The sequence below is a fragment of the Pelophylax lessonae genome (genome assembly GCF_965119305.1).
Source record: "Pelophylax lessonae genome assembly, chromosome: 7".
In the NCBI taxonomy this organism is placed as follows: Eukaryota; Metazoa; Chordata; class Amphibia; order Anura; family Ranidae; genus Pelophylax; species Pelophylax lessonae.
In genome coordinates, this window is record NC_138774.1 from 27,588,845 (window position 1) to 27,660,933 (window position 72,089).

General features: G+C 47.4%; 1 protein-coding gene across 1 annotated transcript; it reads right to left on the reverse strand.

Moving 5' to 3' along the window:
- Window positions 1-3,123: 3,123 nt before the first annotated feature.
- On the reverse strand, window positions 3,124-41,157 carry LOC309560840 (mid1-interacting protein 1-B-like). The gene is made up of 2 exons (XM_082264525.1): window positions 41,037-41,157; window positions 3,124-3,774 (listed from the first exon to the last, which is right to left on the reverse strand). Exon 2 carries the CDS (start codon window positions 3,740-3,742, stop codon window positions 3,281-3,283), a length of 462 nt encoding a protein of 153 aa, XP_082120651.1. The 5' UTR covers window positions 3,743-3,774; window positions 41,037-41,157; the 3' UTR covers window positions 3,124-3,280.
- Window positions 41,158-72,089: the final 30,932 nt, after the last annotated feature.

Genomic DNA, 72,089 nt, shown 5'->3' on the forward strand with positions numbered 1-72,089 from the left:
CAGGCTAAAGCCTAGTACACACGCAACGATTATCGGCCGACCGATCGTCCGTCTTTTGTCCAGAGTGGTGTCTGTTGGTTGGAATGTGCCTAGACTGCACACAAATTTTCCCGCACTACAAAAATCTACTTCAGAAGTGATGTCATGTGTTGGATTGCTTTCTTTGTGTTCTTTCTTCTCTGAGCATGCCCAGTCTTGCTCATTAGATTTTTCCCCTGTCGAAATCTGTACTGACTGACGGAAAATCGGACGCGTTTTGACGGCGGACAAAAATTTTATAGCATGCACACCAGATTTTTTTTTTCCGACTGAAAAGTCGGAGTCGGTTGTCGGAAGCATCATACAAACAAGCCGAAAATTGGCAAAGATCGGTCGTCGGACGAAAATTCCCTGCTGATTTTCAACGCGTGTGTACGAGGCTTTATTTTCATGAGATGTCCAGGAACAGGAGTGGAGAAGTCTTCCAGAAAGTTTGCAATAGACCGGCGTTTTAAAGCTAAAGCCTGGGGAAGGTCAAGAGTGCCCTTACACCAAGGATTCCTCTGCACTGCAGGGGTTTAACACTTGCCAAGGGTGCAATAAATTCCTTTTTGCTTACCTCAGCCCTTGCTCTTCCAGGCTTACTCCTTGCCATATAGCCAGTCCCTGAAGCTGCTTCTCTCTGGCATTCCATCTTTGCCACCCGCAATCACTCCAACATGAACCAATCAGGACCAGCAGTCCCGTATTATAGACAAGATAGAGGCACCACCCAAGAAGCAAAGGCAGCAGAAGAAGCGAGAGGTGAGTAAACCGCTTTCCAATGGCGCCTTACACAAAAATCAAGCATTTACCCTGGCAGGAGCAGCCCCACAGCAAGGGTAGTTTTGACATCTAAGGACCTTCAATTTACCCACATGAGCTCTGGAAGGTTTACCCCATTCCAGAGGCGTAACTAGAACCTTCAGGGCCCCGATGCAAGAAACCATGAAGGGCCCCCCAGACCCCTGGCCGGGGCCCTTCCCACTAATCCTGGGGCTCTTTAATCTCATTGCATGGCCTTTTATTATGGTCCCGCATCAGGATCCTTTCACAAGTTCTGCAGTGGGCCCCCTTCCTGCAATCTTGGGGCCTCCCCACAGTGGTGAAATGCCAGGGCCCGGTCACAAGTGTGACCTTTGAGATCCTAGAAGTTCACCCACTGGTTTGCTACCGGGCCCCCTGGAGCATGGGGCCCGGTAGCGATTGCAACCCCTGTAGTTACGCCCCTGCCCCATTCATGACCAGGCCATTTTTGTGATACAGCACTACGGTAATTTTAACTGACCATTGCAAAGTCATGTGACACTGTACCCAAATCTCCCCCCCCCCCCCCCCCCCAAAAAAAAAAACCAAACCACACACCTCACTGTTACTTTACTAATGACACTGATTGCCCGTGATGTTAAACCCTTCCTGAGCAAAGGGTTAATTGCGCTTGTTACTATGTGGGGTGGGAGGTGCTTGTACTATGATAATGCAGAGATCCGTGTCCCTGCTTTGCAGAAACACAGATCACTACCTTCCCTACTGACAGAACAGCAATCTGCCTTGCTCTGCTTGTGTCCTGAACGATCGGCAGGTCCCAGCAGACAGTCCACCAGACCCCCCCCGATTGCTCCTGCTGTGCGCGTCTCAGACCTGGAAATGCAGGATCATGTACCAGTAAATGATCCTGCACAGACAAGCAGCCAAACATGTACAGTATACGATCGGCAGGCAATCGGTACAAAAAAAAAAACCCATACAAAGCTTTAACGTGTTATACTTGCAGTGATTTTGCACAGAGCAGTTCCGCTACTCTTTTCGGATCTCCTGCCGCCACTCCTCCCCACTTGAGCAGTCCCCCCTCAGAGAAAGTCACTTACATGCTATCTACCGAACCACTGCTCTATGCATCCATAAGAGAGCCAGGGCAAGGAGTGGGCAGCAGGGGGTAAGAATTGTTCTAGGAGGGGAAATTTGGGGAGATGTGCTAGGAGTGATTTTTTTTGGGGGGGGGGGGGGGGGGTGGAGTGGATCTGTGTTGAGGGAAGGATGGGTGAAGTATTTGTTCCAAGTTCAGAATATGCTGGTAGGGGGGAAAAAAAAAAAAAAAAATTGGTGTTGTGGATTTGTACTAGGGAGAAGGTGGGAGTTATGCAGGTTAGTGCAGGGGGGGGGGGGGGGGGCTTTGCTCTAGATCCCTGGTCCCCAACCCTGGCCTACAGGGCCCACTAACAGGCCAGGTTTGCAAGATAACTGAAATACATACCAGGTGATATCATTTGCTGCTCAGTGATTGCATTACTCTAGTCTGCATCTCCCCAAGGTAATACTTAAAATCTGGCCTGTTAGTGGGCCCTGAGGACCGGAGTTGAGGACCACTGCTCTAGATGACCTTGTCCTGGCACTGCACAGAGCTGCGGCTCAGCCCCACCCCCTGCGGTTTACTGGTTGTGATTGACAGCAGTGGGCTCCCAGCCATTGAGGGGGAGTACCCATACAGCAAAGGCTATTGTGAACAATTGCTGGATTGGAGGGGATTTAGGAAAAGGATTTAGGGGGGCACTGCCCACAGTTTTTTTTTTTTTTTTTTTTTTATCTTGCATAGTAAATTACCTTTACTATTCTCTAGTTTGGGCTATACATACAGCATATATAAAGCAGTGGGGTATTTGGCATTGCATGCATGACTTTACCCAGAGGTTTTAGGTTTCAAGATTTTCTTTTTTTTTTTTATTAAAAAGAAAAAAAACCCCACCACACAACAGCTTAAACTTTACAGTTTTATCACTTTTAGTCTAGTAACAAAATACACGACGCATATCTTGCATTGACCAACAGGCAGGGTTTCCACTTGCCAATCTGTGCAAGGAAAAAAAGCAGGAGAGGAGAGAATACGCACAGCTAGGACACACCTCAATGGGGGAAGACAGTGTACAAAGTCGCTGAACTACATACTGCCAGAACCCTTCTTGCAGGCTGGAAAGATCAAGCAAGAAAACCGGTTTACCAGAAACCTATTCAAGTCTGATTTGTACATCTACAAGCTACAATAGTCTGCTGAATCCCAATGGATGCCATCCAGTCAGAACCATATGCTCTAGGCCTTGTCCAGAAGAGGTTTGCACTGGGAATTTTTTTTTTTGGACCCCTTTTGCTGAAGTAGCAGCTGTGCATACAGCTTAAAGTAGATTCAATTTCAACTGATTAAACACACAGTCACGCTATAAAAAAAGAAAAACCCATCTCCCTGAAATACACATGGCCATTTTGTTCTTTAGTAGTAGATGCTCTTCGAGTAGGGGCCATTGGTCAAATTTCCAATCTCCACTTCCTTCTTATAGCAGTTGGTCAAAAGATTGGCCTTTTTGGTCAGCTTTGTCAGGACAGACAGGAGTCCCCTTAAATGGTGCTGAAACTGGTCCACCAGGTCTCCCGTCTCTTCCTCTGGAGCGTCCTCTGTGTCAGGGCAGCGTTTTGCCACAATTTGGTTTTCTGAGTGAATCCCCCACTTCATATCATGCCTTAGAGATTTCAGGAGAACGTAAGAGTCGTACAGGTTCCGGTTTTCTACATCTTTGGAATTCATGTTGTCTCCATTTTCCTCCTTGGCAGGGGTTATGTCCTGGAGCATGCTGGGAACCATGATAGTTTCATCCATGATGGTCGTGGCAGTGTTGAACCTGTGGATGGCATCCAGCAGGGAGTGGCGTTGTGGACTGTATTCCGACACCTCCATCGTGTAGCCTTTTCCTTGCTCAGATTAGAATTCTGGGGGAAAAAATAAAAAAAATATGTTGGCTACAGATCAAAATGTACTTTGACAATTCTGTTTGACACCTGCACATCTGAGCTTTGTTACTATACTCAAAAGCAAAAAAGGTGACCCATCAATATGCAAAGTAAACTATAGGATTAAGCAGGCATTTTTTTCCCTCAGAGAATAGGTGTAGGTCTTCGGAGTCGCCCCTTGTCTCCACTACCTACCCCACCTCCGAGCGCTGTCCTTTGGTTCTACCCTCTGCCCACCTCCCAGTACCCCCCTTTTAGAGAATACAGAACCAAGTATCATGTTGTGGTTCTAGGTAATTTGTATGAAATTTCTTGATAACTAGAAAAACAGTAAAATAGATCCCCTGCAATAACAATAGCCCCCCACAGGGGCGTAACTACAGGGGTTGCAATTGCTACCGGGCCCCATGCTCCAGGGGGCCCGGTAGCAAACCAGTGGGTGAACTTCCAGGATCTCAAAGGTCACACTTGCGACCGGGCCCTGGCATTGCACCACTGTGGGGAGGCCCCAATATTGCAGGAAGGGGGCCCACTGCAGAACTTGTGAAAGGATCCTGCTGCGGGACCATAATAAAAAGCCATGCAACGAGAGTAAAGAGCCCCAGGATTAGTGGGAAGAGCCCCGGGCTTGAAGGGAAGGGCCCCGGCCAGGGGTCTGGGGGGCCCTTCATGGTTTCTTGCATCAGGGCCCTGAATGTTCTAGTTACGCCTCTGGCCCCCCAGCAACAATAAATCCTCCCCTGCAACAATAGACTCCCTATCCCCCCCAATAAATCCTCCCCTGCAACAATCGCCCCCCCCCCCAATAAATCCTCCCCTGCAACAATCGCCCCCCCCCCCCAATAAATCCTCCCCTGCAACAATCGCCCCCCCCCCCCAATAAATCCTCCCCTGCAACAATCGCCCCCCCCCAATAAATCCTCCCCTGCAACAATCGCCCCCCCCCAATAAATCCTCCCCTGCAACAATCGCCCCCCCCCCAATAAATCCTCCCCTGCAACAATCACCCCCCCCCTGCAACAATCACCCCCCCAATAAATCCTCCCCTGCAACAATCACCCCCCCCCCATAAATCCTCCCCTGCAACAATAGACTCCCTATAACCCAACAACAATAGCCCCCCCAGCAACAATAAAGCCTAACCTGCAACAACCACCCCCCCCCAATAAATCCTACCCTGCAACAATCGCGTCCCCCCCCCCCCAATAAATCCTACCCTGCAACAATAGACTCCCTATCCCCAACAACAATAGCCCTCCAGCAACAATAGTTCCCCCAAGCAACAATAAATCCTCCACTGTAAAAAAAGCCCCACCCACAACAAAATGCCCACCAGAAACAATATAGATTCACCCCAGCAACAATAGATCCCCAGTAGCCAGCATCAATAGACCCTCCAGCTCACCCCAGCACCCCTTGCCATTGCATACATTCAGACTGGAGGTTACGGAACTGCATTTCCCCGCTGAAAAAAATCCATGGGATTAAGAATATAAACCACACAGTACATTACATGTGTCCCAAAAGCATCCTTATTCCTCTAGTGAAAAATAACTTTGTTACTTCCTTGTGAGGTTACACAACTTGTTAAAAATTCTAGCAGCGGCAGATAAGGTCATTTTCGATTAGTGAAGGCACATCCCCAGAACTACATCTTCCAAGAGCCCTTTCCCTACACACTGGGCAGGCTCTAGAGCAAGGGTAATGCATTTAAAAATTCAAGGATGTCTGGTCCCTAAAATTCTCCTCCAGCTGAGCTCCAAATTCAAAAGTTTGTGCTAGGACTCAAAGGATTGTAGGCATTGCAGGTCTATCAAGACTAGATCAAGATTTTGGTTAAGATAGGTTCACACAGTAATTTTGGAGCATACTGGTAGGTCAGTCATTTTTCAAAACTCAGCCCGCCACATTTTTAATTAGGGCTGATATTTTATTCTGAAGATGAAAGCATAACTGAAAACTCCATTTGAATGTTAGAAGTCTAGAACATAACCCAAATTCTTGCTGGAGTAACGATTAAGGTCTTTGGTCTTAAAGTGCCTGGCTTGACCCGTTTATCATGAAAGACAGCTTGTTTGGGTGTAACCTCTTTTTGGCAACCCTACCAGGCCGTTAAGATAATGATTACACTGTAGACATTGTTTACTCACTCAGTGTCTGTTCTTTACAGTAAGAAAATACACTAGTGATAATTTTAATCTGTAAAGAGCATCTCTACAGCGTTCATCAACATAATGCTGTTCTGTGAAAGGAAGGGAATGTAGACGCTTTTTTAGATATTTGGTCAATGCATATGCAAATCTTTCAAGCGGTTTACCATTTGCTGGTCATTTGAGAATCAGTCTGAAGAGCGGACATCCCCAACCAGTAGAGACTGATCATCATTTTAGCAGGAGTGGTAAAATGTTAGAAGGCCCTCTTGTTGACAAAGTTCACATCACCACCATGCTGGTACGGTCAGGGAAAAATCACCTTGGGTACAATCAGCCTGCCCATAGATCCATGCTGAACCAGCCGGGATTCAAACCATCTTCTGGCCACCTTTAGTTTTTGTTCCCTCACCCCCATTCAACCAGTGGGCTGCATGGAAAACACACAAATACAATAGATTTCACCATCCACACAAATTGGTGGATTGAGCGACCCACTAATAGCATATTGGAATTGTGCAATATGTCCCTTCGGCACTGGAATGCATTGTCTGTGCTGGCCCTGTTCCTCTGTCCCTACAGTTATCTCCCTACATAAAAAAACTTTAATAGTGCTGGGGGGAGGAAACAATGGGAAATACCACAGATGGGACTGCTGACCTCTAATACTAGATGGAGACACACTGTAGCAGCTTCTTGTCATGAAAAAAAGAAAAGAAAAAAAGAAGGGTGGAGGACACATTAAATGCACATATTTACAATCTAGAATTATAAAATGCAAATGTCTCTGCGTCCAGTCCCTGTGTCCGTGGGATTGCACTACTGCGCATGTGCCCCATGGACAGCCGTTGGGGGACTTTGCCCTGCTTCAGTCTGTTACGGCAGAACTTCCCAAACTGTGGGTCACAACCCGCATCTGAGTGGCTCACTGGCAGTCACTCCTGCCAGCCCACAACTGCCTTTTCACTTTACGGTGATGAATTCTGTCATGAATAATAAAAGCCATTTAAATGTTGTATTCAATGTACTTCATAATGCACATATATATATATTAAAGACTTTACATTTCATTCTGCACAATTATATATTATTTATTTATTTTTTTAGAAAAGAAATACAGCATGGCACTTCAGCATGTGATCAGCTCTGCAGTTCTGTGGATAATTTGCATAAACCACTCCCACCTACCAGACAGTAGAAGTTATCTGCTCAGCAGCACACGTAGGCTCTGTGTACACCATGCTGAGCAGATAACTTCTACTGTCGCGTCGCGACCCAGTTTGGGAAGTCCTGCCCTAACAGACTGACGTAGGGCGGGGCGAAGTCTCTGCACATCTATCGGGGCACATAAAAAAGGGACTCTGACCACACCATTTAAAGGGGGGGGACTCTGACCACACCATTTAAAGGGGGGGGACTCTGACCACACCATTTAAAGGGGGGGGACTCTGACCACACCATTTAAAGGGGGGGGACTCTGACCACACCATTTAAAGGGGGGGGACTCTGACCACACCATTTAAAGGGGGGGGACTCTGACCACACCATTTAAAGGGGGGGGACTCTGACCACACCATTTAAAGGGGGGGGACTCTGACCACACCATTTAAAGGGGGGGGACTCTGACCACACCATTTAAAGGGGGGGGACTCTGACCACACCATTTAAAGGGGGGGGACTCTGACCACACCATTTAAAGGGGGGGGACTCTGACCACACCATTTAAAGGGGGGGGACTCTGACCACACCATTTAAAGGGGGGGGACTCTGACCACACCATTTAAAGGGGGGGGACTCTGACCACACCATTTAAAGGGGGGGGACTCTGACCACACCATTTAAAGGGGGGGGACTCTGACCACACCATTTAAAGGGGGGGGACTCTGACCACACCATTTAAAGGGGGGGGACTCTGACCACACCATTTAAAGGGGGGGGACTCTGACCACACCATTTAAAGGGGGGGGACTCTGACCACACCATTTAAAGGGGGGGGACTCTGACCACACCATTTAAAGGGGGGGGACTCTGACCACACCATTTAAAGGGGGGGGACTCTGACCACACCATTTAAAGGGGGGGGACTCTGACCACACCATTTAAAGGGGGGGGACTCTGACCACACCATTTAAAGGGGGGGGACTCTGACCACACCATTTAAAGGGGGGGGACTCTGACCACACCATTTAAAGGGGGGGGACTCTGACCACACCATTTAAAGGGGGGGGACTCTGACCACACCATTTAAAGGGGGGGGACTCTGACCACACCATTTAAAGGGGGGGGACTCTGACCACACCATTTAAAGGGGGGGGACTCTGACCACACCATTTAAAGGGGGGGGACTCTGACCACACCATTTAAAGGGGGGGGACTCTGACCACACCATTTAAAGGGGGGGGACTCTGACCACACCATTTAAAGGGGGGGGACTCTGACCACACCATTTAAAGGGGGGGGACTCTGACCACACCATTTAAAGGGGGGGGACTCTGACCACACCATTTAAAGGGGGGGGACTCTGACCACACCATTTAAAGGGGGGGGGACTCTGACCACACCATTTAAAGGGGGGGGACTCTGACCACACCATTTAAAGGGGGGGGGACTCTGACCACACCATTTAAAGGGGGGGGACTCTGACCACACCATTTAAAGGGGGGGGACTCTGACCACACCATTTAAAGGGGGGGGACTCTGACCACACCATTTAAAGGGGGGGGACTCTGACCACACCATTTAAAGGGGGGGGACTCTGACCACACCATTTAAAGGGGGGGGACTCTGACCACACCATTTAAAGGGGGGGGACTCTGACCACACCATTTAAAGGGGGGGGACTCTGACCACACCATTTAAAGGGGGGGGACTCTGACCACACCATTTAAAGGGGGGGGGACTCTGACCACACCATTTAAAGGGGGGGGACTCTGACCACACCATTTAAAGGGGGGACTCTGACCACACCATTTAAAGGGGGGACTCTGACCACACCATTTAAAGGGGGGACTCTGACCACACCATTTAAAGGGGGGACTCTGACCACACCATTTAAAGGGGGGACTCTGACCACACCATTTAAAGGGGGGACTCTGACCACACCATTTAAAGGGGGGACTCTGACCACACCATTTAAAGGGGGGACTCTGACCACACCATTTAAAGGGGGGACTCTGACCACACCATTTAAAGGGGGGACTCTGACCACACCATTTAAAGGGGGGACTCTGACCACACCATTTAAAGGGGGGACTCTGACCACACCATTTAAAGGGGGGACTCTGACCACACCATTTAAAGGGGGGACTCTGACCACACCATTTAAAGGGGGGACTCTGACCACACCATTTAAAGGGGGGACTCTGACCACACCATTTAAAGGGGGACTCTGACCAAATATAGCGCCCGTTAATTTAAGGGGCTTAATGTCTAGTATTTAATATTGTTTAATTGAATGAGCTGGTGACAGGTATCGTTAACAGATTTGAAGTCTCTCACAATTTCAGAAACACACAAGTCATTCAGAGTCCAATGGAGCTCCTGGGTTAAGCTGGCGATACACGGCTCAACTTTTGGCCAAGTCTGGCCTAATTATGTGAAATCCAAGCCACAGGTGACACGGTTGGTACAACGCAGCACAACAAACTTGGAGTGGAGAAAAAAAAAAAAAATTAAATAAGCTGGGTGCAAAAAAATCGGTCAACCAAAAAGTGGCTGCATCCCATCGATCACCTGTGGAATCTTTTATTCTATGGTGTCGAGTTGTATTTGATTTCTCACTCCGTCCATGACCTAAACAAGAGAAGTTTATGCATGTATTGCTAGTCTAAAGTACAACTAAAGGCAAAATCTTTTTAGTTCTGGATAGAGTAGAGGGATTAGAACACCTGTGCTGTTTTTATTGCGGTCTGTGGCTTTATGTAGATTTTCCTGTTTCCGGTTATCATAAAGTAAAAGAAATCCCAAGTTTTGGGTTGTCCTCGGAACATTACTTCCAAAGGAGACACTAGTTCTAGTGGGGGGGGTTTGGGTGAGGGTTAGTTTTACATGGTGGTTGTCAAATTGAAGGGCCTACCAATCCAGTCAATACTAGGTACCAGTGTGCACAGGTTCCCTTACAATACAAGGAAGCTACTTCGTAAAACAGTTCTTTGTTATTCTATAGGTGAAGCCAATTTACAGGCCAGATGCGAGTTATGGAATGTTTGACTGAAGTCTCCATTCACGTTTTTCCTGTCCTAGATTACCAATCATGACTCACCACAGCAGGCATGAACAATAAATCTTTTGTTCAGGGGCTGCACACAAGCCAAAGTTTTGGACAGATGAGTTTTGCTTCATGACCCTGCCCAAGGGCCATCAACCAAATAGCACAATACTGAAGCAAGTCCATTTTTAACTTTAAAGCACTTAAGGTTTTTAATCCATCCAAAATGCACTGCTCAAAAAATTTAAGAAACTTTAATCAGGAGTATAGCATCAAGTCAATTCAACTCATGGGACCCTATAGAGGTTGCACAGGCTGTCCCAACTCCAGGATGGCACATCAATACGTGCCATTGCCAGAATGTTTGCTGCGTCTCCCAGCACTGTCTCAAGAGCATGGAGGAGATTCTAGGAGACGGGCAGTTACTCTAGGAGTGCTGGACAGGGCCAAAGAAGATCCTTAACCCATTACTGCAGGTCAGGCTGGATGGATCTACAGAGGAGTTTAGAGAAACTTCTAGAAGTTAGTGGGTGGAGGCCAGAAGGGTCTGATCTGCATACTTTTGGTAACTTTTGCCAATCCCCAGGCAGAATGTCCTGGCAAGGTGGGTGGATCAGCCTTTAAATATGCTAGCAGGGGGAGTCAGGTGGAAGCTGGAGTGCTGAACTGTAGCACTAATCAGTGCTACAGTTTCCACTAGCAACCCATTGAGGCAAGTGAGAGTTGTCCTTATGCATTGTGAATAGTTGGGAGTATCCCACTATTCCCTATACCTTTTGTCCATACTTATATGGGTCATAGGAATGCACTCCTGTGACCCAGATTCAGCCAACAGCGGGCTAAAGTCCACTGTCAGCTGGCCAATGGTCTGCAGGGATCCCAGCAATGTCAGGATCTGCCCAGATTCCTGACCAGCAGCTGGCTCAACCTCTCAGTGCGCTTCCAAGAGCCTGAGCCCCCTGCACAGCCTGGCATCCCACTGATCATGGCAGACCCGAGAACGGAGCAATCACAGCTGGGTACACTAGCCAAAAACTATCCGTTGAGGCGTGGAAAGGGGTGTGTCCTATGCATACATACTTGTGCTAATAGGGGTCCCTCGTTCCCATCTCAAAGTTGGGTGGTATGCATGTGTACAGCTCCTTGGCAGGCATCTGTTGGAATGATCATACCGGGGTTTAGGACAGAGTTTCATAAAGATATCCTCCTGTTACCCACCTGTAGGCTGGCCATAGATGTTGGGCAGGCTAAATGTACCAAGTCGATCAACTCGGGTGCAACCAGCCTGCTGGAGGTACTTGCAATTATCACTAGCGGCTGCCAAGAGCTGCTTCTGGATAAAATGAGAATAACTATTTTTTTTGCCAAGATCACGATTATCTCACAATGCTCTGCATAACATCTTTCACATTATATAAAATAAAAAAAAAAAAAAAAAAAAGCGAAACGTTTACGGTTTAGTTTTTTTTAAAATTCATTAAAGTATATTTTCCCCCAAAAACTGCATTTGAAAGAAAGCTGCTGCACAAAAAGACAAAATATTGCTGGGTCTAGGGTCTCTAAAAACACACACGCAGCCCGAAAAAAATTAAAGGAACACTTTTTAATCAGTATAGCATCAAGTCAATCAAACTCCTGGGATATTGATCTGGTCAGTTAAGTAGCATCTGTTTCAGCTGCTTTGGCGTAAAAAAAAAAAAAAAGTGCACTAGATGGGCAACAATGAGACAACCTCCAAAACAGGAATGGTTTTACAGGTGGAGGCCACCGACTTTCCACCTACTTCTCTTTTCTGACTTTTTCACTAGTTTTGCATTTGGCTAGGGTCAGTGTCACTACTGGTAGTATGAGAAGATACCTGGACCCTATAGAGGTTGCAAAGGCAGGCCAACTCCTCCAGGATGGCACATCAATAAAGATTTGCAGTGTCTCAGGAGCATGGAGGAGATTCCAGGAGACCGGCAGTTACACTAGGAGAGCTGGAGCTGGACAGGGCCGTAGAAGGTCCTTAACCCATCAGCAGGACCGGTATCTGCTCCTTTGCGCAAGGAGGAACAAGGAGGAACAGGATGAACACTGCCAGAGCCCTACAAAATTACCTCTAGCAGGACACTGGTGTGAATGTCGGACCAATCAGAAACAGACTTTAGGAGGTTGGCTTGAGGGCCCGACATCCTCTAGTGGGCCCTGGGCTCATTGCACAGGACTTCAATTGGCATTTGCCATTGAACACCAGAATTGGCAGGTTCGCCACTGGCACCCTGTGCTTTTCACAGATTATTATACAGGATTTATATAGGGCCAACAGTTTGCGCAGTGCTTTACAATGTGGGGGAAGACATTACAGTTACAGTACAATTCAATACAGGAGGAATCAGAGGGTCCTGCTCGTTAGAGCTTACAATCTAGAAGGGAGGATGAGAGCAGGTTCCCCCTGAGCCCATGTGGCAGACGTGAGAGGGTCTGGAGAAGCCAGAGAACGTTATGTTGCCTGTAACCTCGTTCAGCATGATCATTTTGGTGGTGGGTCAGTGATGGTCTGGGAGGTATATCCATGGAGGGACGCACAGACCTCTACAGGCTAGACAATGGCACCCTGACTGCCATTAGGTATCAGGATGACATCTTTGGACCCATTGTCAGACCCTACACTGGTGCAGTGGGTCCTGGGTTCCTCCACAATGCCCGGCCTCATGTGGTGAGAGTATGCAGCCAGTTCCTGGAGGATGACGGAATGGATACCATCAAATGGCCCCCACGCTCGCCTGACCTAAATCCAATAGAACACCTCTGGGACATTATGTTTCGGTCCATCTGACGCTGTCAGGTTGCATCTCAGTCTGTTTAGGAGCTCAGTGATGCCCTGGTCCAGATCTGGGAGGAAATACCCCAGGACACCATCCTTCGTATCATTAGGAGTATGCCTCGACATTATCATGCATACATACATACAAGCATGTGGGGGGCATACAAACTACTGAGGACCATTTTGAGTTGCTGCAATGAAAATTCAGCAAAATGGACTAGCATGCTGCATCGTTTTTTCACTTTTTCGGGGCGTCTGAATTTAGATCCCTGTAGGGTGATCATTATCATTTCCATTAAACGATGTGGCATCCTTTCATTCTTAACACATTACCCAGTCCATACCAGTATAGATCCTAACACATTACCCAGTCCATACCAGTACAGATCCTAACACATTACCCAGTCCATACCAGTACAGATCCTAACACATTACCCAGGCCATACCAGTATAGATCCTAACACATTACCCAGGCCATACCAGTATAGATCCTAACACATTACCCAGTCCATACCCAGTCCATACCAGTATAGATCCTAACACATTACCCAGTCCATACCAGTATAGATCCTAACACATTACCCAGTCCATACCAGTATAGATCCTAAAACATTACCCAGTCCATACCAGTACAGATCCTAACACATTACCCAGTCCATACCAGTACAGATGGTAGCACATTACCCAGGCCATACCAGTACAGATCCTAACACATTACCCAGGCCATACCAGTACAGATCCTAACACATTACCCAGGCCATACCAGTACAGATCCTAACACATTACCCAGGCCATACCAGTACAGATCCTAACACATTACCCAGTCCATACCAGTACAAATCCTAACACATTACCCAGTCCATACCAGTACAGATATCCAGCATTCGATTTTTCCCCATTGAGATCTGATGCGTTTTCAAAGTGATCCTTTATTTTTTTTGAGCAGTATATTGATCTATTGTTTGGGGGTTCCAAGTAATTTTTGTAGCAAAAAATTTTGATTTTACTTTGTAAGCAATAAGCGTCAGAAAAAGACTTAAGCCCCGTACACACGCTACGAATTACCACCGACCAGTTGTCCGTCTTTTGTCCAGAGTGGTGTCTGTTGGTTGGAATGTGCCTAGACTGCACACAAATTTTCCCGTACGACAGAATTCTACTTCAGAAGTGATGTCATGTGTTGGATTGCTTTCTATGTGTTCTTTCATCTCTGAGCATGCCTAGTCTTGCTCATAAGATTTTTCCCCATCGAAATCTGTACTAATGAGACGAAAATCGGACGTGTTTTGACAGAGGACAACAATTTTAATGCCTGCACATCAGGATTTTGTCAGCCGAAAAAAGTCGGAGTCGGCTGTCGAAAAGCACCATACTAACAATCCAAAAATCGGCAGATCGGTCATTGGACGAAATTTCCCGTCCGAATTTCTTATCGTGTGTACGGGGCTTTAGTCTTTAAGAGGTTAAACTGACCTCATTTACAGACGGAAGTTCATTCCTTTGATCTAAAAGAACCAAAAATAAGACGTTATAGTTATGTCTCAGCACTGAGAAATGTTGATAAATATTTGCCGGAGGCTCTTTTTTGGGCCTCTTAGTGCTGGTTCACACTTGTGCGGTTTGCAAGATTGCATGTAATGTCGGAGCGCACTTCTCCTAAATTACATGCGATTTCCTGTGCAGATGCGAGTTCAGCCATACACTTTGTATGGCTAAATACGCAGCGCATCCGCAGCAAACTCACACATGAGGCTTTTTTTGAGCCGCCTCAGAATCGGATCGCACAGTGGTTCACACTTGTGTGATCTGATTCTGTGCGAACTTGCAGATCGCAACTGGGGGTGTCGTTAACTTTTAATTGACACCCCCTGCATATCGCATATGGCAGTGTGAACTTCCACTCTTGTGTACAGGCCTTAAGAGCCAGTTCATAACAAGTCACTTGAAGATAGACAAGGATCCGACTTAGAGGCGACTCCCATTGAAGTCTATGTGCACAAATCAGATAGAGGTCGCCTTGAAGTAGTACAGGAACCTTTTCTGAAGTCGGAGCGACTTCAGTAGTGCATATTAAGAGCCGGTTCACTTGCCGGGGCGACCTGTGAAGTCGCGGTGCGCAGCTCGCACCACGACCTCGGAGCGGCCGGCACGGACTTCATATCATTGAAGTCAATGCAGGTCGCCCCAAAGAAGCTCCGGACCCTTTTTCTAAGTCGGAGCGACTTGTGGTCGCTCCCATTAGAACGGCTCCTGTGCTAATCTATGGCAGGCGACCCACGGTGACTTGTCAGGCAACCAGGTCGCCTGACAAGTCGCCCCAGTGTGAACCGGCTCCAAGAGGGCTCCCATTCATTTACATTGAATTTGTGATGACAAGAGACTTGGGGCGACTTGAGGTCGCACAAGTCGTGTCCCAAGTCGGAGTACCGACTCTAAGAGTGGCCAATAATCTATTTACCCAGCAAGAAAAGAACACTTTGATAAGAATGTTAGTTGATTGATGTACAGCACCTGTTCAGTTTTCCACATTTCAGCCACAATTACACGTGGGCTGCCTGATATCCTTATACCTGGTACACTCCAAGCTCATCGGTCATCCCAGCGGGCTGAACATAAGAAAACCCAGTCAGCTCTGGTTTGAGCCGCTGTACTAACTTCAGATTGTTAGTACAGCAGCTCAGACCAGAGCTGACTGTTTCCTCTCGCTGAGCAGTTGCCTTCTGAGAGGGACGGCCCCCACCAGAACAGTCTGATCAGCGCTCTCCACAATTGGCTGAGTGTGCTGATCGAGAGTTGGTTGGCTGCTGGTTTTCCAGCATACTCGTCTGACAGAAGTCAGCCAATCGGCCAGCTTCTGTCAGGCTGGCTGCCATACACATGGGCCAATTTTATTTATTTTCTAACTGGCCGATGTCTCCCAGCATTCAGCCCGTGTGTAAGGAACTTTAGAGTCGTTGTTCAGGTCAAACCCAAACACTTTCAATTTATAGCCAATCAGGCAGGTCCTAGCACTACATAGTTGAAGGAAAATCCAATAGAGATTATACAGAAATCATACAAGAAAATTGTAAAATGTATGGCAAGCCTTATATACCCAGTGAAAGGGACTGATAAAGATGAAACAAATCCTATCCAAGTTGTACCCATTTTATCTGCAGTCTTCTCCCCTTTACAGCCAAAGTCAAGAGTTTTTAAAGCTAATCTGAGGGTACAGACAAAAAAGGAGGCAGAGCTAAAATTACACTCTGCAGAGCTGAGCGAGGAGAGCTCAGAGCAGATTGGAGGAAAGGGACACACCCCCTTCACAAAGCAACAGAGCCGAGGCTGTCAATTCACAGGCTGCGTGCTGGAGACCCTCCACCCCCCCCCCCCCATCAATTTTTTCCTCTTGGCATCAGGAAATACCCTGTCAGGAGTGACTCATGCAGATAGAGGAAAGAGGCAGCAGACAGAAATTAAACGAAAGCCTAGTACACACGAAAAAAAAAAAAAAAAGTCCTTGTACTAACTCACTATCTGATGGGTTAGTGCGGCAATCTCCCCTCCTGTGCTATCTTGTCACCAAGTTAGCCTCCTGCTCTCTCAACACATGTGCATGCAGTAGAGTACAATTGGCTTCCAGTGGTGCTCCTAGTCTAGTCTGAGGGCTGTCATAGAGGGAGATTACTGGAGAGCCTTACAGATACTTATCTATAGCCTCACAGCATAGCCCCCAATGGTCCCTCATTTGGAGGGGACATTCCAATCTAAAATCCAAATACCCCTTTCCTCAGTTGCCACTCCTTGGCCTAATACAGTGGTCTCCAAACTGTGGCCCATGGGCCAGTACAGCCCTTTGCTTCCCATTATTTGGCCCTCGGGCCCTATTCCTCCCCCCACTGACAACAAATATGGGGCACTATACCCCCCCCAGTGACACCAAAGATAGGACACTATACCCCCCCCCCCTGGAGTACTCCCCCCCCCCCCCCATTGACACCAAAGCTGGGGCTCTACCCCCACCCGTGACAGCAAAGATGGGGCACTTCTCCTCCCCCCTAGTGACACCAAAGATGGGGCACTATTACTTCTTCTGACCACAGGCACCATGCATTTTCTTGCTCCCTCTGGCCACCTAGCCTGAGGCATTGTTTAAGAGCCCATTCACAGAGGAGTGACACGACTTGCCGGGCGACCTGTGAAGTTGAGGTGCACAGCGTGCACCTCGGCGTGACAAGCACAGACTTCATATCATTGAAGTCAATGCAAGTCGCCTCCAGGGCGCCCCAAAGTAGTACAGGACCCTTTTTCTAAGTCGGAGCGACTTGTGTCGCTCCTATTAGAACGGGTCCTGTGCTAATCAATGGCGAGCAACCCATCGCGACTTGTCAGGCAACCAAGTCGTCTGACAAGTCGCGCTAGTGTGAATGGGGACTTATCCAGTGTTTCTCAACCTTTATTATTTTTTTCTGTCGAGGCACCCTTTCAAATTAGAGACAATCTCAAGGTACCCACCAAAATTATGGGCAGTCTTGAGGTACCCCATACTAAAATGTAAAAAAATTTTAATAGCTTTACACATTGCAGCAACATCCACACATAGGATACCCAACGTTAAGAGGCGATTTATTCTTCCAAAGCAAATACACTTTTGCACACAGGTACCGACTAGTATTCCAAGGTTTCTCTTCTCCCTCAATTTTACCTTCAATCGATACCAGGGCTGAGGGAGGGTCAAACAAGGATGCTGTGGAGGCAGACAACCTCCTTATCAACGGAGGACAAAATTGGTTGTTAGGATGTCAGTGTCTAGAGCAGAGTTTCTCAACTCCGGTTTTTGGGACCCACTAACAGGCCAGATTTTAAGTATTACCTTGGGGAGATGTAGACTAGAATACCGCAATCACTGAGCATAAAATGAGATCACCTGTGATGTAATTTACTTATCTTGGAAACCTGGCCCGTTGGTGGGTCCCGAGGACCAGAGTTGAGAACCACTGGTAGAACTTCGTAGAAGGTCATAATGGTGCACGATGAAAACCCATGGCTTTGTGCAACTAAAAGACAGGCTTGATCCACCTGCTGGCTCTTATACGATTTTTGATCACTTTAGGCCTTTTGCTAAGACACCCCAGGATGCCTGGGCACCCTGGTTGAAAGAGGCTTGTTTAATTCCACTCCTGCTGGTCACACTCCAGCCCCCCTAAAGTCTGAAGGACAGTAATCTGGCCCTTTGTCAAGAATGTTTTGAGACCTCTGGTATCCTCCCTTCATTGAAGTATATGGACATGGACATTTATTCCCCATTCTTATCAGTTGATCCTGCCAGTAATGGACATCTTGCCTTTAGGGAACCAAGGACATCACTGCATCCCCATAGATAGATACAGTACAGTGAGGGTTGTCACCATAGGACTGCTGTCCCAAAAAAAAAAAAAGGTATGCAAGTTTATTTATTTATTTTTTTTATTAATGTAGCCCTCCTATAGGATTAATCAGCTGCAATATTGCAGTTTTTTCCCAGTTAAAGATACATTAAGGTAGACTGTTCAATAGCGCAATATGTGATTTATAAAAATACAGCATGTCTTAACCACTTAAGCCCCGGAAGATTTTACCCCCTTCCTGACCAGGGCCTATTTTGCGATTCGGCACTGCTTTACTTTAACGGACAATTGCGCGGTCGTGCGACGCTGTACCTAAACGAATTTGACGTCCTTTTTTTCCCCCACAAACAGAGCTTTCTTTTGGTGGTATTTGATCACCTATGCAATTTTTTGATCATGCGCTAAAAAAAAAAAAAAAGCGTAAATTTTGCAAAAATAAAATTTTTCACATTTTTTTTATATGAAAAAAAAAAAAAAAATGTAAAAATCAAAATTTAACATTTTCAGACAATTTGTTTTATGCTACATATGTTTGGTAAAAAAAAAAAAAAAAAAAAAAAAGAAAAAATACGCAAAAAGCGTATTTTGATTGGCTTGCGCAAAAGTTATCGCGTTTACTACCAAAAGGGAAAGATTTATGTCATTTTTGGTGTTTTTTTTAACGAGTAATGGCGGCGATCTGCGATTTTTAGCGGGACTTCAGCATTGGGGCGGACAGATCGGACCCTTGACTGACATTGACACTTTTGGGGTTACCAGTGACATTACTGCAGTAATCAGTGCTATACATATGCACTGTTACTGTAAAAATGACACTGGCAGGGAAGGGGTTAACTGTATTGGAGAGGGAGGGGTTAAGTGTGTCCTAGGGGCGTGTTTCTAACTGATTGGACATGGCTACTAGTGTAAAAACAGATCAATGGTCCTACATAGTAGAACCGTCTGATCTCCATTTTTACACAGGGGAGAATGACAGGCGAACGATCGCGAGTGACCGGCGGACATCGGTCACACGCACTGACTTGTTAGGGAACGAGGCGGGGCAATTGCCCGCTATTGGCTCACAAGCGAGTGACAGGCTAGTGACGCACCGGTACGTCACTTTGCCTGGCCGGGGCTGACCGCCGCAGTATATGTACTTGCGGCGGTCGGCAAGTGGTTAAGATCAGAGGCGGGCTGGGCCGGGGGGCAAGGTGGCAATTTCCCCCCGGGCCGGTCTAATCCCCCTCAGAAAAGGCCGCTCAGTTTGGGGTCAGTCTGTCGGTACGGTATGTCGCTAGTCGGTACTCGAATGCCGATGCATTGAAAATGGAGTCAGTGAGTCAGTCACAGACACGCTGTCACTTCCTGCCCTGCCCTGGAGACCTGGTTGCTAGATCACCGGCCGCTTAGCGTCTAGCAACCAGTGACGTAGCGGTCTCCAGAGCAGAGAGGAGAGGAGGAGGACCCATCATGCAAAGCGCCGTCGGCCGTCCTCCGCGCCGATCACTGGCCCCAGCCGCCCGGCCCCTCCCACCTCCGGCTCCTCCTTCCATCCCATCAACATGGGGCCGATGCAGAAGAGGGGGCTGGCCTGGCCTGGTAAACTGCAGTCTGCAACGGGCAACGGCGGCAATCCAGATTGAGATTCTAAGTGAAGTTACCTGCTGCGGTGCGGTGGACAGTGTCTGAGGTGGTCGGGACTCGGAGAAGAGCAGCGCAGCCAGTGAGTGGAAAAAAAAAAAAAAAAAAGTGACATGTGGACATTTTTTCCCTGTACTTTCCCCCTGGCACTGTATACAGCCTGTATATTGATGTATAGCTGTTCCTGGCACTATATACCTGTCTCATACATGTATTGTACAGGTATGAGACAAGTATTTAGAGCCAGGAGCAGCTATACATCAATATACAGGCTGTATACAGGCCAGTTAAAGAGGTTGTAAACCCTTTTTTTTGACCCTGCAAGAGAAAGACATAATGAGCTAATATGCATCGCATACTAGCTCATTATGAAATACTTACCTTAGAATGAGCCCCCGCCGTGCCGCCCGTTTAGCTGGATGACGGGCGACATGTCCAGTCGCCTGTCTTCCGGGATCGCGGCATCCGGCCATCTGATTGGCCGGAGCCGCGGTGACGTCACTCCCGCGCACGAGCGCGGGAGCCGACGGTCACGGCACCGGACTCTGAAGAAATGGCACCAGCGGCCGTTCCTTCAGAGCGCATGCGCCAGTGACGTCACTGGCTGCATGTCAGGTAAATATCTACTAAACTGTGCATTTTTAGGAGATATTTACACTACCTATAGGTAAGCCTTACCTATAGGTAAAAGTGTCAGAGGAGGGTTTACTTCCAATTTAAAGAGATATTTACCTGACATGCAGTCAGTGACGTCACTGGCGCATGCGCTCTGAAGGAACGGCCGCTGGTGCCATTTCTTCAGAGTCCGGTGCCGTGACTGTCGGCTCCCGGGGCCTCGGCCAATCAGATGGCCGGATGCCGCAATCCCGGAAGACGGGTGACTGGACATGTCGCCCCTCATACAGGTAAGCGGGCAGCACGGCGGGGGCTCGTTCTAAGGTAAGTATTTCATAATGAGCTAGTATGCGATGCATACTAGCTCATTATGGGTTTCTCTTTCAGGTTGCAGAAAAAAAAAAAAAAAAATAGTTTCATGGGTTTACAACCTCTTTAAAGGTATTGGGTCCCTGAGGTCCCCTAGGGCTCCCCCTTGTGTCATGGGAGCGTAAGCTGGCCGCAAAGGAGGAAGTCACATGTGTAGATCTCAGCCAGGGTTAATGCTGGGACTTGCAGTCCTTTGCTTTTGGGGATGTAATCCCCCCAAAAGTGAAGGACTACAGGTCCCAGCATAAGCCCCTCAGAGCTCAGCATGTGTCACCCACCCCCGATCCCCCAACTAGTGAAGGACTACAGGACCCACTCATCCAGCTTAACCACTTCCAGACCGCCCACCGCATATATAGTGTGGCAGGGCGGCCTGGCTGTGCAAAATCACATACCGATGCGTGATTTTGTGCACGGGTTCTAGGGGACGCGACACAGCGGGAGCCAATCAGCAGGTCACCTGCGATCATGCAGGAGAATGACAGAACGGCGGTCTGCCTTTGTAAACAAGGCAGACGGCTGTTCTGTCACAGGAAGATGGAGATCTGTGTTTCAGCTGAGCTGAAACACAGATCTTTTTATTTTCTCTAGTACATCCATCCCCCACACAGTAAGAAAGCATTCCCTAGGAGCAAACTTAACCCCTTGATCACCCCTAGTGTCACTTTGTGTCAGATTTGTCCGTCGCAATGTCGCAGTCCCACTAAAAAGCTGGGCATGGATGGTGAGTTTATTCGGTAGTTCAACGGGCCACTTGACTGGACTTGCCCCCCAGGCTTAAGGCTGCCAGCCCTCCCCTGGTTAAGATCCATTTTGTATCACACAGATAAAGAGCTCATAACTAAAAAGCAAGAAATCCCGTCACCGATGAGAAATTTTCCATCACACCACCGACTTCCTGTCTGCTAATCCCTCTACAGAGTTCACCAACATCCTGCCCGAAAATCCTATTAAAGCAACACAGCAAGCAATTAATGGTCAGCCAGCATCAGCCGGACACAGCCAATAATAGGAAACACACCCTTCCTGCTACTATATAGAAAATATATTTTATGTGCAAGTGAGTTCGAGGAGTCGCAGCATGAAAAGTCAGCCAACGCACACATTTTAGGAACATGTCCCAGCATGGTCTACATCAATGTAGGGAAAAAAACCGCAAGTGATCCCAAAACCGCCAAAACCTAACAAGCTGCTCTGTTGTGTGCCACAAAGGTCACCAACCCTGTGCATAAAAAAAAAAAAAAAAAAAAATCCTGCATCTTTAATGTACTTTCATCAAAACACATGTTTATAGAGTTTAAAGCGGTAGTATCCCGTACAAAAAAAAAAAAAAAAAAACTGCAAGAAAATGGCATAATGTGCTAGTATGCATTGCATACTAGCACATTATGAAATACTTACCTTAGAATGAAGCCCCCACATGGTCACCACTAAGGGAGCGGTCATGTTCCCTCGGGTTCAGCGGCTATGGTGCTGTTGAGTAGGCGGAGCCACGACGACGTCACTCCCGCGCATGCGCGCGGGAGTTCACTTTCCGGTAAGGAGTTCTGAAGGTGCGCCGGACCTTCAGAGTAGGGATAGACCGATTATCCGCAAAGCTGATATATCGAGGGCCGATACACACTTTCCCCGATATACAAGAATCGGCCACCTCATGGTGGCCAATATTACCAATATTTCGGGAAAGTGCTTGTACCGGAGTGATGCCTGCAGCTAGAGCATGGGTGTCCAACCTTTTGGCTTCTCTGCGCAAGATTGAGTGTAGAGAAATTCTCAGGCCGCATATAAAATATATACTATAGTTAAGGTATACAAGTAATAACGCCGCTGTGCCCTTCCTGAACTTTCGCGCCCCACCCCCAGCACTAATTTAACAACTAGTGGATGATCCCCTAGGAGGCAGCCTCTGCCTACAGTTAGTTGGAAGCCGCCATGGCCATGCCCCTGATTCAATTTCCTTCCTCCCAGCAAAAAATAAAAGGTCAGGGGGCAGTGGGCCGCATTGCCTGTGGTTCTGGGCTGCAGGTTGGACATGCCTGAGCTAGAGGCATCACCCCCCCGGTACCGGCGTCCATAGCCGACGGTCGGCTGTTGTAATGACAACTGATGTGGCTGAGAAGCCGCTCGGCTGTCATTACAAGGAGCGGGAGAGGACACCCCCCCCCCCCCCTGCGGCTCGCCCGGGTCTCCCGTCTCACCGGGAGACCCGGGCAGCCAGCCTGCACAGCCGCCGAGGACACGATCAAAGTCGCATATGGCTCGGATCGGGTCTCAATGCAAAAACCCGGAAATTATGTCATGACATCACTTCTGGGTACTGGCGCCAGATTAAAAAAAAAAAAAAAAAAGACAGCATTCAAAAACAGCCAAACTTCTTTTAAGTGCAGAGGAGGGGTTTGGGGTCTTTTAGACACCCCAGATCCCTCCACAATAGTACCTGTCAAGTAAAAAAAACCTTATCTCCCTCCTGCAGTCAGTTAGCGGCAGCAGGAGGAATATGTAAAGATCAAATCATCTATATGCAGCTGTCCCATCCCCTCTCCTATACAACTTGCTGGCCCCCTAGTGCTCTCCAGCCCCCCCCCCTCCCCTTGCTCTAAACACCCCCCCTGCTCTAAACACCCCCCCTGCTCTAAACACCCCCCTTGCTCTTAACACCCCCCTTGCTCTTAACACCCCCCTTGCTCTTAACACCCCCCTTGCTCTTAACACCCCCCTTGCTCTTAACACCCCCCTTGCTCTTAACACCCCCCTTGCTCTTAACACCCCCCTTGCTCTTAACACCCCCCTTGCTCTTAACACCCCCCTTGCTCTTAACACCCCCCTTGCTCTTAACACCCCCCTTGCTCTTAACACCCCCCTTGCTCTTAACACCCCCCTTGCTCTTAACACCCCCCTTGCTCTTAACACCCCCCTTGCTCTTAACACCCCCCTTGCTCTTAACACCCCCCTTGCTCTTAACACCCCCCTTGCTCTTAACACCCCCCTTGCTCTTAACACCCCCCTTGCTCTTAACACCCCCCTTGCTCTTAACACCCCCCTTGCTCTTAACACCCTCAGTGCTCTTAACCCCTCAGTGCTCTTGCCCCCCAGCGCTCCTTAGCCCCCCAGTGCTCTTCAGCTCCCCGCAGTGCTTTTCATCTCCCCCCTATGCTCTCTGGCTCCCCCAGTGCTCTCCACCCCCCTGTGCTCCCTGCCTCCCCCCTCAGTGAGTTCCACCCCTGCACCTTCCAACCCCCCTACAATGCTTTTCAAACCCCTCTTAATTCTCTCCAGTCCCCCCCCCCCCCCCCGCGCCCTTCAGCTCCTCCAGTGCTCTCTGCTTGCCCTGTGCTCTCCGGCCCCCCTAATGCTCTTCTCAGTCTCTGACCATCTCTTGGATCATGTCCTCAGTCTCTGACCATCTCTTGGATCATGTCCTCAGTCTCTGACCATCTCTTGGATCATGTCCTCAGTCTCTGACCAACCATCTCTTGGATCATGTCCACAGTCTCTGATCATCTCCTGTATCATGTCCTCAGTCTCTGACCATCTCCTGTGTATTTTCTGCAGTCTCTGACCATCTCTAGTATCCCGTCCGTAGTCTCTGACCATCTCTTGTATCATATCCTCAGTATCAGATTTCTCTTGTATTAGGTCCGTAGTCTCTGACCATCTCTTGTATCATGTCCTCAGTCTCTGACCATCTCTTGTATCATGTCCTCAGTCTCTGACCATCTCTTGTATCATGTCCTCAGTCTCTGACCATCTCTTGTATCATGTCCTCAGTCTCTGACCATCTCTTGTATCATGTCCTCAGTATCTGATTTCTTTTGTTTTAGGTCCGTAGTCTCTTACCATCTCTTGCATCATGTCCTCAGTCTCTGACTATCTCCTTTAGCATGTCTCCAATCTCCTACTCAAACTTAAACACATTGATAATAGTATTAGCTATCTGTCTATGCCAAAGGTAGGGAGGCAGAGAGTGCAAAAGGGGGAACTGTGATTAGAGAGACAGGGGGGGGGGGGGCAGACTGCAAAGGGCACTGTGATAGGGGGGCTGGGAAATTTGTGCAATAAATATTCTTGGAGACATTACAATTTTTTGCGGGTGTTTTTACATTTTAAAGTGGGGGGGGGGGGGGGTGCCAGATATAGGATCCGCCCCGGGTGCCAAATGCTCTAGGTACGCCACTGGGAGGACCGAATCTATTCTGTATCCCAGAAATTTTATCTGCTGAGATGGAATCAAGCTGGATTTCTCCAAATTCATGAGCCACCCCAGACTCTCTAGGTGGTCCTGAGTCTCCTGAAGGTGTACCAACGTCTGGCTCTTGGACTCTGCAAAAATTAGCAGATCGTCCAGGTAAGGGACAATTGAAATACCCCTCAGCCTTAATGGCTCTAGGGCATCCGCCATTACCTTGGTAAACACCCTTGGAGAAGATGAGAGGCCAAAGGGGAGGGCCCTGAACTGCAGATGCCAGACCGATTCCCCGAGATTGACCGCCAGCCTTAGGAATTTCTGGCACTCCTGATTTATTGGGATGTGCAGGTAAGCGTCCCTCAGATCCAAGGATGCCATGAAACAGTTTGGGGACAACAGTTTGGTCACTGAATAAATGGTGTCCATCCTGAAATGCTTGTACCGAATTGAACTGTTTAGGATTTTCAAATTTAGGATCATTCGGTACTTGCCTGAGGGTTTTTTCACTAGAAAGATCTGAGAATAAAACCCACGGCCTTGTTGCCCCTCGGGGACTTGGATAATCACTTCCTGTTGAATCAGCTCTTGTAAAAGAGACATCATTGAGGAAGCCTCTTCCGGATCCCTTGGAAGGGGAGTAACATGGAATCTGCTTGGAGGTGTCTCCGAAAACTCCAGTTTGTATCCTTGAGCCACTATATTCTTTACAAAGGGGCTTGCGGATACCTCTTCCCAACGTGGGAGGAACCATAACAGCCTTCCTCCCACTGGAAGACTGTTGTCACTTGCTTTTATTGGCCTGGTCAGGTGGTCTAAAGAGGACTCCACCTTTCCCTTTGCCTTTATGGGAGGTCCATCTTGATCTCTGATCTTGTTCACGACCTCTGTTGGTTTGTTGAACAGAACGAAATCTCTTCTTAGGAGGCGATTTCTTTTTTGACGGAAAGGCCTTCTTCTTATCCGCCGTTCTGTCAAGAATTGCTTCCAATTCAGGCCCGAAAAGCAAGTCACCGGCAAAAGGTAAACCACAGAGTTTCACCTTAGAAGCTGAATCACCTGTCCAGGTTTTCAACCAGACCGCCCTCCTGGCAGAGTTGACGAGGGCTGCTGACCTGGCAGACATTTTGATAGACTCAGCAGAAGCATCGGCCATATATTTTACTGCCTTTAGGAGCAGCGGAAATGAATCCAGGAGATCTTTCCTTGCTGTTCCAGCCTCCACATGCCCTTTAAGTTGTTCGAGCCAGCACTCAAGATTTCTGGCTACCACCGTGGAGGCCATGGCCGGCTTAAGGCTGGACGTAGAGGAATCCCAAGCCTTTTTAAGGAGAGAATCTGCCCTTTTATCCATGGCGTCTTTCAGAACACCCATGTCCTCGAACGCCAAATCCGTGCGGCGAGACACCTGAGAAAAAGCATCCACTCTGGGCTTCTTGTTCCATAGGTGCGCCGTATCCTCTTCAAACGGAAATCTCCTTCTTAGGGATTTAGAGAAAAAAGGGGCCCTCTCTGGGTCCTTCCACTCTTTTTCAATAGATTCCGTAAGGACTTTATGAACAGGAAAAACCCTGCGCTTTGTCTGTTCAAGGCCCTGTCTGAATCCCTGATGGAACAGAGAGCACTCTCCCCCTCATCTTCTGAATCGCTTGACACTGCAGACTTAGAAGTAGACGGCTGGGAAGATGTACCACCCGTTTGTTGGGAATCTGATAGAACTTGTGGCGTCCTGGATAACAGGGAACGAACTGAGGACAAGGTGTCTGTGAGTTCTTTAAATGAAGATATGAATTCATTATTCTGCTGACTAGACTCTTCCTTCACAAGGTCAGCAATACATGCTTTACAAAGTGGCTTCACCCAGGAATCTCTGAGTGGATTCTTGCATGAAGGGCATTTCCTTGATGCTGGGGCTCTTGTCTTCACTGTGGCTTTAACCTAGTAAAGAAAAAGCCACCATGAAAGCCCAATAACCACTATAAAAGAAAACCACCACCTAGTGATTTCTTGCAAGGGAGAAAATCGTGACCCACACCAAAAAGGATCAGAAGAAAAGACTCCCAGATGCATATATATCCTGTTAGACTGGGAACAGTTACTCAGTCTACAGGGCAGGCTCCAAAGGAGGAAGGAAGAAACCCCACAATAAAAGCTCACACAGTAAAGAAAAAAGAGGCACCACTGCACCTCTCCTACCTGAGCTTGGCCGGCGCTGGTGGTGCCTGCTTCCACCGTCGCTGCAGACTTTTCCTCCATGTTGTTGAAAAGCGCAGCTTGCTGGCAGATCTCTCCATTTAAATACCGCTTCCCGCGTCCTCCTCTGTGGACCGGAAGCGGAAGCGCCGACCTCGTGACCTGCCTCTGACCCCTGCGTGTATTGCGGTTGGAGCAAACGCCGCCACGCCCCCACCGGAAGTCCCGTCCACCGGAAGTGACGCCGCGCGTCCCCGGGATCAGAGTCCGAAAGTGCGGGAGATTCGAATGCCAAAAGCGGCTCCCCGCCCGCCGACCGGCCGAAGCGCGGACCTCTGACGCCCGGACCGGATCCTCCGATGGGTTTCAGCTCCCCTGAGCGAACGAGGTGAGAGGCTCCGGAGCATACCCCCTTTGACACTCCAGGGGAGGGGAGCTGGGATGGTCTCCATGCTGAAACAGCAAACAAAAACTGGGCAACAAATCCTTCTCTCCCCCTGGAGAGAGTGCAGCCCTTCCACATAGCTCCTGCAATGCTTCCACCATGGCGGAGGAAACACAAATGACTGAGGCATGGTGGAAGAGGAGGAGTTTTTATTTGCAGTGTTTCCTGTGGATTGGGTGGAGCTGCGCTCTCTCCAGGTGCTGTCCTGAAAGGCGATCTGAGAAAAAATTAATTTTTTTTTATATGTACAAAAATATCGGCCCATATTGGCCGATACCGATATGCAATGCAATGGCCAAAATATCGGTATCGGAAAAACCTATGTCGGTCAATCACTACAGAGCGCATGCGCCGCTGGTGTCAGCGGTGGCATGCAGGGTGAATATCTCCTAAACCGTGCAGGTTTAGGAGATATTAATTTTACCTACAGGTAAGTTTTATTATAGGCCTTATTATAATAGCTTACCTGTAGGTAAAAGTTAAAAAGCAGAGTATGCTACCTCTTTAACCACTTTAGCCCCGCTCACATGGAGGCTACTGCGGCAAAGTGCCGCGATCCCGTCCAGCGACGTAGACCTACGTCGCTGGACTCCGCCCCTTGTGGGCGGCGCTCGCGCGCCGCCGGAGGCTCGCTCCCACTGTGTTCATTCACAGCGGGAGTCGGGCCAGGGGAGGAGCAGCGGCGACTGCCGCTGCTCTGCCCCGATCGTCAGGGATCGAGTCTGGAGATCCGCCCGCTGTGTGTAAACACAGCGGGCGGATCTCCATAGTGACAGGGACTGACAAATCGGAGTGTTCACCATAGCTGGACATCCGATCTGTCCTTCTGTCACACAGTCACCTCCCCCCCCCCCCCCCACACACGTCAGTAAGCACCAGGCATACATTAACCCCTCCCCCTCCAATAAAATTAACCCGTTCCCTGCCAGTGTCATTTTTACAGTAACAGTGCATATATATATATATATATAGCACTGATTACTGTAGAAATGTCACTGGTACCCCCAAAAGTGTCAAAAATGTCAGTCAAGGGTCCGATCTGTCCGCCGCAATGTCGCAGTCCCGCAAAAATCGCAGATCACCGCCATTACGCGTTAAAAAAAAAAAAAAACACCAAAAATGACAGAAATCTTTCCCTTAGTTAGTAAACGCAATAACTTTTGCGCAAACCAATAAAAATACGCTTATTGCGATTTTTTTTTACTAAACATAGGTAGCATAAAACAAATTGGCCAAAAATTTTAAAAAAATTTGATTTTTACATTTTTTGGGGGGGAATTTCATATAAAAAAAATTTTGAAAAATATTGTTATTTTTTCAAAATAAAACGCTCTTTTTTTGTTTATAGCGCAAAAAGTAAAAATCGCACAGGTGATCAAATACCACCAAAAGAAAGCTCTGTTTGTGGGAAAAAAAGGACGTAAATTTCGTTTGGGTACGGCGTTGCACGACCGCGCAATTGTCAGTTAAATTCGCACAGCGCCGAATCGCAAAAAGTGGCCTGGACGTAAGACAGCAAAATCCTCCGGTGGTAAAGTGGTTAATGGGAATGCACCTTACAAATTCATGCGAGACCTGCCAAATGCTCACCAGTTGTCAATGGGGTCTTATTTATTGCAATTAGCACATATTTGAAAGCCACAGAAAATACTTGATTGAACTAAAATATGTTTGCTACCCGAATTCTAACAATACAGGTCTGTACACATGCTTGAGGCTGTGGCATTTTTAACTTGGGCGGCAGAGCTTTGACATGGGGGTGCAGCTCCATGACTTCCATCACCCATGTAAAATTGCCAACCAAAAAAAAAAAAAAAAAAAAAAAAAAAAAAAAAAAAAAAAAAAAAAAAGGCTCAGGGAGTGGCAGTAGTTCTTCTCGAAATGCCGGTCAACTGTCACTTTACTTCCCTTTCAAAAAGTACCTACGACAAAAGCAGCATAACCACAAAATGCAAGAGACCTTCCAGAAACAAGAGGGATGGTTTTTCTAAATGGACAAGTCCATTGCTTGGAGGGAGGGGGAAACGCAGCAGAACTCTTGAACCCCATTGAAGTCTATGGGAGTCTATGGGAGTCTATGGGAGCCAAACAAAAATCAAAGTGCCCATTTCGAAGGCTTATATGCAAGTAATTGGCCATATAAAAAAAAAAAAAAAAAAAAAAAAAAAAAAAAAAGAGGTCCAAGTACTGCCCTGAGCGGTATGTAAACAAAATATCAGGAACAGTGATTTTAATTATGCCTAAAGTGCAAAAATAATTTTTATTTTTTTTGCACATTAACGGCTTCCGGACCACCTGCTGCAGTTTTACTGCGGCAGGCAGCCCCTCCTGCGGGAACCGACGTAGGTCTAAGTTGGTCGCGCGCAAGCACTGCCCCCACTCTTCAGCGGGGACTCCGTTGCACGGGGCAGGCAGCTCCGATTGCAGCCTGACACCCACGATCGCTCCCTGCCGAGAGAGAACGGTCAGCTGTGTTTACAACAGCTGACCATTCTCTGGAATGACCACAGAGTGCCTGTGATCCTTCTATGTGGGATCACAGGTCTCTGATCATTTCACAAGCCCTGCCCCATACAGTTAGAAACACACCCCCTAGGCTCACATTTAACCCCTTGATCACTTACTGTTAACCCCTTCCCTGCCAGTGTCATTATTACAGTACATATTTTTATCACTGATTACTGTAGTAATGTCACTGGTCTCCCCAAAAGTGTCAAAAATGTCAGTTAGATGACCGATCTGTCCGCCGCAATGTCGCAGTCCCCCCCCAAAAAAAAAAAAAAAACGAATAAAAAAAAAAACCACACAAATCTTTCCCATAGTTAGTACAAATTTTGCACAAAGCAATCAAAATACGCTTATTGCGATTTTTTTTTACCAAAAATATGTAGCAGAAAACAAATTGGCCTAAAATATTTTTAAAATTTGGGGAAGGTTATTATATTTATTTCAGGTACTTACATAGCGCTGTCAATTTACACAGCTCTTTACATATACATTACACTTTCACAGCAGTCCCTGCCCTCAAGGAGCTTACAATCCAAGGTCCCTCCCTAACTCACATTCATACATACATAGTAGGGCCATTTTTTTTTTTTTTTTTAACCACTTTACCACCGGAGGATTTTGCTGTCTTACGTCCAGGCCACTTTTTGCGATTCGGCGCTGTGCTACTTTAACTGACAATTGCGCGGTCTTGCGACGCCGTACTCAAACGAACTTTACGTCCTTTTTTTCCCACAAACAGAGCTTTCTTTTGGTGGTATTTGATCACCTGTGCGATTTTTACTTTTTGCGCTATAAACAAAAAAAGTGTGTTTATTTTGAAAAAATAATATTTTTAACATTTTTTTTTTATATGAAATTTCCCCCCCAAAAAAAAAATGTAAAAACCCAATTTTTTAAAAAATTTTTGGCCAATTTGTTTTCTGCTACCCATGTTTGGTTAAAAAAAAAAAAAAAAAAAAAAAAAAAAAAAATCGCAATAAGCGTATTTTGATTGGTTTGCGCAAAAGTTATTGCGTTTACTAACAAAGGGAAAGATTTGTCATTTTTGGTGTTTTTTTTTTTTTAACGCGTAATGGCGGTGATCTGCGATTTTTTTTGCGGGACTGCGACATTGCGGCGGACAGATCGGACCCTTGACTGACATTTTTGACACTTTTGGGGGTACCAGTGACATTACTGCAGTAATCAGTGCTATATATATGCACTGTTACTGTAAAAATGACACTGGCAGGGAAGGGGTTAATTTTATTGGAGAGGGAGGGGTTAATGTATGCCTGGTGCTTACTGACGTGGGGGGGGGGGGGGGAGGGGACTGAGTGAGTGAGTCATGGACAGATCAGATGTCCAGCTATGCTGAACAGTCCGATCTGTCACTCCCTGTCACTATGGAGATCCGTCCGCTTGTGTTAACACAGGCGGGCGGATCTCCACACTAGATCCCCGACGATCGGGGGAAGAGCGGCAGTGATCGCCGCTGCTCCTCCCCTGGCCCGACTCCCGCTGTGACTGAAAAAAGCGGGAGCGAGCCTCTGGCGGCGCGCAAGCGCCGCCCAGAAGGGGGGAGTGTCTACGTCGTCAGACGATAACGAGCCACTCTGCCGCAGTAATATTACTGTGGGCGGAGGTAAAGTGGTTAATATACAGGACCAAATTAACCTACCAGCATTATTTAGCAAAAAGTGAAAATGATTATTTTTTTCCCCAGAGTTGTGGCTCTTATTGTTTATAGCGCAAAATATAAAAATTGCAGAGGAGATCAAATACCACCAAAAGAAAGCTCCATTTGTGGGGAAAGAAAAAAAAAAAAAAAAAAAAAAATCAAAATTTGGTTACAGCCTCGCTCAACCGCGCAATTGTCTAACGCAGTGCCGTTTCGCAAAAAATGGCCTGGTCAAGGTGGTAAAACCTTCCGGTCCAGAAGTAGTTAAAGAGGTTGTAACCTGGTTGAAACCTGCAAGAGAAACACATAATGAGCTAGTATGCATCGCATACTAGCTCATTATAAAATACTTACCTTAGAATGAGCCCCCGCTGTGCCATCCGCTTACCTGCATGACGGGCGACATGTCCAGTCGCCCGTCTTCCGGGATCGCGGCATCCGGCCATCTGATTGTCCGGAGCCGCGGTGATGTCACTCCCGCGCACGCGGCACGAGCGGCCGTTCCTTCAGAGCGAATGTGCCAGTGACGTCACTGGATGCATGTAAGGTAAATATCTCCTAAACGGTGCATGTTTAGGAGATATTTACAGTACCCATAGGTAAGCCTTATCATAGGATCACCTATAGGTAAAAGTGTCAGAGGAGGGTTTATTTCCTCTTTAAGGGGACCACCGCTCCCCCGGCACTATAGTTAAAGTGGCGCATCTATAGCATGCATAAAACATGCTACAGCAAAAAGGACTTTTCTTTTTCTTCAGAAAAGGCCCTGCCAGGCTGCATGCCCAGATAAGGGTCTGGCATGCTTTTTTTTTTGTCATTTTGGAATTAGGTACCCCTTTAAATCCATACTGGCACTTTTTTTATTCAGCTGTCAGCATGGAAACCGACTGACAGCTAAAGACTCATCGGTTGTTTAACCACTTTACCTCCGCCCACAGTAATATTAATGCGGCAGAGTGGCTCGTTATCGTCTGACGACGTAGTACTACGTCGTCAGACACTCCCCTTCTGGGCGGCGCTTGCGCGCCGCCGGAGGCTCGCTCCCGCTGTTTTCATTCACAGCGGGAGTCGGGCCAGGGGAGGAGCAGCGGCGATCGCCGCTGCTCTCCCCCGATCGCCGGGGATCTAGTGTGGAGTTCCGCCCGCCTGTGTGTAAACCAGTGGCGGCCCGTGCATAGGGGGCGCCAGGGCGCCGCCCCCCTACCCCAAAAAAAAAAAAAAACACAAAAACGAACAAATAAAGTTGTTCAAAAAAAAAAAATTGGGTTCGCCGGCCTGAACCCAAGGAACTGGTGGCTGGGGGGGGGGGGGTGGGGTTACCTCCCAGAAGAGGCGCCGATTGGCTGCCTTCTGGGGAGGTAGGGGGGTATCCTGGGCGCAAGTCTTTGCGGTTGGACACCCCCACTTTCTGATATCCTGGCTGTGATTGGTCCAGTCTACAGCCTGGACCAATCATCATCCAGGATATCGCTGACGTCGCAATGGGGGCGGTGCCGGTGCGTGCGTCAATCACTCACCGTCACCGCCGCTCAGAGAAGAGGAGATGCCGCCCGCCGGTTCCCGCCGCCGAGAGAGAAGGACCCGCCGCAGAAGAGGAGGAAGAAGCTGAGCCGCGCCGCCGCCAGGTAAGTTTGAACGGAGCACGCACGCTGACACTCTGCAATCATTGGGGGAATCATTGGGGGACAATGCTGTGGCGCACTCTGCAATCATTGGGGGACAATGCTGTGGCGCACTCTGCAATCATTGGGGGACAATGCTGTGGCGCACTCTGCATTGAAAGGGGCTCGCACGCTGAACTCTGCATTGATGGGGGCACGGAACAGTTGCATTGAAGGGGGCACAGCACAGTTGCATTGAAGGGGGCATGCACGCTGAACTCTGCATTGTGGGGGCACAGCACAGTGTTCATTGTATTGAAGGGGGCAGAGCACAGTTGCATTGAAGGGGGCTTGCACGCTGAACTCTGCATTGTTGGGGCACAGCACAGTGTTCATTGCATTGAAGGGGGCACAGTGTTTATTGCATTGAAGGGGGCACAGTGTTTATTGCATTGAAGGGGGCACAGCACAATGTTCATTGCATTGAAGGGGGCACGCACGCTGAACTCTGCATTGAAGGGGGCATGTACGCTGGTCACTGCATTGAAAGGGGGCATATACCATCTCCTGTACCATGACCTGTGCCATGCCTATACCATCACCTGTGCCATGCCTGTACCATCACGTATGCCATGCCTATACCATCACCTGTGCCATGTCTGTACCATGACTTCAAAGTCACGCAATTTTTTACTGCGTTTTTTGGCGCGAAGCAATACCTATTACATTTTTCTTTTTGCGCCCCCCCAAAAATTTTGAGCACCAGCCGCCACTGGTGTAAACACAAGCGGGCGGATCTCCATAGTGACAGGGAGTGACAGATCGGAGTGTTCAGCATAGCTGGACATCCGATCTGTCCATGACTCACTCAGTCACCTCCCCCCCTACACGTCAGTAAGCACCAGGCATACATTAACCCCTCCCTCTCCAATAAAATTAACCCCTTCCCTGCCAGTGTCATTTTTACAGCAACAGTGCATATATATATATATATATAGCACTGATTACTGCAGTAATGTCACTGGTACCCCCAAAAGTGTCAAAAATGTCAGTCAAGGGTCCGATCTGTCCGCCGCAGTCCCAAAAAAAAAAAAAAAAAAACCACCAAAAATGACATAAATCTTTCCCTTAGTAAAACGCAACAACTTTTGCGCAAACCAATCAAAATACGCTTATTGCGATTTTTTTTACCAAACATAGGTAGCAGAAAACAAATTGGCCAAAACATTTTAAAAAAAATTGGTTTTTACATCTTTTTTGGGGGGAATTTCATAAAAAAAGTTAAAAATATTATTTTTTCAAAATAAACACTCTTTATTTGTTTATAGCGCAAAAAGTAAAAATCGCACAGGTGATCAAATACCACCAAAAGAAAGCTCTGTTTGTGGGGAAAAAAAGGACGTAATTTTCGTTTGGGTACGGCGTCGCACGACCGCGCAATTGTCAGTTGAAGTCGCACAGCGCCGAATCGCAAAAAGTGGCCCAGACGTAAGACAGCAAAATCCTCCGGTGGTAAAGTGGTTAAGGACGCCACGACCAGCTTCCCGGCCCTGCTCCCAACAACCAGCTTACACTGCGCCCTGATTGGGCAAATCGCTGAATGCACTGTGCAGTGCTCAGTTTATTGCAGGGTGTGCGGGCATTTGGCAAACTGCCAAACAAGCAAATGTTCCGGCTCGGACTCATGCTTGGGTCAAACCAATCGCCAATCCCTATTCCTAAGGAGGGTTGGGACTTCCCGGGAAAGAACAGGTCTGACGTTGGCCAGAATTAACTCTGCGGGGGCCCCAGGCAGCCAAAACCTTGAGCCACCTTCACAGGTTTCTGGTGTGCACTCCAGTGGAATATTGAAGTAGCGGAGAGAACATCACTACTGCACAGTACATGACTGAAGGTTGCACCAGAATTTACAAACTGCCAGCTGAAGGAAGATGAGCTTTTAACCATTTGCCTACCAGGCATTCCCCCCCCCCCCCCCCGGCAAATTTTCAGCACAGTCACTTTGAATGACAATTGCACGGTCATGCAACACTATCCATTTTAATGATTTTTTTGAAACAGAGAGCTCTCTTTTGGTGGTATTTAACTGGTTCCGGACCACCCACCGCATATATACTGGAACAGGCTGGCCCCCTGCGCAAACTGATGTAGGGTTAAGTAGGTCACGCGCTGGCAGCTAGAAGGCAAGCGTGCGTCGCTGGCGGCATGCTCCCGCCCCCCCACTCGGTAGCAGAGACTCCGATGCATAGGGCTGGCGGCACCAATTGCCGTCAGCCACCCGCGATCGCTCCCCGCTGAGAGAGAAGAACGGGCAGCTGTTGTAAACACAGCTGACCGTTCTCTCTGGAATGGTCACAGAGCGCCTGTGATCGTTCTATATAGGATCACATGTCTATGGTCATTCCATAAGCCCCACCCCCATACAGTTAGAATCACTCCCCTAGGCTCACATATAACCCATTGATCACCCACAGTGCTAACCCCTTCCCTGCCAGTGTCATTACAGTAACAGTGCATATTTTTAGCACTGATTACTGTAGTAATGTCACTGGTCCCCACCAACAGTGTCAAAAGTCAGTTAGAGGTACGAAAACCACAATATCGTAGTTTCGGTTATGAAATTTTGCAAATAAGTAATTTTCCTCCTTCACTGATGTGCTCTGATGAGGCTGCACTTACGGCAGACACTAATGAGGCGGCACTGATGGCAGACACTAATGAGGCGGCACTGATGATCCAGGTCTTGTCACACTTGCCAGTTACCGGTGTCCTGCCGAAAACTCCAACCACGTTATTTCCGGTGAGTGTACACTGGGAATAATTGGAGATTCCGGCTCTCCTCACAATGACAGCGCGAAAAGGAATGCCGATGACCACCAAGTCTGTTTACATTGTGATTAGCTGCGATTGGACAACGCTGATCACATGGTAAAGGACCACTGTGATTAGCCCTGTACTCCGACCTCTTTACCCAAAGGACACAGTGACCCCAGAGCATGCGTGTGGGGGTCGTGGTTCTGGGAAGAGGTCCATGGAAGCCCTCTCCGAACTGGATGATCACTCTGTAGCCATCTTGGCTATTGCGCAGATGGGAAGAAGTTAAGACAAACTAATCTGAACCCGATGTCTATGGGTTATGAACTTTACATTATTGGGTATATTCCATTAATACCAGTATTTTCTGTATAGAGTATTTAATGTAAAGTTCTTATTTCTTTGTGTGGATTCATTTTTTTCGCTCTTCTGTAAACAATTTAAGAAAGCTTCATTGTATTTTTCTTTCAATATCAAATCAGGTTTTTTTTTTTTTTATTTTTTTTTTTAACCATTTTCATTGAGGCCACAAATGTTGTAGGACCAATAGGCTGGTGCCTACTCTGCCTATTTGATAACCCAGCACTGGATGGAGGAATCTTCCCAGCATGCTATTGTATCCCGACAGCAGGGACTCCACCGCTGTCAGAATATGCAGGTCAGCACTGCAGCCCTGTTCAAATTAAAGTTTTTGAACATCCTATTTGACAAAAATTGATATAGTTAGGCCGTCTTCTGTTGGGTAAGGACCAGCCCTAGGTTCAATTCTGCCAGTCCTCGCTGAACAGGATGGTTTTCAGTCCATCAATGGGAAGATTTAGTTGTAAGTTGCGGTGGGAAATTACTCAGCTCTTGCTCTAGTGTTTCATACCGGTGGTTGCAATGTTGCAGTCATTTCCAGGGAGACCGATATGAGTCAGTGACTTTCCCATCATGACTCAAGACTGCAGACCACACCTCACAGTGTGCTCAGAGCTGGCCTAAATGGATTTTTTATATTCACAATCCTTCCAAAAAGGGGATAGCAGCACATCTCTCTCGCCCAATCCTCCTCCCCCCCCCCCCCCCCCCCAATCCAACTCCCATGCTGTGCTTTTCAGTACATTTCTAATTGCTCAGGCACGGCAGCCCAGTCATTTAATGGGCTGCCATGCCTGAGTTTACTGCAGATGGAAGGTTTAAAGAAATCACATGGTCTAAAGCAGTGGTCCTCAACTCCGGTCCTCAGGGCCCACTAACAGGCCAGATTTTAAGTATTACCTTGGGGAGATGCAGACTAGAGTACTGCAATCACTGAGCAGCAAATTATATCACCTGGGATGTATATCAGTTATCTTGCAAACCTGGCCTGTTAGTGGGCCCTGAGGGCCAGGGTTGAGGACCACTGGTCTAAAGAAATCACATGGTCATTTTGATCATGCGATTTCCCTGCGATTCCTGCAGCCACAAACATGCTTTTTTACATACATGGGGTGAACCAAGCCTAAAGCCCGACTATAGGCATAGCACAGGCCACACAAAGGCAACCGGCGACTTCCACAACCCAGCTGTGATAAAGGCAGGCATTCACTCCGTGTTGTGCTGTGACGGAGTCTGAAGCCCCATTCACACCCGAGTAGTGGTAACAATAATTTTGAACATTTTTTTTTACACATTAAAACTCATTTACTTACCCTACGCACAACACACCCCCAAAGCAGTTTTAAAGCAATAGGCGTATTTTCACTGTGCATTTGACACGCATCGTCCGGCAAAACGCGTGTGCTAGCCGCACTTGCACCATTAACAATTATTGGCACCTCAAATGTGACCCACAACTGCAGCAAGTTTGCGAAACATTCAGAAAACGTAATTTTGTTTAGGAAACACACGTGTGAAGCAACACAAGCAGGCATATGGGGGGGGGGGGGGGGGTTACCGCACTGGGGGGGGGGGGGGGGGAGCCAACCCTTGTGATGCCACTGGGCTTAGGACCCTTTCACATGGACGATGTAAAAAACAGACAGGCAGACGTGATCGGAAGGTCCAGTGGCGGAACTACCAGAATTGCAGCAGTCACCATTGCGACTGGGCCCTGGAGTTCCGCCACTGTGGGGGGGGGGGGGGGAAGCCCGTTCGCTCGTCAGTCTGCCCATTTGTTCTATCCTGCAAGGGGTGCAGCCGGCCACAGAGTGGAGACTGAGCTGACCACTGGAGTGTCTGGATTCTGGAGCCCCGCCTATCCTCTCCAGGGAGAGAGAAGCCATGTAGGGAGGCGGAGGTGGACACTGGGAGAGAAAAAAAAAAAAACAGCTGACATCAGTAGAGTTAAGGGGGAGGAGCTCTCACTTCTGCAGGGAGACCCCATGATAAAGAGGTATCCCTGGAGGCGCGTGTATACTGAGGGAGAATCAGCTGACTGACTAAGTGACAAATTGCCAGTGCAACTGATCCCCACCACCTCTGCCTCTTACTGATCCCAACCCCCTCCCCCCACAGATCTCATCCCTATTCCACCCCCCCCCCCAATCACCTCTATCAGTTAGGAATAGGAATGAGGTATGTGGGGGGGGGTGAGATCAGCAAGAGTGGTGGGAGGATAACACCGCCGTCACTAACCCCACCCCCTTAACCACCACCACTCATCCTAGCTCCCCACCACCATTGCTGCCACTCATCCCCCCAACCACCGCTCCCATCTCCCCGCACCATCGCTGCCACTCATCCCATCTCCCCGCACCACCGCTGCCACTCATCCCATCTCCCCGCACCACCGCTGCCACTCATCCCATCTCCCCGCACCACCGCTGCCACTCATCCCATCTCCCCGCACCACCGCTGCCACTCATCCCATCTCCCCGCACCACCGCTGCCACTCATCCCATCTCCCCCCCCACTGATCCCACCCCCCCTTACCACCACTGATCCCATCTCCCCCACCACTGCTACCACTGATCCCACCCCTCTTACCACCACTGATCCCATCTCCCCCCACCATCGCTTCCATTGATCCCATCTACCCCACCACCACTGCCCCGCATCCCATCCCTTTACCGCTGACACTCATCCCCCCCCCCCCCCATCACTACAACCACCACTGACTCATTCCAACCCCATGCTCCAGGGGGCCCATGCCTCACCCCTGTACACCTGGATAGGAAGGGCAGCATACAAAGGAACCAATCCCCTCTCAGCTGCAGGAAGAGAATGTAGGGGGGGGGGGGGAATCAGTTCCTCTATATGCCTCCCCCACCACCCCTTCTATCTAGGTGTACAGGGGTGATGCATGGGGCTGGGTTGCCCCAGGGCTCAGGGGGGGCCCTTCATGGTTTCTTGCACTGTGGCCCGGAAGGTTCTAGTTAAGCCTCTGGGAAGGTCCATGCACAGACCAGACTGCCTAACCCCAAGTTCAAACAGGCCAAAAAAAAAAAAAAAAAAAAAAAAAGGAAGAAACATTTGACCGGATCAGGGGCATCCACATGTAAATGGACAGCAGAGTGTTAACTCCCATCCACCCAGAGCAGAGTATATCCTATATCTGCTCTGCACAAACTGAGGGGACACAGACCTGTCATCTTCCCCACTCTGATCAGAGGATAGAATGTGAAAAGGACCAAAAAAAAAAAAAAAAAAACCCACAAACACACACACACACACACCCCACAAAGCCAAGTGTTCTAGAAATGAACACCATTGCCAGCAGAGCCAGTCCTTGCTACACCATTGCTAGTACAGCTATTTTTTTTTTTTTTTTTTTTTTTATTTCACTCCAGCAATTGTGTAGTAATTTTTTTTTTTTTTTTTTTTTTTTTAAACAAAGCCAAGTATTTCAATAGACACCATTGCCGGCCCATGCTACACCATTGCCACCGACGTGGACCTGCAAGACCAGGCTTACTGCTCAATAAAATGTAAAAATAAACCCAAAAATGTAAATATAAACCCAAAATAAAAAAATTCGATAAAAAAAAAAAAGCCAAGTATTTTAATAGCCAGCACAGCTGGTCCATGCTACACCATTGCCACTGACGTGGACCTGCAAAATCAGGCTTATTGCTCAATAAAATTTAAAAAATAAAACCCAAAATATAAATAAATTTGATAAAAAAAAAAAAAAAACACAAACAAAGCCAAGTATTTTAATAGCCAGCACAGCCGATCCTCACTACACCACTCCCAGCCCTGATACACACCATTGCCACTGACATGGAAGATTATTGAGTTTACTGCTAAACCAGAAGAAAAAAAGAAAAAAAAAAAAAAAATTAAATAAGTAAATAAATAAAATAAAATAAAGCCAAGGGTTTCTAGAAATAGGCAACATTGTCTGGCCCTTGCTACACCATTGCCAGCACAGAAGTTCATTCCTACACCATTGCCACTGATGTGGAACTGGAAGATCAGGCTTGTCACTCATTTAAAAAAATAAATAAATAATTAAAAATAAATACATTAAAATTACAAAGCCAAATGTTTATAGAAAATGAACACTTTGAAAAGCTTTGTTTGCAAACATCTGCTTGCCCATTTGTAAGTGAAACAATTAAAACTGCAACAAAGTAACCCACACCACTGACACACCCAACACAACTTCCTCCCTGCACTGAGATCTAATGATGATGGCTACAAAGGATCTTCTCTAGGGTGAGATGTCTGTAATCAGTGCATGGTCTGTGTCCCTGGAAGCAATGCCCCCCCAATATGACACTTCTATGGATTTACCATCAGACTTGCATCCTTCCTCTGTCTGTCTCCCAGCAGATCTCACAGAACAACTACAAAGCTCTTTCTTTAAAAACTTGGCACCTGTGGTCAGCCCCGCCCACCAGCTGCTGCAACCTCCCTGATGACAGCTCTATTTATGGAGAACCCCATCCAGCTTCAGCATGATCACTGCTGTCCTCCTATTGGCCAGGAACAATCAGCCCCGCCCCCTCCAGTTTCACTTTACCCCTTCACTACCAGAGGGGATTTGATGTTGCTGTTATGAATTAGGAATTCTGGGTTTTAATTTACAGATTTTGTCCCTCTAAATATTGTGTGGCTAACCTGAGCCAGCCTCTGCCCCCAGCTGGGACTTGTGGTGCCCCCCGTGCCCCGGACAGCGAGCCAAAGTTCGCTGAGGCGAAGTGTGCTGGGATGGCGAGGGTTAAGAGCAATGTTTTGTATTTGGTTGGTGATGGAGTCCCGCCCACTCAAGTCTTGCTTTAACTCTTCCTTCGCCAGTGGTGGTGATTTCCGCCCTGCCGCTTGGAGATTTCCTCTGTAATAATAATACAAATACGCCTCTCTTTGGGCTCGTATACAGTCTGGTGTGGATCGCTTTTCAGAGGGCGCTTGACAGGCAACATAATTCCTCCTTTTTTAAACCCTAGGTGCATACGAGTGCAGGAAAGGCGCATTCTGCGTGCGTATCTTGCACCGCGTTTAAATAACACCGGGTGTGTGTTCTGCTGCGGGTGTCAATATATTCTTAACAACACGCCAAACGCAGATAGCACATGTAGTGCGTTTGTCTGCTCCACATCACAGGTTACCGCAATACCGTGCGATTTGTTGGCATGCGTTTTTGACATGCACTATTTTTGGTGCGACCCAGTGCGATTTCAGCCCCTTTAAATGAGTCGCATAGGAATGTGGACCGTGGTCCTGTGCGATTTAGGTGTAAATCAGCCCCATAGGCGGCATTCACACCTGTGCATTTCCTAAACAAAAATGTGAGTTTTGCCTTGTGTCTTTAACCACTTGCCGACCGCCCGCTGCAGATATACTGCGACAGGCTGGCTCAGCTGCGCGAACCGCTGTACATGTACGGCGGTTCGTGGGAGGGTTCCTGGGGATGCGCACGCGCCCGCCCCCATTAGGAAGCAGGGAAACCAATCAACGGAACCGGTGGCTGCGATTGCCGCCGATCACCCGTGATCGCTCCCCGCAGAGAGAGAACGACGGTCTGCTGTTGTAAATACAGCAAGCCGTTGTTCTCTCTGGAATGATAACAGAGCGCCTGTGATCCTCCTATTAAGGATCACAGGTCTCTGTGTTGATTCCACAAGCCCCTCCCTCATACAGTTTGAAAACACCCCCTAGGCTCACACTTAATCCTTTAATCACCCCTGGGTTAAAGCCCTTCCCTGCCAGTGTGATTATTACAGTGACAGCGCATATTTTTAGCACTTATTACTGTAGTAATGTCACTGGTCCCCCCAAAAAAGTCAAAAATGTCAGAGGTGCGAAAACCACAATATCGTAGTTTCGGTTATGAAATTTTGCAAATAAGTAATTTTTCAGGCTGATGAGGCTGCATTGATGATCTGATGATCACCGCCATTACTAGTAAAAAAAAGCAATACAAATGACATAAATCTTTCCCATAGTTAATAGACGCGATCATTTTTGTGCAAACCAATCAAAATACACTTATTGCAATTTTTTTTTTTACCAAAAATATGTAGCAGAAAACAAATTGGCTTAAAATGTTAAAAAATTTAGATTTTTACATTTTTTTATATAGCAGAATGTGATCTGTCCACCGCAGTGTCGCAGTCCCGCTAAAAATCGCAGATTGCCGCCATTACTAGTGAAAAAATAAAAACAATAAAAATGACATAAATCCTTCCCGTAGTTTGTAGACGCGATCATTTTTGTGCAAACCAATCAAAATACACTTATTGCAATTTTTTTTTTTTTTACCAAAAATATGTAGCAGAAAACAAATTGGCCTAAAATGTTAAAAAATTTTGATTTTTACATTTTTTTTTTTTTTTTGGGAATGTTATATAGCAGAATGTGATCTGTCCACCGCAGTGTCGCCGCCATTACTAGTAAAAAAATAAAATAAATAAAAATGACATAAATCTTTCCCCTAGTTTGTAGACGAGACAACTTTTGCGCAAACCAATCAATATACACATGCGATTTTTTTTTTTTTTTTTTTACCAAAAATATGTAGCAGAATACAAATTAATGAAAAAAAATTTGATTTTACATTTTTTTTTATTGGGAATGTTATATAGCAGAAAGTGAAAAATATTGTTGTTTTTTTTTTTTTTTCAGAATTGTCGCTCTTTTTTTGTTTATAGCGCAAAAAATAAAAATCGAGGTGATCAAATACCACCAAAATAAAGCTCAATTTGTGGGAAAAAAAAGGACATCAATTTTATTTTGGGACAGCATCGCACGACCGCGCAATTGTCAGTTAAATTAATGCAGTGCAAAATCTCAAAAAATGGCCTGGTCATTAAGGGGGTAAATCCTTCCGGGCCTGAAGTGGTTTAAAAGCATTGCAAACGTGTTGCAATTGCGGGTTGCGCTTACCATGCCATTATTTGTTAACGGTACCCCAAGTGTGAGTAGCAGACGTGTTTTGTTGCATGACAAAGTGCACTACAAATACGCAAAAATGTGCACTGAAAAAACATCAAATGCTCTGCAAACAAAAAGGTTCTGGAGCTACTGTGGGACGTTTGTTCCCCATAAGGCCACAGGCTGCCCTAGGCGTGACACGTGTTAACGCATGAAAAATGCATGAAAAAAAGAACAAGCAGGAACTCCCATTCCTGCAATGCAACATCCCAGCACCTATCCTCAGTACTCCTCTCAGGATCCCTCGGCTCTGATGCAAGCAGTGGGCTGGCTCTTGGGAGGGGTTATGCAAATATCAGAATGTCTTCCTGGTTGGTTGATGCTGAGCCTCCATGAATGAAAAAACTGAAAGCCAATGAATGAAAGGGGCAGGCCAGGGACAGTCAGGCTGGGGAGCAAAGGCGTGCATAGGGGGTGTGCATAGTTGCCAACATTTGAAAAAAATTTCCAGGGACACTTTGCAGCGCAGCTATCAATTACTTACCACACCCACTTCCCCGAAGCTCCACCCACTATGCATAATTAATCTCCGCCTACTTATCAGATTATAGGGTCTACTTCATAAAGAGAGAATTACAGGAATTTGAAAAGGGGATTGAAAACTTGAGGCCAAGGTAGCAGAGTTGGAAATATTCTCCCATTCAGCTGCTGTACTTCTGCCTAAAGTTTAAAATTCTCATCACAATTCCCTGCAATTCTAAAGTGTCAGCTTGTCGGAAGGTGCTCTGCCTCCCCCTGCTGGCGGATTTCGGAAAGTGCACCATGCTGACACCCTGCCTCCGGTGACACGTTAAATTTGCGACAGGCGGGAAGAGTGAGAGGGCACCGAGAGAGAGAGACAACCTGCTGCCAGAACTACAACACATAGCTGGGGTGAGAGCGACACTGTGTGGAACAAAATAAAAAAATAAAAAAATTATTTTTATTTTTTTTAATGATTTACATTGTCCCTGATTAACAGTGACAATGTAAATTACCCGGGACAGGCTCCTATTTGCCGGGATTGTCCCGGGAAAAACGGGACAGTTGGCAGGTATGGGTGTGCCATGCCCTAATTGCCCCAGTGTGGTGTGGATTCCCCCTGCTGCCTGGGCCTTTGTCATTTCCTTTTCTGAATGAGCACAGTGAGTGATTGGTACAGATCACTTACTGTGTTCATTCTTTACTGAAGCATAGTAAACTGTACTATGCTTCAGTTTGTGAATGAAAGGGAAGCTGCTCAGCACAGGGCATTTCCCATTTATTCACTGTCCAGTGCAGCTGAGGCTGCAGAGAAAGGGCTGGGGAATATCTGTCCTCAACCTCTTTCTCTGTTGCAAAAGTGAGACATCAGGGGTCAGCGGGATAGGGATCAGGGCAGTGCTATAAAGTAAAAACCATCTTAATGTGCAGCAAGGCAGTATTCATTTTATAATGCCAGCATAAGTGAGGTAAACCTGTACAGGCAGACCCCATTTTTAAGTAAACAATGGGACCAGAGCATGTGTGTAAAAGGAAAATGTACTTAAAGCATAACTCCAATTTTGTTAAGAAAAAAACATTCCCCTCTGGGTCATTTCTGTACATTACAAGGATTTTAACAAACTTTGTTGCAGAATCCTACCTTTTGTTATTCTGAAGAAATCCCTGTGCTGAGTGGGTTAAATGGGAGTGGTTTCATAATTATCTATCTGCTGTGGTAGCTGCAGGGCTCTAATGAGGGAAACTGCTGGGTCTGCATCCCTTTAGACGTGTTCCTATTGGGAGTATCTCACCAAAAATGACATTTTTGTTGCAGGGGAAATCTGACTTGTATCTTAGTGCAGACTTCTAGGAAAATTGGTGAGCCAATCACACAAGCAGGAAATGATGTTTCTGGGGGTGTGGTCAGAATACATTCTGTGTACAGAACAGCTCCAGGCGGCCATATTGTATTGCATTTTCAGAAAATTACAGCAGCTGCAGATTGAAAAGGAAAGGTCATTTTTTAAAACATTCAATCACAATAAAATTTGTGTCGCAATTGTATACGCTATATTGTTTTTTCTTTATTTGCTATTTTTTTACCCTTTAAAGTGAAGCAATACCTTTTTCAATCCTCAATGTATGTAAATGCACTAGCTACAGTATCTCACAAAAGTGAGTAGACCTTTCACATTTTTGTAAATATTTGATATCTTTTCATGTGACAACACTGAAGAAATGACACTTTGCTACAATGTAAAGTAGTGAGAGTACAGCTTGTATAACAGTGTAAATTTGCTGTCCCCTCAAAAAAACTCAACACACAGCCATTAATATCTAAGCCGCTGGCAACAAAAGTGAGTACACCCCTAAGTGAAAATGTCCAAATTGGGCCCAAAGTGTCAATATTTTCTGTGGCCACCATTATTTTCCAGCACTGCCTTAACCCTCTTGGGCATGGAGTTTACCAGAGCTTTCCCAGGTTGTCACTGGAGTCCTCTTCCACTCCTCCATGATGACATCACAGAGCTGGTGGATGTTAGAGTCCTTGCGCTCCTCCACCTTCCATTATACAAGCTGTAAACTCACTACTTTACATTGTGGAAAAGTGTCATTTCTTCAGTGTTGTCACATGAAAAGATATAATAAAATATTTACAAAAATGTGAGGGGTGTACTCACTTTTGTGAGATATTGTATATAGGAAATCTTAGTCAGCTTGACATGAATCTGCTCCCGGTTTTTAATGTTTAACATTGGCATCTATGGGAAATCTTGGTCAAATTGACATGGCACTGCTCCCGAACCATAAGTGACAGGGACATCAAACTTGGGGAGCACGTTAAGGGGACCCAGGACTATGACATAGTAGATTACCTAGGCAAGCTGGCCGACCCCAATCAGATATGTTGTATTCCTGGGTCCACTCCCAGTGCTCCCCTAGTTTGGTTTCCCTGTCACTTATAGTTCGTGAGCAGTGCCATGTCAAGATTTTCCATAGACAGGGAACAATGCCATGACAAGCTGTCCAATATTTTCCATAGACGCCAATGTTAAAGCTAGGCATCGACCGATTAATAGCAAAGCCGATATATCGGGGGCCGATATGCACTTTCCCTGATATATCGGAATCAGCCCCGGAGGTTACTGATATCAGGGCAGCCATCAGGGGGGGACAGCCCATACACATGTAAGGGGCCCAGGCGTTCCAAGGGGCCCAGCTGCCCAGGCCCCATCCAAGGAGACCGAGTAGTTGCAACTGTAGTAACTAGCAATTGCTGAAACATAGCGGCTGAAGAGTAAGGCGATGCAGCTGAAGGGATGTCTCTTTGCTGGATTGCGATGTCTCTTTGCTGAAAATGGGAGGCTGTCTCTTTTTTGGATTGGGATGTCCCTTTACTGAATATATGGGGATGTCTCTTTGATGGATTGGATTCATTTGAATTTATTAAGTTATAAGAGTGTTAAAATAGAAGTGGGTGCACTAAAGGACTTGGTGGGATGGCCTGTAGGCGATTCAGTGGGACGGCCAGAGGGCAGGCCCTTTGGAATGTTGGTGGTCAGGCCCAGAGGGGCCCAAGCCTAAAGCTGTGTAAGGGGCCCCAAAATTTCTGATGGCTGCCCTGACTGATATTGCCGATATTTCGAGAAAGTGCTTGTACCGGAGTGATCCCTGCAGCTAGGGGCATCACCCCGGTACCGGCTTCCATAGCCGATGGTCGGCTGTCTTGTAATGACAACCGACGTGGCTGAGAAGTCGCTCGGCTGTCATTACAAGGAGCGGGAAGGGACGCCCCCTCCCGCCGCCTTCCCCGGCTCGCCTGGGTCTCCCGTCCCACCGGGAGACCCGGGCAACCATCCTGCATGGCCGCCGAAGAGAAGACCCGATCAAAGCCGCATTCGGCTCTGATCGGGTCTCCGTGTAAAAACCCGGAAGTGATGTCATGACATCACTTCCGGGTACTCTGCACCATATTCAAAAAAATGACAGCATTCAAAATAGCCAAACTTGGCGTATTGAATGCTTTTAAGTGCAGAGGAGGGGTTTGGGGTCTTTTAGACCCCCAGATCCCTCCACAAGAGCACCTGTCAAAAAAAAAAATGTTTTCAATGTACAAAAATATCGGCCGATACCGATATGTGATGACCAAAATATCGGAATCGGCAATAAAAAAACAATATCAGTTGATTACTAGTTAAAGACCGTGAGCAGTGCCATGCCAAGCTGACCAAGATTTCCAATGGACACCAATGGTAAAGTCAGGGAGCAGTGCCATGCCAAGCTGGCCAATATTTCCCACAGACGTCAATGTTAAAGACAGGGAGCAGTGCCATGCCAAGCTGACCAATATTTCTCATAGATGTCAATGTGTCCATACTCGTTAGTGTATGTAAAGCGGGGTATGCCTGTACTGTTATTATTATTATAATAGGATTATTATCTTCATCTATTAGCGGGTGAATACGGCCCTCCATGCATTCACATACATGGAATCTGGCCCGTAAGTGAAAAAAGCTGCTGACCCCTGTCCTAATGCAATAGTCTGCGCACACCAATGCTGGGGAGGAAAAGGCTGGATGATGCTGGACGTCCAGGAAATGAGTCGGGCTCTGTCTGACTTGCTGCAACTTCTAATGCACACTGTGAGAAGCTCACAGTGTGCAGTGAAATCAGAGTAAACCATTTCAGTAGAGGTGAGGAGCCGTACCAATGTGCAAGACTAAAGGGAAGATTTTTTTTACTACCATTTCTCTGCTGATTTTTATGCCTACATGACATTATCCTAATAGCAAATTTTAAATTAAGAATGTATTTATAGCAAACTTGAGGCTCCAGTTACAGCGTAGCGTAGCAGTAACACACATTCCCGCTCGCTGTTTTTTTTTTGTGCATTAACAAGCGTCGCATAGGGCTGTCCATGGGCATCCGCAAAGGGGGGCAAGGGGGGGCAAGTGTCCACCCCCTCCGGAATTTTCCTGGCCTGCTCTAAGAGGGCAATTTATGGGGACCCTGCTCTAAAGGGGGATCTATGGGGACTCTGGCCTGGCCTGCTCTAAAGGGGGATCTATGGGGACCCTGCTCTAAAGGGAGATCTATGGGGGACCCTGGCCTGGCCTGCTCTAAAGGGGGATCTATGGGGACCCTGGCCTGGCCTGCTCTAAAGGGGGATCTATGGGGGACCCTGGCCTGGCCTGCTCTAAGGGGGGATCTATGGGGGACCCTGGCCTGGCCTGCTCTAAATGTGGATCTATGGGGACCCTGCTCTAAAGGGAGATCTATGGGGGACCCTGGCCTGGCCTGCTCTAAAGGGGGATCTATGGGGACCCTGGCCTGGCCTGCTCTAAAGGGGGGATCTAATCGGACCCTGTTCTAAAGGGGATCTATGGGGACCCTGGCCTGCTCTAAAGGGGATCTATGGGGACCCTGGCCTGCTCTAAAGGGGATCTATGGGGATCCTGGCCTGCTCTAAAAGGGGTTATATTGGTTAAATATATATACAGTATATATTCTTTGCAGGGAGTGCCTGGAGTACCTGGTGGTGCAGGAAAACCTGATAGCATGGGGAATATAGATGAAAAGGTAAGACTAAGGAGGGATCTATGGGGACCCTGGCCTGCTCTAAAGAGGGATCTATGGGGGACCCTGGCCTGGCCTGCTCTAAAGGGTGGTTTGTGGGGGTCCCTGGCCTGGCCTGCTATAAAGGGGGATCTATGGGGACCCTGCTCTAAAGGGGATCTATGGGGGTGAAAAGGGGCAGAGTTTGGGTGACCTTAAAATGATGCCCCCCCCCCCGAAAAAAGTTCTGCGGACGCCCATGGGGCTGTCCTAAGTGAATGGGTTGTCCTGCGCGAAAAACACCCCAAAGTAGCCCCAGAATCTTCTCACTCTTGCAGCAGGGGTGTTTTTTTCAGCGGGCGTTTTGGCGTGCTTGTAGCGTATTTTGGCGTGCGGCAAAACAGGAATCTGCTACCTGGGCTTGGTGCGCCATTACAATGAATGGCCCTGAGTTTCTAAAATGCACATTTTTTGTGTTTTGTATGGGAAACGCCCAGGTGGGGGTGCAGCCTGCAGGCTGGAATTACAAGAATTTCAAACATTTCTCACTCTTTCTGTGTCCACGTGGTCTCTGCTTATCTAAAGGGGATGGAAATCCGAACTGAACGACGTTTCGTTTCAGAAAGCACTTTGTATCATAAAAAATTGCTGTTTTTTTATTACTTTTTTTAATTTATCCTTTTTTTTTAATCTTTTGATGTGTTGCTGCATTGCTCATTTCCTGCTGCCGCTTTGCAGCCACTTCATGTCTACATACATCCAGTCCAGTGATGATTGCACGGCATTTCTCAGTGTTGGTGTCTGACTCCTGATAGTGACAACTGTGTGGACCATGAATGAGTAATACACTATATTGTCAAAAGTATTGGGACACCTGCCTTTACACACACATGAACTTTAATGGCATCCCAGTCTTAGTCCGTAGGGTTCAATATGGAGTTGGCCCACCCTTTGCAGCTATAACAGCTTCAACTCCTCTGGGAAGGCTGTCCACAAGGTTTATGGGAATGTTTGATCATTCTTTCCAGAAGCACATATGTGAGGTCAGACATTGATGTTGGATGAGAAGGTCTGGCTTGCAGTCTCTGCTCTAATTCATCCAAAAGGTGTTCTATCGGGTTGAGGTCAGGACTCTGTGCAGGTCAGTCAAGTTCCTCCACCCCAAACTCACTCATCCATGTCTTTATGGACCTTGCTTTGTGCACTGGTTGGAACAGGAAGGGGCCATCCCAGTGGCAGCCCATCCATTGGGGCGCAGGGGCACCTCCCTCCCCATCCATGCATCCGGCCCCCTAATCTACATGGAGGGCGCGGGACGCATGGATTCCAATGTTTTTTTTTTTTTTTTTTTTAAGCACGTGATTAGAGCCAGAGTCTCTAATAGGCTTCAAAAAATGGCCCATGGAGCACCAGCCTCCACTGGGCCATCTCCAAACTGTTCCCGCAAAGTTGGGAGCATGCAATTGTCCAAAATGTCTTGGTATGCTGACGCCTTAAGAGTTCCCTTCACTGGAACTAAGGGGCCAAGCCTAACCCCTGAAAAATGACCGCATACCATCAGGGCCGGAACAAGGGGTGGGCAGCAGGGACAGCTGCCCTGGGCACTGTGGTATCATATGAGGTGTGGGGGCACAGTGAGGAGATTGAGGGGGGAGGGAATTTGTGTTAGGAAGAGGAATTTGAAGGGCAGCAGGGGAAAATAATTGTTCTAGGAGGGGAAATTTGAGGGGGGGGGGGGGGGTTCCAGGAGAGGTGATTCAGGGGGGATTTGTTGCTTAGGGGGCAGGAGAAGAGGATTTTTCCTAGGAGGGGGGATTTGGGGGGTTTGTGCTAGAAGAGGTGATTTGGTGGAGGGGGAGAGGAGATTGGTGCTAGTAGGGATAATTGGGGGGGGGGGGATATTTGTTCTAGGAGGGGAGTTTTGAGTGCATGGGGAGAGAATGTGTACTCGGAGGGGAAATTTGAGGAGTGGAGGAGTTGTGCTAGGAGGGGAGATTTTTTTGGGGGGGACAACTGTGCTGGGGGAATTTGGGGGATGGAGGGGGAAAAGATTTGTATTGGGAAGGGGGATTTCAGCAGTTAGGGGCACAATGAGGAGATTGAGGGGGGGGGGGTTTGTGTTAGGAGGAGGAATTTGAAGGGTAGCAGGGGAAAATAATTGTTCCAGGAGGGGAATTTTGAGGGGGGTGGGGGTTCTAGGAGTGGTGATTCAGGGGGGATTTGTTGCGAAGGGGGCAGGAGAAGAGGATTTTTGCTAGGAGGGGGAATTGGGGGGGGGGGGTTTGTGCTAGAGAAGGTGATATGGTGGAGGGGGAGGGGAGATGGGTGCTAGTAGGGATAATTGGGGGGATATTTGTTCTAGGAGGGGGATTTTGAGTGGATGGGGAGAGAATGTGTACTCGGAGGGGAAATTTGAGGAGTAGAGGAGTTGTGCTAGATGGGGAGATTTTTTTTGGGGGGACAACTGTGCTGGGGGAATTAGGGGGATGGAGATGGAAAAGATTTATATTGGGAAGGGGGATTTCAGCAGTTGGGGGCACAGTGAGGAGATTGAGGGGGGAGGGAACTTGTGTTAGGAGAAGGAATTTGAAGGGTAGCAGGGGAAAATAATTGTTCCAGGAGAGGCAATTTGAGGGGGGTGGGGGTTCTAGGAGTGGTGATTCAGGGGGGATTTGTTGCGAAAGGGGCAGGAGAAGAGGATTTGTGCTAGGAGGGGGGATTTGAGCTAGAAGAAGTGTTATGGTGGAGGGGGATTGGTGCTAGTAGGGATAATTGGGGGGATATTTGTTCTAGGAGGGGGATTTTGAGTGGATGAGGAGAGAATGTGTACTCGGAGGGGAAATTTGAGGAGTGGAGGACTTATGCTAGGAGGGGAGATTTTTTTTTTGGGGGGGGGGACATTTGTGCTGGGGGAATTTGGGGGATGGAGGGGGCAACGATTTGTACTGGGAAGGGGGATTTCAGCAAGTGGCACCCTTTTTACACTGGGAGGAGGGGGAATTTAGGCATAGGGGGTAATCATGCAGATTATTGCCCAATTGATTTTTTGGGAGGGGGGGGGATTTTTTTTTGCTGAAACATAATGCTCATACATTTTTTTTTGGGGGGGGGGGGGGTTTGGCTGACACATAATGCTCATACATTTGGGGGGGGGGGGGCGCAGTTTGGCATGATCGCCCTGGGCTCATGGTATTCTTTCCCGGCACTGCACACCATAATCCCCCCTCCACAAAATGACTTTGACCAGTGTATGAAGCAAAGTCCATAAAGACATGGATGAGCGAATTTGGGGTACGGGGGGGGGGGGGGGGGGTCGGGAGTCCTGCATCATTTTGATGCCGATGCAATGCGATTTGAGCCATACAAAATGTATGGCTCAAATTGAATTGCACAGACATTGCATGTGACGTGCACAGGAATGTGGTGCAATTCCTGTGCGAATCATATGCGATGTTCCGCACGCACCGGTGTGAGCTCTGGTTCACACTAAAGCGATGCGGGAAACGCACAAGATTCACTGCGTTTTCCCCATCACACTGCTTAGGGTGTCAATGTTAGATTAACGACAACCCGAAACAGATTGCAAAACACAGTATAATTGCCAGAATCGCATTGCATGGGTATGCACACCCATGCAATGCAATTCAGGTGCGGGGGGGGTCCTGCTCCATTTTGGTACAGACACAATGCGATTTTAGCCATACAAAATGTATGGCTAAAATTGCACCACACAGACATTGCATGTGATGTGCACAGGAATGCGGTGCGATTCCTGTGCAAATCACATGCAGTGTTTTGCACACACCAGTGTGAACTTGGGGTGAAAGAACTGGAATCCAGTAAATGAAAGGGCAGGGCAGGGAGGTCAGGCTGGGGAGAAAAGAACTAGATGATGCTAGGAGTCTTCCCACCAGAAGATGAGGTGAGCTCTACCTGGCTTGATGCAGCTTTTAATGCACACTGTGAGAAGCTCACAGTGTGCAGTGATATCAGAGTAAGCCAGCAGCATAGAAGAGGAGGCGGTGCAACTGTGCAAGACTGGAGGGAAGGCCGGAGTTGGGATTTAATATTCTATAGATATCTGTCTGATGTGTTAGTCAATGGGGAGAACAAAGGATAATAGTTTCCTGTTCCTCCTGAAGACATGTGAATGTTTGCTCAGCTTTAAGGGCCCGACTCCAAAAGAACACAAAACAATGATCTTTTCCTGGCTCCAGATCCGCCCCCCCCCCCCCCCTTTTCTTTTTTGCTGACTCAGTAATCTGTAATATCAGACCCCTGGAGTTTTACTGCGCGGAGCAAAACCATTCAGACACTCAGATGAGTTTCTAATCCAAATCCAGATAGGAAATCATTTTTAGAGGGAGTCTGTTGTTTTTCTTTCTTTTTTCTCCCTCTCTTCTTTTTGTTTTTTTTTGGTTTTTTTTTTTTTTTGTTTTTTTTCTCCCTCGTCTTTTTTTGTCTCTTTCTTTCTCTCTCTCCTTTTTTTTTTTCTTTCTCCCTCTCACTTTTTTGTTTTTGTTTTTCCTTTCTTTCTTTCCTTTTTTTTTTTTAGTTTTGTTTTTTTTTATTTCCTTCTTTCTCCCTCTCATCTTTTTATTTTTTCTTTCTTTCGCCCTCTCTTTTTTTTGTTTTTTCTTCCTCTCCTTTTTATTCTTTCTCCATCTCACTTTTTTGTTTTTCCTTTCTCTCCTTTTTTTTTTTTGTTTTTGTATTTTCTTTCTTTCTCCCTCTCCTTTTTTTTTTTTTTTGTTATTTCTTTCTCCCTCTCATCTTTTAGTTTTTTTACGTTCTCCCTCTCTTTTCTTTGTTTTTTCTTTCTTTCTCCCTCTCTTCTTTTTGTTTTTTCTTTTTTTTCTTCCTCTCCTTTTTTGCTTTTCTTTCTTTCTCCCTCTCCCTTTATTATTGTTTTTGTTTTTCCTTTTTTTCTCTCCTTTATTTCCTTCCTCCCTCTCCTTTTTTTTTTTATTAGTTTTGTTTTTGTTATTTCCTTTTCTCCCTCTCATCTTTTTGTTTTTTTCTTTCTTTCGCCCTCTCTTTTCTTTGTTTTTCCTTTCTTTCTTTCCTTTTTTTTTCCTCCCTCTCCTTTTTTTTTTTTTAGTTTTGTTTTTGTTATTTCCTTCTTTCTCCCTCTCATCTTTTTATTTTTTCTTTCTTTCGCCCCTTCTTTTCTTTGTTTTTTTCTTTCTTTCTCCCTCTCTTCTTTTTGTTTTTTCTTCCTCTCCTTTTCATTCTTTCTCCATCTCACTTTTTTGTTTTTCCTTTCTCTCCTTTTTTTTTTGTTTTTGTATTTTCTTTCTTTCTCCCTCTCCTTTTTTTTTTGTTATTTCTTTTTCCCTCTCATTTTTTTGTTTTTTCGTCTTCCCTCTCTTTTCTTTGTTTTTTCTTTTTTCTTCCTCTCCTTTTTTGTTTTTCTTTCTTTCTCCCTCTCCCTTTATTGTTTTTGTTTTTCCTTTTTTTCTCTCCTTTATTTCCTTCCTCCCTCTCCTTTTTTTTTTTTTTGGTTTTTGTATTTTCTTTTTCTTTCTTTCTCCCTCTCCTTTTTTTATGTTTCTGTTATTTCTTTCTTTCTCCCTCTTTTTTTTTTTTGTTTTTTCTTCCTCTCCTTTTTTTGTTTTTTTTCTCTTTCTTTCTTTCTTTCTTTCTTTCTTTCTTTCTTTCTTTCTTTCTTTCTTTCTTTCTTTCTTTCTTTCTTTCTTTCTTTCTTTCTTTCTTTCTCCCTCTCCTTTTTTTTCCTTTCTCCATCTCCTTTTTTTGTCTTTTCTTTCTTTTTTTCTCCCTCTCCTCTTTTTTCCTTTCTCCATCTCCTTTTTTTTGTCTTTTCTTTCTTTTTTTCTCCCTCTCCTCTTTTTGTTTTTTCTTTCTCCCTCTCCTTTTTTTTCTTTTTTCTTTCTCCCTCTCCTTTTTTTTTTCTTTCTCCCTCTCCTTTTTTTTTTCTTTCTCCCTCTCCTTTTTTTGTTTTTGTTTGTATTTGGTATGAAAAAAAAGTTCTAAATAAAATCTAGTAAAAAAAAAAAAAGTGCTCTCCACTCCACAAAATTAAAACCGGAGTGTTGAGATCAGGGCCGGGACAAGGGTGGGCAGGAGGGAGGGCTGCCCTGTGCACTGTGTTATCATGTGAGGTGGGGGACGCTGTTAGGAGATTGGAGGGGGGGGATTTGTGCTGGAAGGGGGAATTTGGGGGTGGCAGGTGGTAAAAATTGCTTAAGGAGGGTAAATTTGTTGGGGTTTTAGGTGTAGTGATTTAGATGGATCTGTGTAAGGAGGGGGGGGGGGGGGTTGGTGCTAAGAGGGGAAAACGAGGGATTTTGTGTTAGAAAAGGGGATATGGGGGGGGGGGGGGGTTGTGCTTGGAGGGGAATTTTCGGGATTTGTGCTAATAGGGATGATTGAGGGATTCTGCTAATAGGGATGACTGAGGGGGGATTTGTGTTTAGGAGGGAAAATGTGGAGATTGGGGTGATTTTTTTGCTAGGAGGGGGGGATTTGGAATAGGGGGGAGGTGATGAGTACTTGGTTGGAAGTTTTAGTGGCAGAGGATTTGTGCTAAGAGGGGGGATTGGGGGGTTTTGTGCTAGAAGAGGGGATATGGTAGGGGGTTGTGCTAGAAGGGGATTTGTGGTAATAGGGATTATTAAGTGGGGATTTGTGCTAGGAAGGAAATTTTGGAGATGGGGGGGGCATTTGTGTTGGGAGGGGGAGATTTAGAGTGAAGGGGAGAGGATGTGTACTTGGAGGGTAAATTTTAGTGGTAGATGATTTGTGCTATTAGGGGGGATTGGGGGGTTTTGTGCTATAAGAGGGGATATGGTAGAGATGGGGGGGGGGTGCTAAGAGGGTTTTTATTTGGGGGGGGGGGGTTGTGCTTATAGGGATGATTGGGGGGAGATTTGTGCTAAGAGGGGAATTTTTATTTGGTGGGGGGGGGGGGGATTTGTGCTTATAGGGATGATTGGGGAGGAGATTTGTGCTAAGAGGGAATTTTTTTTGGGGGGGGGAGGGATTTGTGCTTATAGGGATGATTGAGGGGGAATTGGTTTGTGCTAGGAGGGGAAATTTGGAGATGGGGGGGGGGGAGGATTTATACTAGGAAGGGGGGAAATTTGGAGTGGGGGGGGAGAGAATGTGTACTTGGAGGGGAAATTTTAGTGGTAGAGGATTTATGCTAGGATGGGTGACTTTTGTTTGTTTGGGGGGGGGGGGGGCATTTGTGCTGGGTGAATTTGGGAGATGGGGAGAGCAAAGATTTGCTCTGGGATTTCAGAAGGGGGGTGGATATGTACGCGGAGGAGGGGGCATTTATGCTTAGGGGTAATCATGCAGATTATGCTCAGTTTTTATTTTGGGGGGGGGAGGGGTTTGCTAACACATAATGCTTATGCATCTTTTGGGGGGGTTGGCGTAGTTTGGCATGTTCGCCCTGGGCTCTAGATGACCTTGTCCCGGCACTGGTTGAGACGTATCTTGGGAACTTAAAACACAAGGCTTGAACCACAGCCAGGCATTGCGGTAGTGATCCATTCCACCCCACAGTCTGTTGTTGGATCTGGGAACTTCTTTTTCTGGCCTGTTTGAAATGCAGGGTAGGTGTTCCCAAACACGCCCTCTGCAGGTTCCTCTCTCATATAAAGAGCCTGAAAAAATTATCACAGGCACCTCAACACATGTGTGGCGCATTTCGGTGCCATTCAATAGAGCCCGATGCTCAGTGCACTGCAGCACACAACTTTATATAGCATGGGCTGTGGTGCGCTGGGTTCTAAAAGGATGTCTTTTCATCCGTTGTGGTGCAGCCCAGTCATAAGGAAACAACAGCCATAATGAAATGCATGTTAACACGCAGAATGACGCATCTCAACGCATGTACTTTAAGACTCCATAATAAAATGCTTTAGTGTAAATGGGTCTTGAATCTGACTATACATCCTGCAGAGAACAGGGACGTAGTAGGGAGCAGAAAAGACTTAGGGGAGGGGGGAAATTATAGAGAGGGGGAGTTATAGAGATTGCTGGAGTTGTGGAGAGTGGGGAAGTTGTAGGGAGGGGGGGCGTTGTAGAGAACAGGGAAGTTGTAGAGAGGGGGGAGTTGTAGAGAGTGGGGAAGTTGTGGAGAGGAGTTGTAGAGAGTGGGGAAGTTGTGGAGAGGGGGGACGTTGTAGAGAGTGGGGGGACGTTGTAGAGAGTCGGGGGAGTTGTAGAGAGTGGGGGAAGTTGTAGAGAGGGGGGAGTTATAGAGAGTGGGGGAAGTTGTAGAGTGGGGGAAGTTGTAGAGAGTGGGGGAAGTTGTAGAGAGGGGGGAGTTGTAGAGAGTGGGGGAAGTTGTAGAGAGGGGGGGAAGTTGTAGAGAGGGGGGAGTTGTAGAGAGGGGGGGAAGTTGTAGAGAGGGGGGAGTTGTAGAGAGTGGGGGAAGTTGTAGAGAGGGGGGAGTTGTAGAGAGTGGGGAAGTTGTAGAGAGGGGGGGAGTTGTAGAGAGGGGGGAGTTGTAGAGAGGGGGAAGTTGTAGAGAGGGGGAAGTTGTAGAGAGGGGGGAGTTGTAGAGAGTGGGGGAAGTTGTAGAAAGTGGGGAAATTGTGGAGAGGGGGGAGTTGTAGAGAGTGGGGGGAGTTGTAGAGAGTGGGGGAAGTTGTAGAAAGGGGGGAGTTGTAGAGAGTGAGGGAAGTTGTAGAAAGTGGGGAAGTTGTGGAGAGGGGGGAGTTGTAGAGAGTGGGGGGGACGTTGTAGAGAGTCGGGGGAGTTGTAGAGAGTGGGGGAAGTTGTAGAGAGGGGGGAGTTATAGAGAGTGGGGGAAGTTGTAGAGTGGGGGAAGTTGTAGAGAGTGGGGGAAGTTGTAGAGAGGGGGGAGTTGTAGAGAGTGGGGGAAGTTGTAGAGAGGGGGGGAAGTTGTAGAGAGGGGGGAGTTGTAGAGAGGGGGGAGTTGTAGAGAGTGGGGGAAGTTGTAGAGAGGGGGGAGTTGTAGAGAGTGGGGGAGTTGTAGAGAGGGGGGGAGTTGTAGAGAGGGGGGAGTTGTAGAGAGGGGGAAGTTGTAGAGAGGGGGGAGTTGTAGAGAGTGGGGGAAGTTGTAGAAAGTGGGGAAATTGTGGAGAGGGGGGAGTTGTAGAGAGTGGGGGGAGTTGTAGAGAGTGGGGGAAGTTGTAGAAAGGGGGGAGTTGTAGAGAGTGAGGGAAGTTGTAGAAAGTGGGGAAGTTGTGGAGAGGGGGAAGTTGTAGGGAGTGGGGGAAGTTGTAGAGTAAGGAAGTTGTAGAAAGTGGGGAAGTTGTGGAGAGGGGGGAAATTTTACAGAGCAGGATTAGCAGGGAAGTTGCAGAGTGTGGGGGAAATTGTAGAGAGTACAAGAATTGTAGGGAGGGGGGATGTTTTAAAGAACAGGAAAGGTGTAGAGAGTGGGGGACGTTGTAGAGAGCAGGGAAGTTGTCAGAGAAAGTGCAGAGAGTGAAGAAGTTGTAAAGAGCAGAAAGTTTTAATGAACGGGGAAGGTGTAGAGATTGTAGAAAGTGGGGAATCTGTAGGGGGTGTGGAAGTTGTAGAGAGATGGCAAGTTGTAGAGAGGGGGGGAAGGTGTAGAAAGAGGGACGTTATAGAGAAGGGGAAGGTGTAGAGAGCAGGGAAGTTGCAGAGATCAGGGAAAGTGTAGAGAAAGTGGGGAAGTTGCAGAAAGTGGGCAAGTTGCAGAAAGTTGGGAAGTTGTAGGGGGTGTGGAAATTGTAAAAAGTAGAGAGTTCAGAAGGTGTAGAGGGGATAAAGTGTAGAAAGGGGGGAAGTTATTGAGAGGGCGAGGTAGCAGGAAGTGCAGAGCATGTACAGAATGTGGAAGTTGTAGAGATCATCGAAGCTGTAGAGAGCGGGAAGTTGCAGAGATCGAGGAAGTTGCAGAATTTAGGGAAAGTGTAGAGAGCAAGAAAGTTGCAGAAATAGGATAGGTTTTTGAGATTGGGGAAGCTGTAAAGAGTGGGGAAGGTGTAGAGTGTGGGAAAGTTACAGAGAGTGGGAAAGTTACAGAGAGTGGGGAAGTTACAGAGAGCGGGGAAGTTACAGAGAGCCGGGATGTTGCAGAGAGTGGGGAAATTACAGAGAGACGGGAAGTTGAAGAGAGCGGGGTAAGTTGAAGAGCGTGGGGAAATTACAGAGCGGGGGGGGGGGCTTTAGAGAGCAGGCAAGATGAAGAGAGCAGGCAAGATGAAGAGAGGAGGGAAGTTGCAGAGAGGAGGGAAGCTGTAGAGAGCGGGGAAATTGTAGAGAAGGGGGAAGTTGCAGAGATCTGGGATGTTATAGAGAGTGGGGAAGTTGCAGAGAGGGGGGGAGGTGTGGAGGGGGGGGGAGGTGTGGAGGGGGGGGGGTGTAGAGAAGGGGGCAAGGTTTAGAGAAGGGGGGAGGTATAGAGAAAGGGGAAGTTATCGAGAAGGGGGAAGATATTGAGAAGGGGGAAGTTACAGAGAAGGTGGAAGTTACAGAGAAGGGGGAGTTTTCAAGAAGTGGAGAAAATGTACAGAGTGTGGAAGTTGCAGAGATCAGGGAAGCTGTAGAGAGAGTGGAAGTTGTAGAGAGTGGATAGTTGTAGAGAGTAGGGAAGTTGTAAAGTTGTAGAGAGCAGGGAATTTGCAGTGGGGGGGGGGGGGGGGGGGTAGAGATCAGGGAAGTTGCAGAGATAGGGGAAGCTGTAGAGAGCAGGTGTCAGGATCCATAAACCAGGCAGAGACAGAAAATGCAGAGTAAATCACACCTTTAATGTAATAGCAAAAATAACACAGATCAGGAACGTAATCAAAAACAGAAGCAAGAATTTGGAAGCCAAAACGGGTAATCAGAGGAGCCGGGATCAGAAACCGGAAGTCAGCATGTTTCAGAAGAAACATCAGCCAGGCAAAGTCATACACAGGAACAAAGCAGAGACATATTGGAGATGTTGACCCCATGAGGGCACAGAGGAAATAAGCAGAGCTGTTTAAATAGCCAGAAGGGGCTGGCTGTAGGCTGGACTAATGAGGAAGGTAATGGTAACCAGGTGAGTCACTGTGGAAGCAATGAGTGGCTGGTAATTAAACAACAGCTGAGCAGCCTTGCACTGAAAGAAAAGAGCTGCTAGTAACTAGAAGAAGCCCAGTCTTGACAGTAGCCCAGTCCTGACAGTACCCCCATCAATACAGTGACCAGCTTGCCGTGCCCCCTTCAATGCAGAGAGATTTACCTGCAGCCGTTGATTCTCCTGTCCCCTGGTGTCTCCTCGAGTCCTCCCGCCTCCTCCTCGGCTAATGGCATGTGTTTGCCTTTCGGCCAATCAGGAGCGGGTCTCGGACCGGCTTCCTGATTGGCCAGGAGGCAAATCCGTGTGACAATAGCGAATTTTCATTCGCTATTGTCACACAATGGGTGGGCTCGGGGCGCACTGCTCTGCGCCCTGGGTCCACCCTCTTCTGAAGCCTATTAGAGCCTCTGGCTCTAATCAGGAGACAAAAAAAAAATCCCATTGAACTCCATGTGTCCAGCACCCCGCATGCAGATTAGGGGGCCGGACGCATGGATGGTGGGGCGGCGCCCCTGTGCCCCAACACACCACCCGCCTTTGATAGTGCGCCATAAACGGAGATAATGGGGAAGCAGCATTGATGCAGTTATTGTAAGCAAACCCCGCCCACATAACAGATCCAACCAGCTGTTATTGTGGTCAGAAATATAGCAACGTAAGAACTGCTCCAAGGCTTGGATGGCCTGTTCTGTGGCCCCGTTCGACTGTGGATGATCTGCAGAGGAGAATGAAAGCTGAATTCCCAACTGCGCACAAAATACTAGCCAAAACCTGGAAACAAACTGGCTACCCCTGTCCGGGATAATGCCTTTAGGTAAACCATGTAACCGAAAGACCTCCTGAGCGAAAATTGATGCCAGTTCTTTGGACATAGGCAACTTCTTTTTGGGGAATACAATGAGACATTTTTGAAATCCAATCAACCATCATAGTATTAAGTATGTTGCCCTGGGAGCTGGGTAAATCCAAAATAAAATCAATAGACAAGTGGGTCCAAGGCCTCTCCCAACTAGGTATGGGTTGTAGGAGACCCACTGGAAGGTGTCAGGTGTTTCTTTCTGAGCACACACTGGACAAGCGGCTACAAAGGCGGTGACACTGGCACAGATACTAGGCCACCAGAATTATTGAGACATAGACCATATGAGATGATTCTTCCCTGAGTGCCAAGCTGCTCTTGGAGAATGGTAGGGGTGGAGCAAAGCAATGCAGAGATTCTTGGGACAAAGCAGCGGTTGTGAGGTTTTCCAGAAGGAGAATGGCAAGGAGAGAGGCCAGAATTATCTCAACCAAAGGTTAAGTGAGACTAGTGCGAATATTGGCCAAATTGCGGTCTGGAGGTATCATAGGAGTGGGAACAGACTCCATCTTGGAAGAGGAGGAAAACTGCCACGACAATGCATCAGCCCTTATGATCTTCATACTGGGTAAGAATGAGACTATGTACTTAAAGCTTGACAGAAAAAGGGCCCTCTGATCCCTTTTGGGAGATGAACATTTTGCCTCAGACAAAAATGCGAGATTCTTATGGTCAGTCAAAATTAGGGTTGGCACCGAAGTACCCTCAAGGAGATGCCTCCACTCTTTAACCACTTTTGCTGTCTTACGTCCAGGCCACTTTTTGCGATTCGGCACTGTGCGACTTTAACTGACAATTGCGCGGTCGTGCGACGCCGTACCCAAACAAAATTTACGTCCTTTTTTTCCCACAAACAGAGCTTTCTTCTTGTGGTATTTGATCACCTGTGCGATTTTTACTTTTTGCGCTATAAACAAAAAAAGAGCGTTTATTTTGAAAAAATAATATTTTTAACATTTTTTTATATGAAATTCCCCCCAAAAAATGTAAAAATCAAATTTTTTTTACATTTTTGACCAATTTGTTTTCTGCTACCTATGTTTGGTAAAAAAAAAATCACAATAAGCGTATTTTGATTGGTTTCGCAAAAGTTATTGCGCCGCACCGGAAGTGAAGAGAGGGGCCGGTGAAGGCGCATTCTGGGAGAAGAAGACGCGGAAGAGGACACAGAAGAGGATTGCGCCGGCTTCAGCTGCCCACAACAGAGATGGCAACGCTGGAGAAGAAATTTTATAAGTGAGTATTTCTTCTTGCAGGTAAGTGCGAACCGGGACGGATCAGAGGCTAGCCATTGTGGAATGTACTAGCCCTGACTGTCCCGGGGGTATGTTCATTGAAAAAAAGTTTCTGTGCCTGGAACTCCGCTTTAAGGTAAACCACCACTCATTGCTGCAGCATATCTCTGGAGGACATCATTATTAAATTCCTGTTTTCCATACGTTGCCCTCCTTAATTATCACAAGATTGTATGCCCCTCTAAAATCGAGCTTAGTGAAGACCATTGCTCCCTTGAGGCAGTCAAATAATTCTGTAATCAATGGGATCGGGTAAGGATTCTTAACTGTAATGCGATTGAGACGCCTATAATTGATACATGGCCTTAGTTCACCACTCTTCTTTTTCACAAAGAAAAGGCCAGCACCAGCAGGAGAAGAGGATTTGTGGATGAACCCCCGGGAAAGTGAATATGCAACATACTCCTCCATAGCCTTATCCTCCGATACAGACAAAGGGTAAACCCGGCCACGAGGAGGAATGGCACCAGGTAGAAGGTCAATTGCACAATCATACGGTAAAATACGGGCCTGACCTTTGTCAGACATCACTGAATTTATGGTATTCCTCTGGCAATGAAGATAGTGAAGACGTGCACATTTCCTTATTCACTTTTTGAAAAAAAGTATTAGTTCATTGAGGCGACCATGACAGAACCTCAGCATTATGCCAATCAAAAGAGGGATTGTGCCTCTGTAACCAAGGCTAACCAATGACAACCAGGTAATGAGGGGAGGAAATTACTTGGCATTGGATTATTTCATGGCGAGGAGCCCCTACAGCCATGATCAATGTGTCACATGATCAGGCTGTAGAGGTCTCCCATCAATAGCCTCAATGGCATGTGGGGAGGCACGAAGCTGTAACGATATTGAGTGCTCCGACATGAAGACACTATCTACGAACAAGCCCGCAGCCCCAGAATAGTGCCTGGGTATTGATGGAAAACTCAGACCAGGAAAGAGCAACCGGAACTAGAGGCTTATCCTTCAGGATAGCGGAGAACGCAAAGAATTCACTAATGAGGTGTTTCCGGACGGGTAGGACAAGACTTGTCCTACTGGCCACAGTAAAGGCACAATCTCTCCCTCCTCCTAAAGGCCCTCTCTTGAGGAGGGAGCCGTGTGAAGCCCAGCTGAATGGGCTCTACTTCACTGGAGAACTTGGGCCGAGGAGGCATGGAAGGTGAGCGAGGCATGGGTGGGTATGCAAAGTTCGGAGCCAAAATTACAGGAGGCTTCCGCAAACGCTCCTTAAGGGAAAGTCTCTCTCAGAGTCTGATATCAATGAGGATCGCAAACTAGATCAACTCCTCAAAATTCTTAGGTATATCTCGAGCTGCAACTTCATTTTTAATGATATCGGAGAAACCATGAGAAGAAGCAGCCATGAGAGCCTCATTGTTAAACCAACCTCTGCTGTCAAAGTACGGAATTCAATAGCGTAGTCAGCAACAGTTCTCGTACTCTGTTTTAGTGGACATGAGGCTTTTGGCAGCAGAGGTGTAGCGAGCGGGAATACTGAATACCCTTTTAACCACTTACCGCAAAGTGACGTACCCCTACGTCGGCTGACTTTGCGTGGTTATACCGGGATGATGCCTCTAGCTAGAGGCATCATCCCAGTACCGTTGTTTAGAGCCGGCGGTCGGCTTTCCGGCAGTAATGACCGATGTGGCTCTGCCCGGGTCTCCCGTCCCACCGGGAGACCCGAACGAGCAGCCGGCGCATCCGCCGGCTGGATGGAGTCCCGATCTAAGCCGGATGCGGCTTCGATCGGGTCTTCGATGACGTAACCCGGAGGCGGCGTCCATGACTTCACGTCCGGGTTACTCGGCTGCTAAAGGCGGCAGATTCAAAAAGTGAGTGTATTAAAAAATGCAGTTTTTCGGCGTTTTAAAAAAATGGAAGTGTAGTGGAGGGGTTTGGGGTCTTTTAGACCCTCAATCCCTCCATAAAGAGTACCTGTCACTGCATATTGCTGTCACAAGGTATGTTTACATTGCTTGTGACAGCAATAAAATTGATCAGATTTTTTTTTTTTTTAAAAAAACCTGTGTTAAAATGTAAAAAAAAAATAAAATAGGAAAAAAAAATAATAATTTTTAGCCGCCCCCGTCGCCATTAGCTCGCGCACGAAAGAAAACGTATATGGAAGTCGAGCCACAAATGAAATCGCTGTTCAAACCACACATGTGAGGTATCGCCGCGACCGCCAGAGCGTGAGCAATAATTAAAAAAAAAAAAGAGCTACACTGTAACTCTAAACTGGTAACCGTTAAAAAATGTTAAAGCGTCGCCTATGGAGATTTCTATTGACCGTAGTTTGTCGCCATTCCACGGGTGTGCGCAATTTTAAACGGTAACATGTTGGGTATCTATTTACTCAGTGTAACATCATCTTTCACAATATACAAAAAAATGGGCTAACCTTACTGTTTAGTTTTTTTTAAATGCAGTGAAATGTGATTTTTCGTAATTTTTCCAAAAAAATGGCGTTTGAAAGACCGCTGCGCAAATATCGCGTGACAAAAAATATTGCACTGACCGCCATTTTATTATCCAGAGTCTTTGCTAAAAAAAATATATATATATAATGTTTGGGGGTTCTAAGTAATTTGCTAGCAAAAAATACTGATTTTAACTTGTAAACAAAAAGTGTCCAAAATAGACCTGGGGCTTAAGTGGTTAAAGGAGGCCACAAACTCATGGTAATTCTGGACAACTGTTTTTTGTGTCTCCCATACAGGGTTTGCCCAAACCAAGGCTCTATTAGAAAGCAAAGAAATAATAAAGCAATAATACTTTGCTTCTGTCCATAGTAAATGCCTGGGGCAGCATCTCAAAATATATTCCAACCTGGTTGAGAAACCCTCTGCAGTTAGCTGGATCACCCCCAAACGCTAGGGAAGCGAAGCAGAACCAGTCATACCTCTTAGAGTTGTATTAGTAGAGGCGGCTGCCTAAACAGAGACCGGAGCAGCAGCAGGAATGGCTTGCAACACTGGTTATACAGGAGCAGCCAGAGTGGGAGGATGCAGATGAGCAGTTTGAATCAGGAGCGTCTGAAATGCTATGGAAAACTGATCCATGCCGTAGTCCTGCTCATCCAATCCGGGAAAAAAAAGTGTAGAGAGGGGGGAAGGTGTAGAGAGCGGGAAGTTGCAGGAAGTGTAGAATATGTACAGAGTGTGGAAGTTGCAGAGATTGGGGAAATTACAGAGATTGGTGAAGGTGTAGAGATGGGGGAAGTTGCAGAGATCGAGTAAGGTGTAGAGATCAGGAAAGTTCCAGAGATGGGGGAATTTGCATAAAATCGGGAATGTTGCAGAGAGCGGGGCAGGTGCAGAGATCAGGGAAGTTGCAGAGATCGGGGAGTGTGCAGAGATCAGGGAAGGTGTAGAGCTTGGGAAAGTTGCAGAGATCGGGGGGAAGATGCAGAGATCGGGCAAGATGCAGAGTTCGGGCAAGATGCAGAGATCGGGGAAGTTGCAGAGATCGGGAGGTGTAGAAATCGGGAAGGTGCAGAGATGTGGGAAACTGCAGAGATGTGGGACGTTGCAGACAGTGGCGGAGCTAGACTTTTAAAACAGGGGTGGCAAAGGGGGGGCAAGGTATTATTTTGGGGGGTCAATATATAAAGTGTCATTTAGTGTCAGATTTGTCCACCGCAATGTCGCAGTCCCTCTAATAATCGCTGATCGCTGCCATTACTAGTAAAAACAATTAAAAAATAAAAAGTTCCAGTTTGTAGATGTAATAACTTTTTTGCAAACCAATCAAAATACACTTTTACAAAAAATATGTGGCAGAATACATATTAGCCTAAATCTATGAAAATAGGGGGGAGCTGTAAAGCACTGTGGGGAGCTGAAGAGTCCTGGGGGAGGGGGGGGGACTAAAGAGCACTGGTGGGGGGGGGGCCTGAAGAGCTCTGGGGGGTACTGGAAAGGGGGGGTGTAAAGTATGCATTTATTAGATACAGAGCAGAAAAATACATCAACATCAGCAGTTCTATGGCACATCATTCTTTGTCAGTTAAACACTCTGACCTATAAATATCTGTGAACACTTGCAGATTAATATGTGCACAATGTTCTAGGTATATTGGGGACAGTGGCGGCTGGTGCTCAAAAATGTTAGGGGGGCGCAAACAGAAAAATGTAATAGGCATTGCTTTGCGGCAAAAAACGCTGTAAAAAATTGCGTGACTTTGAGGTCGCAAAAGTGAGAAACGGGCCTTCAGTAATTAAGGTATGTGCCCCCTTCAATGCAGAGTGACCAGCGTGCCCCCTTCAATGCAGAGTGACCAGCGTGCCCCCTTCAATGCAGTGACCAGCGTACATGCCCCCTTCAATGCAGTGACCAGCGTACATGCCCCCTTCAATGCAGTGACCAGCGTACATGCCCCCTTCAATGCAGTGACCAGCGTACATGCCCCCTTCAATGCAGAGACCAGCGTACATGCCCCCTTCAATGCAGAGATCAGCGTATATGCCCCCTTCAATGCAGAGATCAGTGTACATGCCCCCTTCAATGCAGAGATCAGCATACATGCCCTGAATGCAGTGACCAGCATACATGCCCCCAATGCAGAGACCAGCATACATGCCCCCAATGCAGTGACCAGCGTACATGCCCCCTTCAATGCAGTGACCAGCGTACATTCCCCCTTCAATGCAGAGATCAGCGTACATGCCCCCTTCAATGCAGAGATCAGCGTACATGCCCCCTTCAATGCAGAGATCAGCGTACATGCCCCCTTCAATGCAGTGACCAGCGTACATTCCCCCTTCAATGCAGTGACCAGCGTACATTCCCCCTTCAATGCAGTGACCAGCGTACATGCCCCCTTCAATGCAGAGATCAGTGTACATGCCCCCTTCAATGCAGAGACCAGCATACATGCCCCCAATGCAGAGACCAGCATACATGCCCCCAATGCAGTGACCAGCATACATGCCCCCAATGCAGTGACCAGCATACATGCCCCCAATGCAGTGACCAGCGTACATGCCCCCAATGCAGAGATCAGCGTGCGTGCCCCCTTACCTACCTGGAGCGGCAGCGGGCGGCTTCTTCTCAGTCCCGGTGACCGGCGGCGCGTCTCCACGAGTCCTTCCAGCAGCAGCGGCTTCTTCTGAGTACCGGTGACCGGCGGCGCGTCTCCACGAGTCCTTCCGCCTCCTCCTCGGCTAATGGCAAGGGGTTTGTCTTGTGGCCAATCAAGAAGCGCGTATCGGAAGCGCTTCCTGATTGGCCAGGAGTTGGATCGGTGTGACAATAGCGAATATTCATTCGCTATTGTCACGCAATGGGTGGGCTCGGGATGCACTGCTCTGCGCCCCGGGTCCACCCTTTGCATCGCCCTATTAGAGCCTCTGACTCTAATCAGGTGATGCAAAAAAAAAAAAAATCCCATTGAACGCCCCTGCATGCAGATTAGGGGGCTGGACGCATGGATTGGGGGGCGGCGCCCCTGCGCCCCCCTCAGGCACTAACCTTCTTCCTCCTCCCCCCTCAGGCACTAACCTTCTTCCACCCCCCCCCCTCAGGCACTAACCTTCTTCCTCCTCCTTCCCCCCCCCTCAGGCACTCACCTTCTTCTTCCCCCCCCTCTCAGGCACTCACTTTCTTCCTCCTCCCCCCCTCAGGCACTCACCTTCTTACTCCTCCCCCCCCCTCAGGCACTCACCTTCTTCTTCCTCCCCCCCATCAGGCACTCACCTTCTTCTTCTTCCTCCCCCCCCCCATCAGGCACTCACCTTCTTCCTCCCCCCCCTCGGGCACTCACCTTCTTCCTCCTCCCTCCCCCTCAGGCACTCACATTCCCCCCCCCCCCCTCGGGCACTCACATTCTTCCTCCTCCCTCCCCCTCAGGCACTCACATTCCCCCCCCCCTCGGGCACTCACATTCTTCCTTCTTCCCCCCCCCCCTCGGGCACTCACATTCTTCTTCCTTCGGCTCTCAGCTGAGCTGAGCAGCGCTGCAGCCAGAAGACGGAGGGGGTGGAGGCGGAGCCAATGCTAGGCGGCAAGGGGAGGAATTTGAAATCCTCCTCCGCTCGTCATGTGACAGCAGAAGAGGTTCTCGGAGCGGAGGAGGATTTCAAATTCCTCTCCTTGCCGCCTAGCATTGGCTCCGCCTCCACCCCCTCCGTCTTCTGGCTGCAGCGCTGCTCAGCTCAGCTGAGAGCCGAAGGAAGTAGGAGCAATGCAATGGCATATTTGACACTCGGGGCGGGGGCAGGCAAATAACTTAAAACGATGACGATCCACACACGAGACCCGGGACTTTTTGGTTGGCACACTCGGGGCTGAAGCTCCGTTCAGCCCCCCCTGCCGACACCACTGGCTGTGTAAGTAGCAGGAGTCCGGTCTTCCCTGCTCTCCATCCGCCTCCCTCCGCAGCTCCCGGCCGTATGGCGCTCCCCTGCCCTGTGATTCCTCTGCTGCCATGCACCCGGCCACCCGCCCAGGATTGGGGTGGCAATAGGGGTGGCAAGGACTTCTTCTGGGGTGACAATTGCCACCCCAGCTAACCCTCTGGCTCCGCCACTGCAACAGGGGTGGCAAGGACTTCTTCTGGGGTGACAATTGCCACCCCAGCTAACCCTCTGGCTCCGCCACTGGTTGCAGAGATGTGGGACGTTGCAGAGATTGGGGACGTTTCAGAGATCGGGGAAGTTGCAGAACGCACATCTGTACTACTGGGTGTAAAACAGAACAATCTATAATGTAAACTGGCCAAAGATCAAAATTCAGCCGGCAGAGGCGTAACTAGAGCCTTCAGGGCCCCGATGCAAGAAACCATGAAGGGCCCCCCCAGATCCCTGGCCGGGGCCCTTCCCTTCAAGCCCAGGGCTCTTCCCACTAATCCTGGGGCTCTTTACTCTCGTTGCATGGCCTTTTATTACGGTCCCGCAGCAGGATCCTTTCACAAGTTCTGCAGTGGGCTCCCTTCCTGCAATCTTGGGGCCTCCCCACAGTGGTGCAATGCCAGGGCCCGGTCGCAAGTGTGACTTTTGCAATCCTGGAAGTTCACCCACTGGTTTGCTACTGGGCCCCCTGGAGCATGGGGCCCGGTAGCAATCGCAACCCCTGCAACCCCTGTAGTTACGCCCCTGTCAGCCGGTTCACTAAGAAACCATCTATCTCCAATCCCGCTTGACAGAAGTCAATCTAACGATTGTTTTCTGTTGAACAGGAATGTTGAACATTTTTCAATTGATCAATGGCTGCAGCACCGATCAGTGTATTCTGACAGCGGAGGAGTCCCTGCTGTTAGAATAAATTAGCACAGTGGGTAAGTATTCTGAATCCACCTTGCTTGTGTGGATGGGGGAACCCGTTCTTTTTTCTTTGATCAGCCCGTTGTCTGATCGAAAAAAAATGACCCATCGATAGGCAGCCTAAAGTCCCGTACACACGAGTGGAAATTCGGCCGGGAATTTTCGTCCGACGACCGATCTGCCGATTTTCGGCTTGTTAGTATGGTGCTCTCGACAACCGACTCCGACTTTTCGGCCGAAAAAATCCTGGTGTGCAGGCTATAAAATTTTGTCCTCTGTCAAAACACGTCCGATTTTCGTCTTATTAGTACAGATTTCGATGGGGAAAAATCTTATGAGCAAGACTGGGCATGCTCAGAGATGAAAGAACACATAGAAAGCAATCCAACACATGACATCATTTCTGAAGTAGAATTCTGTTGTGCGGGAAAATTTGTGTGCAGTCTAGGCACATTCCAACCAACAGACACCACTCTGGACAAAAGACGAACCAATTCATTGGAAATTCATTGCGTGTGTACGAGGCTATAGTGGTCTCTCTATGGCAGTCCTTGAGAAAAAATGCTAATTGTCGTTGTCTGCCATACACTGCAATGAGAATCTACAAATCTGCATGAGACAGCAGCAGTCCACTAGTGAGAAGAATTATAGTAATGAGCCTGGCAGTTTCCACTTTCATTTTATAATGCAATGCTGGATTTTGCATGGCTGTCATTATTCTGATAATATTTTGAATTTCCACAGCTCCCAACTCCATGCAGATTTCTGATAGTCAGGTCCAGACTCCATGCAGATTTCCGATATTCAGCTCCCAACTTCATGCAGATTTTTGATGTTCAGCTCCCGACTCCATGCAGATTTCTGATATTCAGCTCCAGACTCCATGCAGATTTCTGATATTCAGCTCCCAACTCCATGCAGATTTCTGATGTTCAGCTTCAGACTCCATGCAGATTTCTGATATTCAGCTCCCAACTCCATGCCGATTTCTGATATTCAGCTCCCAACTCCATGCAGATTTCTGATATTCAGCTCCCAACTCCATGCAGATTTATGATATTCAGCTCCTAACTCCATGCAGATTTCTGAAATTTAGCTCCTAACTCCATGCAGAGTTCTGATATTCAGCTCCTAACTCCATGCAGATTTCTGATATTCAGCCCCCAACTCTATGCAGATTTTTGATATTCAGCCCCCAACTCTATGCAGATTTTTGATATTCAGCTCCCAACTCCATGCAGATTTCAGCTCCCAACTCCATGCAGATTTCTGATATTCAGTTTACAACTCAATGCAGATTTCTGATGTTTAGCTCCCAACTCCATGCATATTTCTGATATTCAGATCCTAGCTCCATGCAGATTTCTGATATTCAGTTCCCAACTCAATGCAGATTTCTGATATTCAGCTTCTAACTCCATGCAGATTTCTAATATTCAGCTTCCAACTCAATGCAGATTTCTGATGTTTAGCTCCCAACTCCATGCAGATTTCTGATATTCAGCTTCCAACTCAATGCAGATTTCTGATGTTTAGCTCCCAACTCCATGCAGATTTCTGATATTCAGATCCTAACTCCATGCAGATTTCTGATATTCAGATCCTAACTCCATGCAGATTTCTGATATTCAGCTCCCAACTCCATGCAGATTTCTGATATTCGGATCCTAACTCCATGCAGGTTTTTGATATTCAGCTCCAGACTCCATGCAGATGTCTGATATTCAGATCCTAACTCCATGCAGATTTCTGATATTCAGCTCCCAACTCCATGCAGGTTTCTGATATTCAGCTCCCAACTCCATGCAGATTTCTGATGCTCAGCTCCCAACTCCATGCAGATTTCTGATATTCAGCTCCAGACTCCATGCAGATTCCTGATATTCAGCTCCTAACTTCATGCAGATTTCTGATATTCAGCTCCAGACTCCATGCAGATTTCTGATATTCAGCTCCCAACTCCATGCAGATTTCTGATATTCAGCTCCCACCTCCATGCAGATTTCTGATATCCAGTTCCCGAATCCTTGCAGATTTCTTATATTCAGCTCCCAACTCCATGCAGATTTCTGATATTCAGCTCCCAACTCCATGCAGATTTCTGATATTCAGATCCTAATTTCATGCAGATTTCTCATTTTCAGCTCCCAACTCCATGCAGATTTCTGATATTCAGCTCCTAACTCAATGCAGATTTCTGATATTCAGATCCTAGCTCCATGCAGATTTCTGATATTCAGCTTCCAACTCAATGCAGATTTCTGATATTCAGATCCTAACTCCATGCAGATTTCTGATATTCAGATCCTAACTCCATGCAGATTTCTGATATTCAGATCCTAACTCCATGCTGATTTCTGATATTCTGTTAAAAAAAGGGAAACCTCTCCACTTTCCACTGCTGATTGATCAGCAATGCAATTTTTAAATGAAAAACAAAGTGAACTTTTTTCTAGCCTCTTTCACGAT

Coding starts and splice junctions, on each gene's coding strand:
- LOC309560840 (XM_082264525.1), bottom strand. CDS start 3,742: ATGGAGGTGTCGGAATACAGTCCACAACGCCACTCCCTGCTGGATGCC.